A 72089-nucleotide genomic window follows, 5' to 3' on the forward strand; every position below is an offset into this window, starting at 1 on the left:
CCCGAAGGTATTAGAGCGCCTTAAATAGCACCGTCTGTACATTTCCGATTCCGGCACGGGAGGATAAGTGATTTGCCCAGAATCACAGGAGTGGACGCGATCACGAGGCTCGCAACCTGCAAATGAAGTCCTCGTGCCTACTGTGGGGATCGATCCCACGACGTTGAAATCGAACCCAACCAACTGAGCTAGCTGCAGAACTTTTCCCGCACCAAAGGCGGCAGCGCAGCCGACGGACCACGCCACCGTCAAGGAGATTACGTGATTTAAAAATTTTGCAAATTTTATGGAGAGTGCGGGCATCGATCCCGCTACTCGGCTGCCGAGAACCAGACCTGCGCCCGGAGGCGCGGGGCCCTAAGACTATCTTAATTGATTTTGTTGCATATTATATATATATAGCGCGAGTTCGCCCGGGGGTGTTGGAGCGCCTTAAATAGCACCGTATTTACCTTGACCATTCAGGCACGGGGAGAATAAGTGATTTGCCCACGATCACGGAATGTGGACGCACCTGCGGGGCTCGCAATCTGCTTACCGCACCTATGGCGGCGGCGCAGCGGACGGACCACATTCTTGCCGCGGCGAGTACGTAATTTAACGTTTTTTTTTTTTTTTTTAAATGGAGTGTGCGGGCATTGACCCCGCCACCTCCCGCGTGCCGAGCAAGTGCTCCGCCATAACGGAACTGCCTCCCCAGCGACATCATGCACCTCTTCGAGTCTTTTGTCTATCAAAAGCCACTCAAAACTTTTTTGGGTGATTTGGCATAAGTGACAGGGTTCCATTTCCCGTGATACCATGCACAGGCCATTAAGCGTGGCACCAACAGACACGTCGTACACTGTATGGTACCTATACCGCATTACCTTTGTGGTATTGGTGGGTGGCTTGCCAATACTAAATCAGGAAGCCATGCACTAAGACAGCAGCAGCAGAGCATGCAGCCAGTTCAGACCGGGAATATAACACGTATATATCAAAGGCAAATGGGGGATAGCGCGACTAGGGTTCCCGCCTAACTCCAACCCGTGAAGACACCTAGTTCAACCCCCGCCCTTTCCGACGACAGGATAAAGAGAAGGACTCATAATTGCATATTATATAGCGCGAGCTCGACCCGAAGGTATTGGAGCGCTTTACATATTAGTGTTTACATTACAGATTCAGGCACCGATAAAGAGAAGGCTTCTTGAAATTAAGTAATTTGCTCATATAATATAGCGCAAGCAATACCCAAAGGTATTGGAGCGCTTTACATAGTACCGTGTTTACATTACCGATTCAGGCACCGATAAAGAGAAGGCTTCTTGAAATTACATATTTGCTCCTATTATACAGCGCGGGCTCAACCCGAAGGTATTGGAGCACTTTACATAGTACAGTGTTTACATTACAGATTCATGCACCGATAAAGAGAAGGCCTCTTGAAATTAAGAAATTTGCTCGGGATCCCATAACGTGGACGCGACCCCGAGACTCGAACCCTGGTATCATGCAACAGAGGCGGCAGCGCAGGCGACGGACCCCATCCTCTCCCCTTATTTCGAACAAGGGCCCGTTCTACCCGCTCTCGAGAAGCATTTCGGGCCGTTCGGCGAAACAACTTCTGCAATGACGCATTGAAGAGGGGTGCTCGCATAAACATACCTCAGAGGGACTGACCCGCTGCGCTACGGTTGAATGTACACAACCGGTAGCCCGCTGCAAATACGAAAGGTTCTTTGCGAGAAATCGCAATTACGTGGAGAAGCCGTGGCTCGAACCCGGGGCCTGTACCTACAAAGCATACGCGCTACCCCTGAGCTACATCCTCTCATTGCGACGTTAGCGCAGCAGACGACACACCTCCTCGCGGCCCCCCCCCCACGAACAGAATCGCACCCGGGGGGCCCAGTAAAGGACAGCACCACCACCGCGAGGCACGCAACCTTCCTCGTCGACAGCGCACCATTATGCCCCGGGAAACGAGGCCTGCTGCCTACCCCCCCGCACCTTCGGCGGTCGAGCAAGTTGCTTGAGGGGGGGGGGGGGCGGTGGATGCTTCCCTTAAATCAATAAAGCACTGTATGGGAATCAGACTTGTAACCTGCAGGCAACATTACCATGGGCAAAAATCTTGGGGGGTGGGTGCGGGCGTAATCTCGCTACCATTAAAATTGATCCCGCTACGCTTCCGCCCCTGTACTACTCATAGCCGCCCACTCAAGACGCCAATCATGCCTGAATCTTGCGCCCCCTCCTCCCGGGCTCCGTCAACCTGGTGCTGCCCAGGGACAGGGCCGGGGCGGAGTGGGAGCAGCAAGACTCACCGTAGATCTGAACGAGACGAAGACCGAAGCGGCGTGGATCCGGGGACACGGCGACGAGACACGACCGATGATGTGGCGTGGTGGGCGACAAAGAGGTCGCCAGGAGGGTGGGGAAGGCTAAATAGCCTCCCCTTCCCTACAGGGGCCGGGAAGTGACGCGCTTGCGCGTCACTTCCGGCCAGCACAAGGAGGGGGACACTGGTCGGCGTCCCTGCCCCCTCCCCTTAGGAGGGGGTGGGGAGGGGTGACCGGTGCCCCGGTGGCACTAGGGTGCCGACCGCTGTAGTGGCCCCCTGCGGGGGCCACGCTCAGCGGCAGAGTCACATGGTGCTGGACTAATCTGCCACCAGCGCCGGGATCGGGATCGAACCGTGTTCCTCAGATTCCGGAATCAGTCCCCTGGCCGGGGCGCCACACCTCTTCCACTAACCTTCAAGGAAAACGATACAAAGCAGACCGACATAATCAAATATGCACTTTAACCTAAATTATTTTTCAGTCTAAAGAATAAAGGGGCATATTATCAAGACAGGCGATAAAATTATCGCCGCTTTGGCGGCAGAAAACTGCCGCTAAAACGGCGATAATGGGCTTGATAATATGCTCTATGGAATTCCAATTGAAGCCCATGTTAGACATCCTTCACATCTAACATGGGCTTCTATTGGAATTCTCGAGGGCATATTATCAAGCCCATTATCACCGTTAAAGCAGCGATAATTTTATCGCCTGGCTTGATAATATGCCCCCAGGTTAGGCTGCATCTGAAACTCTGGTGCTTCACTAGATTTCCACTTATTTGTAATCAATGTTCTAGCTCGTGGCTTTAAGTGGGCCGGGTCCAGCAGGTGCAGTTTTATTTTATAAGCGCATTGAAGCGGGTCCTATCAGGCTCTGTTTTCATGCCAGTAGCACAGACTGTCTGGTTTTTGCTCAAGAGGTAGCATTGGAGTGAGCACTATATAAAACTGCAAAACAATAATATAATAAGAACTACTTTAACACTGAAATTAAACCTTGTATTTTCTTGTACCCCGTGCACGTCGTATTTATATGGGGAGTGGCAGGGCTTGTGAGTTGTGTGAATTGTAAAGAAAGAGTGTTCTGTGTGACGACACGCACATGCTTCAATGCACATCGTGCAGGGACCGGGCACCAGAGGCGCAACTAGAGCCAAATTTGGGGGGGGGGGGTAATAAAAATTGCGGGGGGGGGGAATAATGCTTCCAGCAATAAGCAGAGAGGAGATGCAGGGGCTCTCAGAAGGGGTGAAAAAACATCAAAGTTTGTTAACATCTAAATGGTCTTTTAAAGACCTGTGAAGTACTGGGGTGCGGCTGCAATAAGACAGTCGCCAGACCAGACAGCCCACAGCAGCTCAAAACTGTCTGTTGTGGGCCTGGGAAGCTGTTTCAGCCCGGGCTGACAGACACAACAGGGAGGTCTGAAGCCCTTTGAGCCCTATGGGCGGTGCGCGCCTGTCTGCCACTGTGTTCCGTTGCACCAAAGACCTGGTGGTGGTCTCCCCATGCAGGGTTTTCGGGTGTACCCCCTCCAACTGTTTCTCTACTTGAAGATATTGTTCTTCACATTTATGCATTGGGTATGGGCCAAAGCGCAACAAGAGCTTTTTGTAAAAATGTGGATGTAAATCACACAACAAACTAAGTTAAAAACAGATGTTTTAACATATATTAAAATAAAATAAACATTTCTGAGTAATAGTTTTAAACTTAGACACATTCACGAATACCTTGACAATGTTGCCATGAGTAACCTCATTTCTCCAAGTGTCGCTCACATCAATTGGCCAAAGAAAACAAGGCGTGGTCTAGTAGCCTTATGACAAGGATCATGCAGTTAAGACAAGAGTAAATGCTAGGATTTGATCCCAGGATTCGTAATTACATCTAATGTACATCTCCCTGTAATTCTTCCAAGATAAAAACATGTGTCTTGACTTTGTCAAGTTGCTCATGGTAGGAGTACATTTTCATCCATTTTGCTACTGGAGGAGGAGGCAAGTGAGGTTTTGGGAGACTTCAAATCCTGTATCTCCCCTAAAATAACAGTAAGCAATGATTTGATTTTTAAATTAGTGATCTAATCTTTGACCTGGCAAACATCTGCATGGCTACTGGTTGTGCCTGTGTAGCTACCGACTGTGGCTCCTCAAACAGCATTGTACAGATCTCCTTGGTAGGAAAGTTTCCCTCACTTAGGCCACCCATAGTCCCTAGATCCTAGTGTTGCTGACTATTCTTCTTTGAGTCATTCTACTGTAGTTACTGTAATTTGGGAGTATCTCCTTTCTCACTTTTAGTCCGCTCATCTACTTTTCAATTACTTAGCTTTTTACTCAGTTTTCCTCCTTTGAGATCCTGATTCGCCGAAACAATTCAGCTCGTGGGTGGTGCAACGTTATTACCTTTAGCACAAAAAATGGGGTATATTTCCCCCATCTCCTATAGTGCCATAGGCATTATTTGGGAGTAGGTTCTGGGCTGCCCCAATTTCAGTTTCCGAGAAGGGTGGAAAGGAGCTTGAGGGTCTATTTTAGCTCCTTTCACTGGATCAAAGACAGGCCCCTATGGTCCATTACTATTGAATCCACTTCTGTTATTGCTAACTCTTGGGGCTCACTGTCCCTTGTAAAGTTTTATCGCCCATTGGAAGATAGCCTCCCTCTGATGGCTCTTTTGGGCTGGCAGGGTAATTGTATTGGGGTCTGGGGGAGTGCAAATAGCACAGAGGTTCCTGCTCACCAATGTTGATATGTACGCTGCTTTGTCGCGGCTGTCGTCCTCCTTCCATCCCCAAGGATGACCTCCTTCACGTTCTCAGACAAGTTCGCAGAGAGTTTCTTAGTACAGAGAGATCTCTTTGTCCTTTTTTCTGTGAGTGTCCAAAGCTTTTCCTTAAAAGAGACAAGCTTTGCTTGAATGTGGGCATTTGTATTTTTGTGGCCAACCAATAGAGCAATTAGCATGCCTCTTTCTGAGTTTTTTGCTCACTGACCCGTTCTTTCTTCTTGTGCAGTTCCTTAGTTAGTAATTCTTAACAGTGATGAAAAGCGACTTTCAAGAGCTGTTGCGACCGTAATGTCCTGCTTATATTGCTGCCCCTCCTGCACCAGATACCGGTTCAAAATCATGTGCTTGAAAACTCCAAATTTGCCATGGGATAATTTTCCACTCACAGTCCATTATGCCCTGTCGCTGCCTCCTGTTAGTACCCCTTAATTTACCTGGAGCTTTGTCGCGGCCCACCCCCAGCTCCCTTGATAACACAAACCGAGTACTGTCTCAGTAGCCTTGGGGCAGAGTATAGTTGGCATCACTTTGCAGGAGCTAGGGGGTCTATGGGAAACTGCCCCAGAGACAAATCCATGCTGCACCCCATCAGTGGGGAATATGACCTCTCCAATGTCCGGCTCCTGGAACTCCGCTCTGATGGCTCAAGCCCTCTTGATCGCTCAATACAAACTTGTGTGCTTGTTGTTTGTGGCTGCAGTTCAGCCAAACCTCCTGAAGTGTCGCCCTCCCTTGCTGTCTCCTTGCCACGGGTGGAGATCTATAACTGAGAGAAGCTCCTTCAAATTCTGATGGAGATGTCTGCCTTCTCTTTTGGTGCCACCACTGTACCTTTCGCCAAGATGGGCAGCCTTCAGCCCCTTCGCTTCCATTGTCGCAGCCATGATGTCAGGCTGGAGTGGTCTCAATCAGCGACACCTGCCACACGTCATCTCCTGTCACAAATATGAAAACATATGCAAATATGTACTACTGGTTGTGGTGGCACCTTGGTGATGCAAAGTAGCGGAAATTCTAGTGTTGATCAACTTTTGCACCGAAACGTTGATGCAGGCAGACATCAATACAGTTTTGCCTCACATAGCACCAAACCTCTATTATTACAGTGAAGGGGACATAAGGAGGGGTGGGGCGGTGGGGAGGTGTGGGGAACAGTATGAACACACCTAGAATTCCTTGCAAAGCTAACTCTTCTGATGCAGCGTGGCTTTGGGTGAAATCCTAGCATTCAATACAAGCAGTGCTTTAAATGGGCCGGTACTGTCCGGTGCAGATACAAGCACTTATTTATTTTGAGAGGGAGAGTATCAGCACTTCTCAAGAGAGAAGTAATAATTTTAATTGGTGAGTACTGGCAATTCTCAGACACAAGCAGATACTCTGGTACAGAGTACCTGCACATTTATTTTTCCATTTCAAGCACTGAATTTAAGTAGGTGAAAATAATGAGCAAAAGAAAAATCTCATGATTTGCCAACTAGTACATTTGAGCACACTTATTACTGAATTTACCCTTGAGTGGTTATCTGCACATAGAAACTAGTACAGGAGGGTGTCTCAAGAGTACAAATCTCAAGCATGGTACTGATAGCTCACCTTTGCACCACAGCACAACACTTAGGGGTATATATTCACAAGAACGTGTGCTAAACATCACCAAAAAATGTTAACGCAACTTTACACATCGCAGCCTATCGCGGTAAAATAACCCTGTGTCAACGTGGAATTCACATCAAGGCGGTACCATGCGATAGTCTTCCGAAGCCGCGGACAATGTCTGCGATACATCAACCTCGATGGAGATAAAAACACAAACCACAACACCAAAAAACCTGCGATGGGCCAAAGCGCGAAAAGAAAACAGTGACAACCAGCGCGAGGGCAGCAATACACATGCGTAATGCTGGAAAAAGCACAAGAACAGCATACAGAAAATGCCACAGAAAAAAAACATCAACAGCAGAGTACCAAGGATGCACCCTGACTGATTGCAGAGGGCAACATGTACACCACAACATCCAAGCACCATGGAAGAACAGAACCAACAGGCACACCGCATGAAAGAGACCAGTGGCAGACAAATCAGAGCCGCAGGAGCGACTCGCCCACTGTGCAGCATACGCACATAAGCAGAAGTGCACCTCGACATTGACAAAATCCCGGTACAAACAGCAACCCCTCCACAACAGAATACAGGACACTACAGGTTCCGCAAATGTGCACACCACAGCAAATCACATCTGAAACCGCAGGAATATGTAACATGATAATGTACAAGTACAACCTGTAACCTGCAAATATGTTTTAATCACACATGCAGCGCTATTGGACATCCTCAATTGTCCCATGATTGCCATGGATGGCTACAGTGTGACGTGCTCATGAGAAGTAAGTGTCAATGATGGAGTTTCTACGAGCCATTCCTGCTGCAGCTGCAGTGGGATGTGGGACACCTGCCCCACCGTCACCATCATCGTCCGGTACCTCTGGAACTGGGATCCATGGGGCATTGGTGCGAACACAGACGTTGTGCAACACACAACATGCAACGATCATCTTGCACATGATGTCCGGGCTGTACAGGAGCTTTCCACCTGTGCCGTCCAGGCACCTGAAATGTGACTTCAACACGCCAAATGTGCATTCAACGATGCCCCTGGTGTGTATGTGGGCCGCATTGTACTGCCTCTGTGCAGGTGTGTCCAAGTCTTGGAGGGGTGTCATCATCCAAGGGCACAGTGCATATCCTTGATCACCTGTGACAGTGCAGGGAGAAAAGAGTCAATACTTGGTTCGGCAGGATGTGATGGCAGGCCCACCAATACAGTGACGCCTGTGCTGACTGTGTGTGGGGTGAGTGTAAGCCAACCCCCAGGGAGTAGCTGGTGCTAGCAGCAACTCCAACAGTCATCAGGCACTCAGAAATGCAATGTCAGTACAACAAGGGGGAATGACTCGAGTCGCACAGGGCTAGTGGCCCCAGATGCACCGCAGCCGACACAGGCCCACCGCCGGGAGTGGACCATGTCCTGCGCAACGGGGTTTGCCACCACACCCCTGTGCAGCCCTGGCGTACTCAGAGCCAAACCACTACGCTCACGTACACAGGGGGGGGACGCAGCGTGCGACACTTCCGCTATCTGTTCCACGGCCTGGGGTGACATTATTGCTTCCACTACTCACTACTCTCTAGTCACCAGCAGTTGTGGTCTGCATGGAAATGTCTGTGGTTTGCATAGCCATATCTGTCCTACACATCCACACCTCACCTCTCGTTGTGTACATTCCCATTCACGGGTCACATGCATCCTCGCACATGGCTGCATTCCACATCTCCACATGTTCAGCTGTTGTGTGGCTGTGGTGCCATGTTATGTCTGTATTGGGTGCAGGGGTAGCCCAGGATGACCATGGAGCGGTGTTGTTGTGTCTGGTAGGTGATCGTGTAGTTTGACATGTCTGTGGTTTGGTCACGTGTGCCTTCCCACAGTTGTGCGTTGTGTGTTGGTAGCTTTGGGGTGTGTGATGTGTTGATTTGGCACTTACCAACGAGCAATCTCGTTCCATATGTGCCATCCTGGAAGCGCTGGTTGATGATGGACTGTCAGAAGATGAAGGAATCATGCACACTGCCTGGGTTGTTGGCGACGACATTGGTGAAGAGTCCCCAGTGGTCCACTATTGCCTGCACATTGATGGAATGCTGATGCTTTCTGTTGCGGTAGTGGTGTGCAGTATCCGCAGGGGGCACAAGTGGGACATGTGTGCAGTTGATTGCCCCCAACACAGCCTGGAATCCGGCTATGGCTTAGAAGCCTTGCTTTGTGTCCAGCTGTTCCTGCGCAGTGTTGGGGAAGTGAAGGTACTGGGGTATGAAGCTGAGGATGGCATCCAGGACAGGTGTAATGAACTTTGATAGCTGGCTGTAAGACCCCTCTGACTCTGGCAGTTGTTGGTTGGAAGGTACCAGTGGCCAACAGGCGCAGCACAGCCAGCAGCTTTGTCTGTGGAGGGATGTTAGTTCTCTGCTTTGTTGGGACCGTCAGCCTGTGGGCGATGTGGTTCAGGATGCGGAGGATGGTTGCCCTTTTGAGCCTGTAGTGGGCAATGACTACCGCGGGCATTAGGTCTCTGAGAGTGGGTCCATGTCCAGAAGGTGGTGGAGGTCCTGGGGGTGGTGGCGGTGGGTGTTGAGGCTCTGTTGGGGCTCCGAGCTGCATGATGAGTAGCTCCATGGCATCATTTGTTCTTCCGATGTGGCTGTGTGTGGGGCTCCGTTGCCTACTGCAGGGAGTCGTCCGACTTTACACCTGCTTGAGGCAGGTGTTAAATACCTGCGGCTAACACGGCTAACGCGGCTAACGCGGCTAGCGCGGCTTATCGCCTGTTTTCGGTTTGCATCGCAGATCTGGCAGTAGGTTGTGAAAGTGGTGTTGTGGTTTATTCGTGTGTTTTTAAAGGGTACGCCGACTCTGCATCTAATTAGTGTTAGTTGGTGGTGTCCACCGAGATGTAAAATTTTGGGGCAGTTATCGCGTGAACACTGGCGATGTCTGCAGTTTGCACCGTATTGTGAATGGGGTGTTAATTCTATCTCCACTTTTGGTGCGTTAATGTGGGGATAAATCGAAGATGGGTCCTTGTGAATATGGCCCTTAGTGGTGCAAAAAAAGCAGCACCTCAGATTTTTATGTAGCTCAGATGTGTGCAAATTTTAGAAAAACTGAGCCTTACACTCTTGGCTACTCAGAAACACTTTTAGCAACAGGGCATGTATAATTATTTTCACATTGAAGACAATAAATCAGAAGTTTCCAGCGGGCAAATTATGTTATAGCACTACAGTAGGCACAGTACAGTGTACTACACTATATTATGTTTGTCACTCTTTGGTTCAGAGCTTTTTAATATGGTACTTACGTTAGACTACAGTTACATTGCACCAGAGCCACACAACTAGGGATAGCTAGTGTGTGTCTTTAAAAAAACAAACCAGCCCAAAATTCTTAAAAATGATGCCATTTCTGTGCACACGCCTATTAAATAACCATGACTACCCAAAATATTACTTAACTGCGACACCGCTGATAGAGATTGCTTGTCATCTCTTGAAAAGGAAAATTTGTTTGTGAAATTCTATTTATACTCTTTATATAGTAGATTAATACTGTGGGCTGGCAGTAAAACCAATGGAAATAAAAGCAGTAAAAATCAAAAGAAATGGCAGGACCTCTGCTCAGGGCCGGCTCTAGGGCAGTGCGACCGGTGCCACCGCACCGGTTGCTGGCTTCCTGGGGGCGCCATGTGTGCAAAGTTTATTATGTTTAGAAGCACCTGCTGCAGCGTTCCTTTCCTCCAGCAATTGCCAGCCCTCACAAAAATGTCAAGATAACTCGTGTGATTAATTATCTTCCTGGCGAGAGATCAGCATTTTGTATAGTTAAGGTTTTGACTTAATTGAAGTTAGTGCAAAGGGTTAATATGCCTGCTGCAGAGAATGTATACTACGTAGATTGCAGAGTGCATATAATGTAAAACTATCAGCAGGTTACTGCTTTTAAAAGAGACAGCATTTTGTTACTTGCAATTAGTAACTTAAAGTCCTTATATTCAACAGTGAGCTATTAACTTTCATCATAGAACTGCATACACACTGCAAAGTATACATTCAAAGTATACATTAGAACATTGATTAATGTTGCAAAAAGGGTTAACTTGGCTAGAAATCGATTCTTATTATTAAAGAAAACTCCCAACTATGCTGTTTCTTTTTCGACTCTTAGTTTGTGCTTCTCCACACCAAGCACTCTTAAACTATACTGCCTACCAGTATGGATGGCATGTGACTCCTACACTTTTAGTCCTTTGGCTTATGTAACGTTTCCTATACACTGATTTACACACGTATGATTGATTGTCTCTGTGTAAAGTGAGTGTGATGCAAAGTGCTCTAACACCCTACACTGGTGTGAGTGGCGCTATAACTATTTCAATGCATCTGAGAGGGTGTGGTTATGGAGACTTGGTCACTGTTAAAGGGCGCTAGTGAGAGAATCTGTGGTAGAGGTGGTCATTGGGGGGGTGTGCCAACAAACATTGACGCACAGGGCGCCACCAGCGCTAAAGCCGCCCCTGCCTCTACTGTGCTAATCAAGAGAGGAAAGAGGTGAAAATGGATAAATACCCCACAGGAAATGTTGGCTAAAGTTTCTTTTGCAAGAGAACAATAAATTATTACTGGCTAGATGTACAAAACTGTTTGAGGTCTCAAGCAGTCTGCTTCGCAGAATCCCAATAGGATCCCCTCCCCTTTGAAAACTAATGAAACCTAAACGTTTAATATTTTTTCTTTTTAAAAACGTGTTGGGGCCGCATCCTGGCCCTAATTTACATCAATTTTACCACAAAGGACGCAGCACTCAAGGCTTGGATTTTAGCTTAATTAGGTCAGGATTAAGCACTCAGACCAACGCGTTTCAGCCCTCCCACGCAAGTTACGAGTGCGGCTCACCTTCTTTCCGTTGTGGGGGAGTATGCAAATATACCATCGGTCTACTTCCACCGAAGAGCGACGCACCACCAAAAAGAGCGCCATCATTGCCCGTCCTGAACCACTTTTGATGCTCATGAAAACGCTATAGGGTAATGCGGTACCGACGAAGACTGTCTTCGGTATTGGATCCCCTTCAGCCTTGAAAATGGGACTGAGTAACAATTTGCTGATGGGAACAACTATAAAACTGAGCACACATGAGGATGCACCAGCAAAAAGAAAAAAACACCGCTCACTGGAGGGCGTTATTCACGCACCACGGGCTGGACCACATGTCCCAGAATGCAACTATAGTGTTATCCACTGGAGTATGTAAAACATTAATGCGGTCATTTTCCTGTGAACAGCAGTGCTGTGTATGGTGTTGGCTACCTTTGAGAAAGTTCTATGGAGAACGAAATGCGTCAGGATTGCCATGCTGTTACTCAAATTAAGAAATAAATATCATCAAATAGCAAGTTACGAGTGTGGCTCACCTTCTTTCCGTTGTGGGGGAGTATGCAAATATATATATATATATATATATATATATATATATATATATATATATATATATATATTCCCCCGTTCTAGTTAGTTCAGCTAAGTATAACTCGCACGCCCGCAATGCACTGCTGATGACGTCAAATATTACATCACTCATGACATGGTCAGTGACATCACTCATGACATCACTCATGACATCTCAAATGACATCACTGATGACATCACTGATGACATCATCCAGTGAATGTGTGTTTTTCTGAAAATTACATATGTTTTATATATGTATATCTCAAGGTCGATGGAAGAATAAATGGGTATATAAGTGTCTAAATGGATGATTTGCTTTTGAAAAATTGATTGTATAACTGACTGATTAAGTGCATCTTAGTGAATACATGGCTTAGTAAGTAATGTTTAAATATGTAAATATCTGTATCAGTCTCTCACTTTGTGTATAAGTGGCTGCATGGGTTGGTGAGTAGCTACATGAGTGTCTATATAGGTTATTAGTTGGTTTTTTGAGTATCAGTATAAGTGTCTGAGTGTCTGTATGTTTCGGTGGGGGGTATTACGTAGTGCATAGGTGCATGAATGAGTGACTCACTGTTTGTATGTGTTGAAGACAGCATGTGTGCAGGACTGTATGGGTGGATGATTGTGTGCATGGGTGTGTTAGTGAGTGAATGACTGTCTCAATAGTGTCTTTATGAGTAACTACATATGTTTTAAACTAGTATATGTGACTATTGGTGTATATAAGTGAGTATATGTGAGAGTGAGAAATTGGAAGAGTTTCTGTATGAATAAGTATGTGTTTCTATAAGTGATTGTTTAAAAGACTAAGTATGTGTAAGTTTCTGTAGAAGTAAGTGTGGTGGTGTGTGTATAACTGTATATGCAAGTAAATGGATGTTTGATTCTTTATTAGCATGAGTGACTGTGTGTGAGTAACTCTATGGATGAGTGGCGTTGTGTAACAGGATGTATAGGTGTATGAGTACATATGATGAGTGAGTACATGTATGAGTGACTGTATAGGACTGTTGGTGAATGAGTGGATGTGTATGTGGATCTTAGAATTACTGAATAGGTTGTTGTAACTGGTATTGGTATGTCCATTGTTTTGAAAATTTTAGTTTCTATTTTTGAATGTGTGTATCAAAGGTTATATTAGGGGGAGAGGAGGTCTGCCACTCTATCACAAGGATGATGTCATCAGTGATATCATCAGTGATGTCATGAGTGATGTCACTGACCATGTCATGAGTGATGTAATATGTGACATCATCAGCAGTGAATTGCGGGCACGCGAGTTATAGTTAGCTGAACTAACTATAACGGGGGAATTTCAATGGTTTTGTACGAGTGAAAAGTCCAGCTAACTATAACGCCCCTGAAACCTATGGTTTTTTCAGTGAATTTCTAAGGTTTTTTAAATGCTAATTCCTAACTATAACGTGTCTGAAACCTATGGTTTTTTCAGTGAATTTCAAAGGTTTTTTAAATGCTAATTTCTAACTATGCCTACAGAGATAGGACATGTGAAGAAAGAAGAAAAAACGCACAGAAAGAAAAAAAAGAAATGCAGAAAGAAGCAACAGAAGTCCTCAAAGACAAAGAAAAGTGCAGAAAGAACAAACAGAAGAGCAGAAAGAAGCCTTGTTGCAAAATCATTCTGTACCCTCAACTTTTTCAGACGGATACTGGTGGTAACTGAGTCTGACTAACCAGTCCTAGAGCCAGTGCTATGTTAAAAGACACTCGGAATACAGTGAAAACACCTACATACACTAGGGAACACTATGCGTTGGGGTCCCCCTGTGATTAGCATGACCTCCTCTGTAAGCCCCTAGTATATAATAGGGCAGGGGATTAAAACTACCTCTTAAAACGCGCCACAGGGCGTGTTTGCACACGTCACCTCAGGCCCCCTCCCCTCCATTCACCACTGTGTAAACACGCCCTGTGGCCGTTTTTAGTTGGGAGATTAAGTTCATTTGAATCCTGAGGGTCCCTAGGGTCCAACTAGCCCACTAGGTACCTCCAGTAAGCTCCACAGAGCTGCGTTGCAGAGAGGTGTAAAAAGTGGCACGGCCTGGACCACCTCTCTGCAATGCAGCTCAGTGGCGCTTACTGGAAGCACCTGGTAGGCTAGTTAGCTCCCAGGGGCCCTCAGGATTGAAGGGGAATTATTTCCCCAACTTAAAACGCGCCATAGGGCGTGTTTGCACACGTCACGTCAGGCCCCGTCCCTTCCCTTTCCCACTGTGTAAACACGCCCTGTGGCCGTTTTAAGTTGGGAGATTAAGTCCCCTTGAATCCTGAGGGTCCCTAGGGGCAAAATAGCCCACTAGGTATGTCCAATAAGCGCCATTGCAGAGAGGTGTAAAAAGGGGCACGGCCTGCACCATCTCTCTGCAACACAGAGCAGTGGCGCTTACTGGAAGCACCTGGTGGGCTAGTTGGCCCCCAGGGTCCCTCAGGATTGAAAGGGAATTATTTCCCCAACTTAAAACGCGCCACAGGGCGTGTTTGCACACGTCACCTCAGGCCCCGTCCCCTCCCTTCACCACTGTGTAAGCGCGCCCTGTGGCCGTTCTAAGTTGAGAGATTAAGTCCCCTTGAATCCTAAGGGTCCCTAGGGTCAAACTAGCCCACTAGGTAACTCTAGTAAGTGCCACAGAGCTGCGTTACATAGAGGTGTAAAAGGGGCGTGGCCTCAGAACACCTGTCTGCAACGCAGCTCCCTGGCGCATACTGGAGATACCTGTTGGGCTAGTTGGCCCTCAGGGACCCTCAGTATTGAAGGGGAATTAATTCCCCAACTTACAACTGGCCAGGGGGCGCATTTGCAGAGTGCTGCAAGGAGGGGGCGTGGCCTCCGGCGCGATGCCGGTCTTTTATTTATTTATTTTTTTAAGAAGGAGGGCTGTGTGGCCCCCCTTCTTTTTCTAATTTATTGGCCCCGGGGACCCCATCCCCCAGGGCCTGCACCCTAATTTGTTTTGTTGAAAAAAATAAATTGTCGTTTATTTATACAAACATGGGTAGCTATTGATGGGCACATTTAATACACACGCACACCAAGCCATTCAAAGGGGATTCGACAAAAATTCGACCAAACTATGCAAGAAACCCCCCTCACGGTTAATAAAACACACATCCACCGCCGGATGTGTAATACTTTTTATTTTACTCTCTGGAAAGGAGACGAACCTCACTTGAGAGTCACAGCGTGCTCCTGGCTGAGCCCAATACTGTGTTACACCCACCAGTGCCCACCGAGTGCTACACACCTCTTTGTTGTATTCCACCAGCTAGTGCGTATGCTATGACACTCTCTAGCCCATGTGCACTGTAACACCACCCTGTGAATATGTCATGCCACACTTGCCTTTACACAGGTTATATTGCCCCATCTAACGTGCCTTCCTCGATGCCTATGTTATAACCCACAGCGCTATGCCATACATATTACAATCTGGGATCAATATCTTTGTCACAGTGCATATGCAACGTTACACTCCCCAGCATATATTTTATATTACAACTTTAGAGACCAGTTAGGTTACACAACACTGCCCTGTGCATATTACACTCCAAGGCGCATATCGCATAGCACGCGCTAGTGCCTGTGCTATTTTGCGCTCTCCAATGAATCTGTCATTGCGCACAATGTATTGCATATTATATTTCACGCCCCGGTTCATCGTATATCACACTTTTTGGTGCATAGTTTATACCATATACTATATCTAGTTTTCATTTTCAATCATGCTCTCAGTAATATGTTCTATATAACACTGCGTCCACCTACCCTTTTCACGGGCATTACATTTTGCGATGGGGGGTGGAGGGTCAGGGGGTGTTTCTGCCAAGTGAGCCCGGAGTCACAGTCACAAACCCCCACTTCTTTCTGAATAAAAGTGAGATTATGCTGCATACTTGTTCATATTTTAAGTAGTTTGTACAGATACACATTTTAAAAACAATAAAGTTCCTAATACCCACCTTCTCTGAACAGTTAGCTTGCTGCCCCATCCACCTCCTCCCTATCCTCTGTTGTCTGAATCCATGGACTAGCCTCCTCCCTCCTACCATGCATGGTCTGATGTGCTGTCACTGCCCTCCATTTAGCATGATGTAGCAGTCCACTCCTCCTGCCCTCCATTGCCCAATTCTATGGCCCATCATTGACCTCCTGCTTAGCCTCTGTGCTTAGCTTGCTGCCCCTATTCTCCTTCCCCCTGCCCTCCGATGCCTTTGTGCATGCCCCTGCTCCATCCTTTTTGCCCACCATGTTCCATGGACCTGCCACTTCTATCTACTCTGAGTGTTCTGTTGAGCTGCCACTCCCCTCCCACCTGCCTAGCATTGTCAGATGACTGTAAACTGTCCCTGCCACCTCCACCCTGCCTGTCCACATGCCATGCCCCTATCCCCTTCCTCCTGTCCTCCATGGTCCATTTTACTACCACAACCTTCTGCCCTCCCTGGTCTGTTGTGCTGCAACTGCTCCTCCTGCCTGCCCCACGCGGTCTGTTGTGAGGCCCCTTCCCCTGAACTCTCTTGTCTGTGCCCAGGTCCTGACCCTCCCTTCTATCCTCCACTACCTCTTCCTTCTGCCCACAACGGTCTATTATATTGCCATAGCCTCTCTTGCCAGTCCTGTATTGTTGGTTTGTTGCCCCTGCCCCCCTTCCCACTGCCCTCCATAGTCTGTTGTGCTGCCACTGCCCTTCCTGCCTGCCCAGTGTGGTCAAATTGTTGCCTCTGCACTCTCCTACCTGCCTTCAATTTTCAGAGTCCGTGCCCCTGGCCTCTGCCTCTCAACAGTATACCAATGAACAACTAGATTGCTAACGTTCTATATTTATTACAAAAGTGTGGAACTCCTGGCGTCATCTTGATGTAATCAAAACTGTAATACCTAGAGCATTTCCTTTAGAAATTACATATATGAGAGGGTCTTATTTACATCAAAATTATGGTTAGTGCTCTAAAAAACTAAAATGAGGACATATTTTCTGAGTTTTCAAATAGCGACAAAGAACTTTTAAATTATTTGTAATCTTTATGTTTTTTTATCCAGTTGACCACTTGATTAAATGTTGCACTTAGGGGAGAGGATGTGGTGTTACTTCCAGAGCTGCAGACTTTGCAACTGGGGAACGAGGTTGGAGTTTCTGCTTCAGCTCAACATTCTGTGATTCTGGTCAAATCACTTAATCTCCCCATGTCTACAACCAAAATGAATTTGATCTTGTGTGATGTAACCAATGCTCATGTAAAGCACAAAAAATAAGTGTTTTGCACACACACTTCTGTCATTGGGCTACATGTGGGCTACATCTGGGTGATATTTGTGCTGCATTTGGGCTCTTTTGTCTCTGGTGGCCATCTTGGGAGATTTATTTGTTATGAAGTTTCCTAATTTCCTAATTTACTGCAGTCTCCTCATTAGGAAATACTTTCAGTTTTTTACTTTGGTTCCATCAAGAAGGCATTCAGATGTGTCACACATTTGCCATAAATTCTGAATGTTAGCACTCTAGTTGCTCATTAGATCACTGTAGTAAAGCTATTGCTCACCAGGGAAGTCTGCTGCTGGTATTCAAAGTGCATGTTTCAGTCTGCATGTCAGAATGTTTTTATGAAATAGAAGAGGATGTGAGAAGTCAGAATGTGCCCTAATTTTTCTTTCTACAGCACTAATCATAATTTCTACGGCAAAATGAACCCCCTCATTTTGTTCCTTTGTAAATTAAATGTTTTAAGTGTCACCACTTTATTCCAATCAAGATGGCTTCAGGCGTGCCACACTTTTGTCATAAGTAAGACTGTTAGCGCTCTAGTTGTTCGTTAGAACACTCTGGGACATTCTGTCATTGGGCTATACTTGGGCTACATCTTGGTGATATATGTGCTACATTTGTCTCTGGTGACCATTTTGGGAGACTTATTTGTTATGAAGTTTCCTAATTTCCTCATTTACTACAGTCTCCTCAGTAGGAAATACTTTCAGTTTTTTACTTTGATTCCATCAAGAAAGCATTCAGATGTGTCACACATTTGCCATAAATTCAGAATGTTAGCACTCTAGTTGCTTATTAGATCACTGTAGTAAAGCTACTGCTCACCAGGGAAGTCTGCTGCTGGTATTGAAAGTGCATGTTTCAATCTGCATGACAGAATTTTTTAATGAGATAGAAGAGGATTTGAGAAGTCACTCAAAATGTGCCCTAATTTTTCTTTCTTCAGCACCAATCATACTTTCTATGGCAAAATGAACCCCCTCATTTTGTTCCTTTTTAAATTAAATGTTTTAAGAGTTACCACTTTATTCCAATCAAGATGGCTTCAGGTGTGCCATACGTTTGTCATAAGTAGGACTGTTAGCGCTCTAGTTGTTCTTTAGAACACTCTGGGAAGCTGCAGTAGAACACAAAGGAATCAACTGACAGTCTCTGCCCTTGTTGGATGTACATGTTGTATTGAGAATGTCAGACTTCATTCTCACGTGACTGAGAAAGATAATGTGAATTTACAGAAAATATGCTCTCAGTTTAGCTTATAGATCACCTTCCAAACCTCTGTGGGAAAAGCATGAGAAAATAGTTTTCTCTCAAACATGATTCATGATATCACAGCAGAAGGCTTTTTCACATGGTAAAATCACCTTAGAACACACCACAATTCCTAAAATGAGTATGGTACCATCAACAAATGATTTATAATGTAACTAAAGTCTTAAAACCTTCTATTAACTGCAATGCTTTTTAATGAGGTGCTATCATGTATATTGGTCCCAAGATGGCTGCCAACACTTCTTGGATGAAGTACTGACAGCCAATCAGATCTCACAATGAGATGGGTGGTTAGGCTCCGCCCAGATATATCTATCTTTTTAACTCTAATTTTCTCAGGAACTACTGAACGGATTTACAGCATAAGCAAAAGGTACGAGTCTGAATTGAGGACTACCTCTTTGCCAAATTTGGTGTAATTCCGTTCAGCAGTTCGGGCTGTAGCTGCGTCAACAGGTCCTAGGGGAAAATGCATGGGGAAAATGCGTTTTGGGACCCCCCTTTTTTCTCGGCCCCCGCTTGACGAATCACCGTGGAATTCACAGGATAGAAGCGGACCTGAGCTGGCCAAAAGTTTGGAAAATTTTGCGAAGATTCGTCAATCGGCGCCAACGTTATTCCAAATAGAATGTTGCCGATTTCCTATGGAAAATAGGTCCTAACTATAACTACCTACTGGCGACTGCCAGTAGGTAATATATATATATATATATATAATATATATATATATATATATATATAGATATACCGCTCATCGTGCAACCAAGCATTACACGTTTCAATGACGTAAAAGTTTGTGTATAGAAGGAATTATGTGCCAATATATGCTTTAACCTTACACAACTTTAAAAATTACTTTAAAAATCACTTTAAAAGCCACTGTAAGATGGCCGACAGTTTTCTGTTCTCCTGAATTCCTCTTGAGCATTAGTCCTTTTTCATTGTCAACATGTTTTACGTCATTGAAACGTGTAATGTTTTGATTAAATGGCTGTCTGTAACAGAAACGAATTTACCCGTGAGCAAGGCGGTTTCGCCGAAACGTGTAGGGTGTTTTTGTTTGGCTCGATGAATTAAAACTCTTTGGAGCTTTTTCTGGAGTTGGCGTTATTATATGAGAGGAGTGCACGCGTGCTTGGTTGCATGAGGAGCGGTATAAGAAACCGGGTTGCCTCGGACCCGGAGGTGCACCACGGCTGAAAGTGTCCCGGTTCTTTCTGAGGGTGTGGAATGAATATATCTATATATATGTATATATACAATCACAGACTGGTGGTCTTCTGATCGCAGCAGGTCACACACCATGGCAGCTATTCCTAATTGGTCACAAACTGCAATAGACCTCAATAATATTCATGAGGTAGCTGGATTTGCGGCCCACTAGCAATCGCTAAATGAAACGAGTTTCATACATTGCGAATTCTCAGTAAATCGCAATTAGGTAATCGCTATTTCCAATATTGACACATCTGGCCCTTTATATTATTGTACGATCATGAGACCTTTCTCACCCGTTGAAATCATTGTACCAACTACAGTCCTCTGCTGATTGATATACTGCTTATTAAAGGTCCTCTACTTGAGCTATAGGCATGAGCTGGAGAAGGGTAATAACGGGGCGGATCATTCCCCTATGGTAGAATACTCTAAATTAAACAGGGAGAAACAGAATGATAAATATTAGAATATTGGAGCAGAAGGTCTGTATCTGCCATCATTGGCCATCTGTCTCTAAAATTATCATCAACAGAATTCCCACCATTTAAGTGTTCCTAATTAAGCAATATATGAAAGCAAAGAAGCTGCAGACTACATTAAAACTTAAAGAAAATGCCAAAATCGAACCATCAGTGCAAATAACCCAGGAAAACTCACTTTTATTAATATATGTATATCAAGATGTCCACACAGAGTTGTGGGAATGATGTGCTGGACAACCCGGCACTATGACATAGCCTATAGTGTGATTTTGGAACAGGTAGCAAAATAGACCATTCTAAATGACACATGTCAAGATTATTGATTCATTGTGGCATCCTTAAACTAAAAAATTAAGTCAATGTTCTATATTTATGATATGAGGCTGCACAATCAGCCACGCATTTATATAAAACAGATCATCCAATCATTGTTCATTTATTGAGTGAGGCACAGAACCAGTGCGTAATATAAATAAATAAGTGCAGGGTGCTAAGTTTTTTTAGGAGTATGTCCCTACCACTACCAAATTCCAGGGTGGCCAAATAATAAAGGTGCTTATTCTTGATTCCACTTTATGTCTCTTTCCCACCCCGTCCTTCCATCTCCTTTCTCTTTATCTCACACTTGCATGTTCATTTTTATCCTTACTTTCTCATGTTGTCAGTGTTTATACCACCTTTCTCATACTAATTGTATCTTTTCTTTTTGCGTTCTTTCTCTTGCTCTGGGTCAAAGTCTAATGATGAAAATTAAGTAAAAATCCCCAACATTCTTTGCTGGTGCCAACCACCCTTAACCACCAGTACAAATTAACCACTGCATGGACCTAAATATTTTATGTTTTTCATGTGCAGAAGATGCAGTTGGCTAAAGCAAGCAGTGTTTTGTAGGACTTCATTCACAAGATAATGAAAAGATAATCTCAATGTTCACGATGCCTGACTGCAAAAGTATAGTGTAGATCATGAGCTGAAACCAAATCAAGATTAAGTTACCTATCAAAACCAGGGGCATGTTTGGCATCCAGTATTCTTTTAGTTCACGTGCCACTGAAAGTTACACATGATGCCTAGTGCACCAAGACAAAGACTATTATATACTATAGCTAGGTTATTGTATGCAAGACATTAGGGTTGTGTGAAGTTACATTTTTTTCTCTTGAACTTCTTGTAACTCTCACAAATTCTGTAATTAGCAAGCATAGCTTGTAAAAGTCTTTGCATGTGGGTCCACCAGTGGTTTCAATAATGTCATCAGTTCATTTAGTAAAAAATAGCACAAAATACACAAATGGTATGAGTAACAGCTGCTTGCGCTCTGGCCATATGTGTTATTCCCATACACATGTGCTAAAGATTTGGCAGGAACAGAGTGTAATTACTTGATGTGACATAATGAGAATTTTGGAAATTTCACATCACTAGCACATGTCAAGTTCCCAAACTTATGTAAACTTGACCCAGGCCTAGCTTCCTTACCAAAATCTGGATGTTGGCTCTCTTTTTAAGTTGTTGCATGAACGAAAAGATCAAAAATTTCCATCCAGTTTCAAAGTGACAAGGAAAATGTTTTTAAAGTTAAGGCCAATAGTTGCATGTGTGCTTTCCTGTTTTCATCTTCTATTGGTTGTCACTTATGGTCACATAGAGCCTGATTTAGAACTCAGTGGACAGGTTATTCTATCACAACGGTGACGGATATCCCGTCCACTAGAATTTAAATCCCATTACATCCTATTGGATTTATATTTCGGCTGGTGGGATATCCATCCCCGTTGTGATGGATTAGCCAATCTACTGAGTTCTAAATCAAGCCCTTAGGGCCCTATTCTGAGTCTGGCGGTCCAATGGCTGCCAGACTGGTGGTGGCGAGGTGGTGATGGTCCAGCTACTGCCAAACCGGCGGTCTGACTGCCTAATTGTGAGTGGGGCAGTCGGACCATCCTGGGACTGTTGGCTCCGTCACAGGTTGGAGCAGCGGTTACACCACTCCTCCAGGGTTTGCATGGCAGTTCCTCCGCTATGTAAACCTTGGAGAAGAGGAAACAAAGGTGGCCCTACTGGGCCCCCTGTGCCACCGCCCTTTGTGCCTGCACACAGGGGAGCATAACATATGCCCCCTGTGTGAAGGCACAAAAGTTCCTGCATGGCATGGACGTTCGAGTCCATCCCATGCAGGAACCTTGTAAGTCATTCCCATTGAGGTGCCTCTTTCAAATGCACTGTAGCCTTTAAAAGAGGCACCACCATGGGACCACCATGCTGCCCACTTGCCAGACTACAAATAACTTGTAATCTAGGGTGCGGCGATAAGTGTCGGCGGTGCCGGGTGCGGCAGTGGAGTACCACCTGCCTTTCACTGCCGTAACTCATAGTGTCCAATTACATCATTGTGCGGGGGCAGGCGGTATTCCACCACCACATCCCCACATGGCCAAGATTCACCGCCGCCCCCCTGCCAGATTACAAGTTATTTGTAGTCTGGCATGTGGGTGGTGTGAAGGGCCCATGGCAGTACCTCTTATAATGGCTGCGGTGCCTTTGAAAGAGTTACTGCAATGGGAATGCCTCACAAGGTTCCTGCACGGCATGGACTCAAAAGTCCATGCCATGCAGGAACTTTTGTGCATGCACACAAGGGGGCACATGTTAGTCCCCCCGTGTGCATGCAGAAAGGGCAGAGGCTTTTCCTCTCCTCAAAGGTTAACATGCAGGAGGAACTACCATGTAAACTCTGGAGGAAAGAAAACTCATAATATGCTTGGCTGGACCACGACGGTCCCTTCAAGCATTTTGCAGCCTCTGACCGTTGCTGCAACACCAAGGAACGGTGGTTTTCAAAACACATAAAAACCAGTGTGTAGTATCCTGCATTTGTAATTAAATGTATGTTACTCCTCCTGCTCAGCCAGTGCCTGTGCTCTGTGCCCAATAGAATGTTGGAGTGTGATGAGCCTCGGAATGTTGGGACACAGAGAGGTGAAGTGACAGTTAGGCATGGGCTGAGCAGCAGACAGGCTGCTCCTGGTGGGGCTCTGATTTACAACTTAACTATTTGATGTTCTGAACTTTACTACTTGTTATCTACTTGAATAAAACATCCTGAATTACATCCTTCCTGCGTGGACCTTCATCACTACACAGTGGTTATCAGTTTCCCCATTTTTTGTATAGTAAAGGTTCATAGGATCAGTGTTTTCCAGAGCTTGAAAATAATTTTCTTTCTCTCATTCCTATGGCATGATTTACAAACAAGGCTGATGGGACACAGTGTCATATCCACAGGACATACAATTGGAGGGCTCCAAAGTGAGTGTATTTATTTACCTGTGTGTTTTAATGGCACAAACCAGCTGCTTTGTTTGTGGAGAATTGCTATCATCTACATGAATTCTTACAGACAAGTCTGTCTTTTAACAACGGTGCTCACAGTTAGTGCTACTTTCTTTGTATATCACAAGCGTGTGTGCATGTTTTCTTGGATCAACACATGATTCCTTTGTACAGTGGAACAGCACCATACCCCTGCACATGTCACAACTTGAATCTGAGAGGGCTTGGCTTGTTGGTAAGTACAATCTGTCAATATGTTTTTTGTTAATTTCAAGTTTATTGTTTAAAAATAGTATGTCATTTTTTGGCTCATTCTTTTTTCTTTTCATATAGGAAAGTCAGCTTATCCTAACCAACCATGGTTGTTAGCACCACTGAGGAATCCAACAATGCCAAGGGAAGTCCGCTTCAATGAGGCTCATGGAAGAACACGGAGGCCAGTGGAGGCTGCTTTTGGGCTCCTAAAGGCCAGGTTTTTATGCTGGGATAAGACTGGTGGTGCCCTCCTCTACTCACCCTATAAGCTGTGCAAAATCGCCATGGCATGCTGCATGCTCCACAACATAGCCTTGCGACAGAACATGCCGTACATTGCAGAGGAAGGAAACCATGATGAGCCAATGGGTGGGGTGGTTGAAATGCCAAATGAAGGTGAAAGTGGTGAAGAGGAAGGAATAGACTTACATCAAAATGCTATTGTTAGAATTAACATTTCTTAGTTATGTTGCTTATATATTGTTCTGCATAAGTTAGCATTCGCTGCACCATTTTATGTTTGGCCGCCATTTTGAGCCATGATCGAAACTAATCTCTCTCTGCGAGAAGCAGCTTTGGTAGTTTTCGTTTTCTCCAAGTATTCATTAGTACAACGCCTTGTTGTAATAATGAATACACTGTTCTTATTAGCGCATACCTTTCCCACTAGATAGAGGCCTCCTCCCACTAGTCCAGCGGTGGGCACAGGCAGAACGACCTTGGCATAGAGATAGTGTGTGCCCGGTCTCCGGATCCAAAACTTATCCTTCTGTACCTTCTTTGTGTAGCTGCCTGCATCTGGAAATTTCCAGTCTGGGGGAGTCTTCATCGGTTTGGAGTCGTACATAATGTATCACCATGTTTGCTGATGTCAGTCCCTCTGCAGCAATCAACAGAGACTGGGCAGACTGGGCTCCTCTCGAGTGTATCTGAATAAATATACTTGGTTTGTATTCTCTACTGTCTGACCGACTCTTCATTTGTATGGAAGGCTGAGAGGTGGTTGCGAGTGACCCGTGGCCCTAATTGGGTCACTTCCTTCACTATTGCCAACTTCTTCACATGAGTTTAAGTATATATTCACATATTATTACATTATATTTAACGCCAGCCAACTTTAAATCTAATGGAAAAAAGTTTGTGTCAGACATTTTTGAGAAAGGACAAGTTAAGGTGTTTATTTACATTATTTATCTTTGATTGTTTTAAGAAAATGTGTCCTCAAAATATTTGTAATGTGTCTGTTTTGAAATGTCATACAAATAAATTATTTTTGTTTTAATCTGTTGTAGGTTACTTCAGCATGTCATCTTCATTTGGATATTTCAAAGTCAAGATTTGCAGTTATGTGCTGCTGTTGCGAAGTACAAAGGCAACATGGGTTGATTCTGTGAAAGACACAGACACTTTGGATGTACATATCTTGTACAAAGACAACTTGCTCAGTGATTGAATTGTATTTTTTAAGATTGCATTAGTCTTTTTTCTGTTGATTTGTTGCCACCAATGCCACACATGGGAGGTCACCCAAAGCATACAAATCTCCCTACCTATAGGCAAAATTCACATTTTGTGTTAACTGTATGAATCTGTTGATGTGGCTCATCATTGAAGGAAGAACTTCTTGTAGCACACCACTTAAAGTCGGTAGTAACATTCCACCAGATACTGCAACAGTGTATTGGAATGATCCCGTAGCTACAAAAGGGAGTACTGCCGTTATTTTCACAATCTGGGGCCGATTCTGATCCGGGTCGGAAGGGCACCGAATGTGATCCGGCCGGAAAAACTACGAACCGTACACGTGTTTTCCTCCCGACTGGTACAGCTGTACGAGCGAGCAAGTACGATGCGAGCTATGTGAAATTCACCGACCAAGTCGTTTCCGAGTCTGAACCGCTCCGTACGTCTCAGTCGTAAGCTAACCGTGGCGTACAATGGATGTGATTTACGACCGAGCCAGTACGATGCACGCGTCGGACAGCCGGTGCGAGCCGGAGTGTCCGGCTCGCAAAACGTCCAGGAAGTTGCCTTTGGGGGTCTACGTTGGGGATGGCACCGACGCGTACCCACTGTAGGGGGCGCCCTTGTGCGAGACGTACCCATTCAGTCAATGGGAGCCCATGTACGAGTCATACTACTGGCTCCCATTGACTTCTATGGGAGTCTGACCGAACCGAGTCCGGCAGCATACGGCCGCATCGTACTCGCTCGGTCGGACTGCTGGACTCCGGCTTGGTCTGAAAACACTCCGGATCCGGCTCGGTCGGAGAGCTTTCCGAGCCGGATCGGAATCGGCCCCTTGGTGCTATTGTTGTGGGTTTCCTATTGTGAGGCAGAAGATCTGGCTCCAGCTTATGACATAAATCAATAAGAGCTTATTTAATCTGATATTTTTGGTTGTATCCAATTCTTCCATGGTGACAAGGTCTGGATCTGTAAATATAAAATATAGCATGACGTTTTTGGATTATGGATGGGTTCTAATGTATTAGGAAAATATGAAAAAATCTCTTTGTTCCAAATAAATCAAAAACCACGGGGGGAGCCAGCTCTGGTTCCACCAAGTTGCACAGCCACAAAGACTATGAATCCAATGAATTAAATCCACTTTTATAATCTTCACTTTTATCCATACTTTTCTTTTCTAGTGAAAACACTTTGAGCATTGGTTAGATTATTCGCAGCATTTTTATTCACTGTTTATGGTAAATATCAGTCGCGTGCATAATAGATGGATTTCGTTTTTTTAATTTACGTGAAGCACAATTTTAAGCACAATTTTAAGTCATGTGAAGTGCATCATTACATTGATGGAGATGGATATAATATATGTGTTTATTTTTTTAGATGCCCCTGACGAAGGGAATGCTTTTCTGAAATGCATTGGGTTGTTTTAATAAATCATGACATGTGGAACCTACTTGTGCTCCTGAACTTTTGTGAATAGCGATGCAAAGCAGCAGATATGAATAAAACTAATTGAATGATTAGTTGAAAAAAAAAGAATAATAGAAAAGAAAAGTATGGATAAAAGTGAAGATTATAAAAGTGGATTTAATTCATTGGATTCATAGTCTTTGTGGCTGTGCAACTTGGTGGAACCAGAGCTGGCTTCCCCCGTGGTTTGTGATATTGCTGCGCAATGAGGCAAAGCGCGGAACAAGTATGCACGCTGAAAAAGTGTGAATGGTTAATATGGACAAGATGTGATGATACGGTGTGCATCTCACCATCTCCCAAATAAATCAAATACACATTTTTGATTTGTGAGTATTGTTCTTTTGTGTAATTTAAAAAAAAATGGGAAAAACTTATCTTCCTGGAATTTATTTATAAATAAATATTCTTTTCTGTCTTTGAATTTTGTTTTTTCATTTTATTCAACAAAACTAAATAAACTAAAACAGGATGAATACAAAAATCAAACAAAAACATTATAAATCAATCATGGTGAATGAAACTAATATTGAAGAGCCAAACGTGTTTGAAAACCAATGTCCAAAATACAACTGGCATCAAAAAGGTTAATGTGTCCAGAAAATAGTCCACAGAGTGAATGGTAGTCACACACTGAAGGAAATCAGGAGGGGTATTTACACGGGGATTGTAACACAAAATACTTAGACAGCCATTAATACATCAGTATGGCAAATTGAGATAAGAGAAAGTTAGGTGCGTAGAATCTATAAATGTCAAAAATAGTACCCGTATGCTACCAAAGTTTTCAAAATTAGGTCAATATAACTCCAACTCACCAAGCAGTATAATATCAATACAAATCCGACTTCGGTTCAGTTACATGTAGTAGTCACAATCTGAAAAGTGTAAGACTGACCATAAGTCCATCTACGCATTTTTGCAATTCTTTTTAAATATGAATTTTATGAACACCAATAAGTACTGTGATGTCATTAATTCACAATATTTTAAGGTAAGGGAATCCAGGATTATATCTTTGCTGTATCCTTCTTTTCCAAAATTTCTTTGGTCTAGATACACAGAATGTGACTTTGGCCAGATTGAATTGACCTGTGTGACAGTTTAGCATTTAATTTTTGATGTTGATTTTTAAACCAATATACTTATTATTTTAGCCCTGATGAAGCCTGAAGGCTAATGTACCCTGTGAGACCAAACACATGTTGGCTTGGAAATGTTAAGGCTATGGTAACTGTTACTATAAAGGATTTCAGAAAACTGAATATGCAGGAACATCTGTATTGATTATTTGGAAGTGCTTGGGATTTACCAATATATCGTAGACTTTGTTCCTAATGAAGAACATTTTGTGGCTCCTCTCCACCAGTGAGTACCTGTAATATTTCTGCTATCATTTCTATTATTTTACCGACTTTGAATACTAAATGTGTGCACACCATATCACCAAGCTGAGTTGAGTGCTTACAATTTACATTTTGGGTGGCAGCACCACTCTGACATTATAATATGTACACAAGTTTGTAGTATCAGATATAACACTATTAGTGGAATGTGAGAAAATTGCTGAAGAGCTCTTTAACAACTTGAACATTGGAATATCAGTATCCTGTAAAGTGTTTAGAAAACAGAGTTTGAAGAACAAGTTTACAAAACTGGAAAAACTGAAAATTAATACATTTTCTAAATGGTGTGATGTGGCAACTTTAAAAACAACACATCAAATTGAATAGAATCCCTAGGGGTGTCAGAGGCTGAAGTTTTCCTACCTATGATGATCTAGACAAAGACCTCCTGCTACTGTGGGAAAAAGAGCTAACAAATAGTTAATGAACTTCATTGAGTTTCTATTGTCAATGCAGAAAGTAAAATAACTGGATTCAAACTAGAAATAAAGGACGTAGGGCCAGATGTACAAGCATTGAATTTTGTGACTCGCAAATTGCGACAAATTGCGAATCACCATTTGCGAGTCGCAAAATCCAATGTTCAACAGTGTCTCAGACACTGTTTGTGATTCCCAGTGGTGTCGCAAATTGCATGCCTCATGAATATTCATCAGGCTGTCGCAATTTGCAACCCCATTGGGAATGGCTGGCACTCCCAGGGATGGTGGACTGCTGGGGTCAGCAGACTACCATGTCTGAGACTACTGTGTCAATAAAGCAGCTTTTAAAAAAAAAAATGCATCCCATTTTCCTTAAAGGAAAACGGGATGCATTTAAAAAATAAAAATTAAACATTTCATTTTTTACGGGCAGGCAGTGGTCCCTTAAGAAATATTTGCACATCCATTCCCAGAGGGGAAGGGATCCCCTGGGGACCCCTTCCCGTTTGCGAGTGCTTTACCACCCTGATGAGAAGGGTAGTAAAGTGCGAGTGTTTTGCGACTGCAATTGCGGTCGCAAAATATTCATACATAGGTTATGAACTTGCTATTAGGAGGGGACGCCCTCGGCACGCCCCTTCCTAATAGTGAGTCTCTAACCCTATTTTGCGAGTCGCTAATTCATTAGCGCCTTCAAAAATATGGTTAATACAATGGACTGACTTATTTTGCGGTCGCAAAAAAATGGTAGTAGATCTGGCCCATAGAGAAAAAGATGCAAGCTATAAGTCTACTAGATCCAACCCAAAAAACTGATATTCTTAATGACATATTACATAGACATCAAAATGAAATTGAGACAAGAATAGTAAGGAAACTAGGCAGAGACAAGAACGACTATTTGGGTGGAAGGGTATTTATGTTTGCAAAGAACTTTGACCATTTGATTACTAAGATATCAGGACCATCTACTGATACTCATGTTGATAATGTAAGTATTAGCTCTTCTAGTATACCCGCTAGTAGTGACACAGAGTGTAATCCTGACCCGGGAGACTGTACCTCAGATGGGTCTGCCAACAGAAATCACTTTTTAGAAGAGATACGCCAAATTAGGATCGGCAGTCGAAATATTAATACCAGGCCTACAAATTCAGAAAGACAGGAAGAGGTAAAAGAAACAAGAGAACAACCAAAAAAGGGTGGGGATGCAAACGCGGTCATGGACTAGCAGGAAATAAGTGTTATGACCCAACCTAAGAATGTATCTGATGTTGAAATTGTAAATTTGTTTGATAACAACCTATCTGTTGATATGATTAATTGTTCAGAAAAAAGGATTTACTTTCTCTCCTTTTGCTGGTATGTTCCTGAATTACGTCAAGGTCGATATCTTCAAATTTGTGCGATAATTGAAACTGACAAAAAAAATACTTTACTGAACTCCCAACACACCGGGCAAAAACAACTGACTGGTTACCGCCTACTAATTTGACCATTCAGGATACAGTAGATACATCTATCCTGATCTCATTGACCGAAGGGGATGATGATCCAGTAAATGTGTTGACTATTACAACAGCATTGGAGATTGACAGATTATCCAGTGCTGACAGTGGCTTATGACCAAAATCAAAATGGACCCCTATGTTGTTTTCTGATACTAATTGTGACATATTCTTTAAGAATATATGTAAAGATAGTGATCACTTAATGTATACCAATGCTGAATTGAAATATAGATCTGTGAGAAATTATTTAACATATCATGAACAGAAAGCTTTGAAAACACTCCAGGGGACAGTAGTGTTATCAGCAGAGAAATGGATAAGGTAGGATGTGTAATAATTTTGACCAAGATAGATTACAATACAGAAATCCATAGGTAACTGAATAATATATTGTGCTACGCCCCTCTTACCTCTAACTCCATCCATGCTAATGCAACCAAATTGAACGGGGAACCTAAGACCTGTATGACACCAAATTGCTAACTGATGAGAATATGTTTTTTTAAAGATTTAAAAATGAAGATACCCATGCCTATGTGCAATTCCCAAAGTGCATAAAGCGGGCCACTTTCTCCCAGCAGACTGATCGTATCAAGTATAAGAGGGCCCACAGTAACGATCTTACAATTTATAGATATTTTTTAGGAGCATTTGTCTTTAACTTACCTTCATGTATTCAGGACACAAAGCATATCCTAGATATTTTATGTGATAAGACTTGAGAGGACACTATGCTGTTGGTTACACTACATGTGGTCTCCTTGTACACAAATATTCTGCATTAATTTGGAAGGTTTGCAGCAGAACACTTCCAAAAGCAATTTGAATTGCTGTTGCACATAAACATGATCTTATAGATGATTCAGTTGATTCAGGAAAATAGTGTGTTTTTGTTCAGTGGAAAGTGGTATCTTCAGACGTATGGGAAAGCGATGGACTCCAGATTTGCTCCTTCTTACCCAACTCTTTGTGGGGGTGGTTTGAGGAAGGGCAAGTCTGGGGTCCAGAAGGTGCACAGTGATCAGAATATATTCATTTCTGGGGCAGATTCATAGATGATATCTTGTTCATTTGGACTGGATCACCAGAGATATTACTTGACTTTGTGTGCCATTTTAATTCTAATTTGTATAACATGTCATTCACTCTTAATTACAGTAGGGAAAAGATTAAACTTTTGTATGTGGAACTATATGTGACTAATGAGGTACTACTAAGTCGCATGCATAGAGGAGAGACTTCATGTAATGCAGTATGACATTCTTCTAGGGCACACCACAAGAACCAATTGACTGCTATTCCATTTGGAGAGATGGTCAGATGAGAACGAACTGCAGCTCTGACCTTGAATTTAAATAAAATATTGAGGACATTATACAAAGATTTCTGATTAAAGGCTATGATAAGCAAATAGTGCTGTCTGCTAGTGCCAATGTGTTGAAACTTAACAGATTAACTACCCTGAAAGACAACAAGAATAGAGACTTGTGTCACCGGGGTGCTGTCAGATACATTACTGAGTATGGCAGGGAAATGGGAGCAAGATAATAAAGAGAGACTGGTATCTTTTGTTGAATGATAATGTTCTCAGATGTTACATTACAACAAGATCAAATATTACCTTTTGTAAGCGACGGACACTAAGAAACATTATCAGTCCCAGTTACCCTACCTTTTCACACGAGGCACCATGGTGGTCTTCACTGATCAGTGGTTCCTTTAAATGTGGACACTGTCCTGTTTGCAGCTTTGTGAAGAATAAGGTTACTTCCTTCAGCTACAACAATAGCCACATTTTTTAAATTAAGAGCAACATTACTTGCACTACAAGATTTGTAGTGTATGTTTTTCTTTGTAAGTGTAGAAAAAAATATGTGTATTATAATACAATCTTCATGGAGAGAATATCTGAAAACTTTAGGGCATTGAAACAAGGTAATCCAAAATATCCATTTGCAAACCCTACACTGGAATGCAAGATGCAGGACATTCATAACAACTTTCAATTCCATGGACTTCAGATGGTTCAACCAGATACCCGAGGTGGCAATCGGGAATTAAAAAATTGAGAAGACAAGAGGCACTTTGGGTAATGAAACTGAAAGTATTATTATTATTATTATTAGGAGTTTTATATCGCGCACGGTTACCCTTGGGCATCCCAGCGCTTGCATTGGGAACCCGTCCTGGTTTTTCCCTGTGAGATAATCCATACTGGGCATCCCCAAGGTGAAAGCCAGGCATCCCGCCGCGGGGGGGCCGTTGTGGAGATTAAGCAAGCTAGTTGCCCAGAGCTGCCTAGTGTGAACTCATGCTTAGAGTAGGCACCGAAGCGAGAATTATCAAGTCCGTGGACAATTGGGCTCCAGACCCTGCCGCGTCGGGAATTGAACCCTGGTCCCGGGTCTGACCTCTGCTTCAGGGTATGCCTGCTCTAACCAGTGAGCTACACTTCTCCTTCAAGTAGTTGAGGAAAGCCTCAACATTGATCATGAGTTACATTGCTTGCTTGGAGACTGAGGAAGTACATTCATGTGAATATGCCTGTGTCTTTATTCAGTTTGCTACTGGGAGTTAGACATATAGGCCCTAATTCGGATGTCGGTCGGAGTTCCCTCCGACCGACATCCCTGCGGTTTTAGAACCAACCGTCCTAGGGTCGGCAGTCTGAAACCACAATTACGATGTGACCGCACATGGTGCGGCCGCAGACTCCCATTTCCCTATGGGAGCTTGTGCGGCGGTCGAAAACCATCTGCAGCACAAGCCCCCTAGAGAAATGGGAATCACTGTAAATCCCTGCACCGTGTGGCAGGCATCTCAAGGTGCCTGCCACACGGTGCAGGGATTTACAGGAGGGCACCATAGGTACCCCATCAGTCCCCAACTGGAGACGGCAGAAGCAGGGGGCCATGCTAGGGGCCACCAAAGTTGCGTTCCAACAGGCTTTCCATGTCGGAAAGTCTGACATGGAAAGCCTGTTGGAAACCAGCATCAGAATCCTGACGATAGAAACGCAGTCTGTAAGGGATTATGTTGTGGTTCTGACTGGCTGACGGGCTCCTTGAGCTGGTCGGAAGGCAGCTGGATTGACAGGCTGGTTTGAATTCTGACCACTGTAATCGAAATACGGCGGTTGGAATTCAAATCTGCAGTCGGAGGCTTTCCGACTGACATCCAAATTAGGGCCATAATTGTATAGGTTTAGTGACTCATGTTGTTAACTCCCCCAATGTATAATGGGATCTGACCGTTGAGACAGACTTGTTAAAATTATGGAACATGCACATATATATACATCCTGCAAAACAATATAGGTCGACAAAACACTGAATGTGCTCTGACATTTATTTACAGGATTATGCTTTTCATTTATATTTGGACCTTGTATTCTCTTTTCTACTTTTTCTTTCTTTCTAGTAGAGTACCAACTAGTAATACCTTTGGGGAGGCATTGTGCTTTATTATTTGTATCAGATAGTATTGTTTTTAGGTTTTTGATATCATTTTAAAAGTATCTACTTTGTATTTTAACAGAAGCCATACCTATGCCATAGTGGTTGGCTGTATTATTATGTTGTATGTCACTCCTTTCTTAATGTTGTCTGGACTGTACTACAATGGCATAAATTGACGCACTCATAGTGGTATGGCCTACACAAATGCCATATAGATTAGTCCTTCCTTTAATGTTGCCCGCACCGCACCACACCAAGATGGCGCATGTGGACGATGCTGACAGGGTCCACGATGGGTTAGTCTGTTTTTGTAGGGCTATTTAAACTCAAACCAAGATGGCACCTGAGGAGAAGGCCAATACGGTCCCAGAAGAAACACCCGGTGCTAATGGAGTATTCTCTAATTGTTAAGAGTTCTAGATAGAAACGGACCTACAAGTTAGTATTGTGTTGAATCTTTACTAAGTGGTGTGAGAGTGATACGAGCTGCCTTTTAAACTGGTCAGTATAGTTTGAACTGAAGGTTGGATTATAACACTTGCTAGTACAATGTGCCAATGTATGACCCAATTGGGTAAGATTTCTATATTGAAATGGACCTGAAAGTTGGTATTGTGCTGGATTTTTATTGAGTTGCGTGAGTATGGTCCAGACTGTTTTTGACTACGTAGCTAGAACCTGAACGGGAGATTAGATTTTCACTCTTGCTTGTACTGTGGGCAAATGTTGAACACAACCCTTTGTTGATACTATTGAAGGATTATTGCACTTTACAAAAGTGGCGGGATGGTAGAGAATTTTTACTGAGTAGAGTGTTGGGGACATGTATCAACTTGCTTGCACTAAGCTCAATGAGTGTAATGCAACCCTATGTTGCACTGTATTGAGGTGGTGTGATGATAGTATGCTTATTTTGAATCCATCTGTGTATACTGTAGCTTCCAAGAGTAAATTAGTGCGACAGCTATGTAACTATGACTGGCATATTTAAGACGGCATGCGCTATGCATGATATAAGTGATAGGACACAAATAGATGGACTTAAGGCCAGTCTTATACTTTTCAGATTGTGAATGTACATCTAAGTGAACCGAAGTCGGATTTGCTTTGATAATATACTGCTTGGTGATTTTGAGGTATATTGACCTAACTTTGAGCAATTGCTGGCTAATGGGTACTATTTCTTTCATTTCCGGCTTCTATACAACTAACCTTCTCTTATCTCAATTTGCCGTACTAATGGCAGTCACTCGCTGTCTAGGCATTCTTGCTTTGCTGATTAAATATGATTGTATGAACACTAATAAGTACTGTGAAGTCACAAATTTATAATATTATGAGGTCTGGGAATCCAGGATTATGTCTTTGCTGTATCCTTCCTTGCTAAAAGTTCTTTAGTATACACCCACAGAAAGTGACTTTGGTCAGCTTGACCTGGGTGATGCTTTAGCATTTTATTTTCGATGTTGATTTTGAAACCAATATACTTATTATTTTAGTCCTGATGAAGTCTGAAGTATTTTGTGTCATGTGAGGTGAAACACGTGTTGGCATGGGCTTTGAAATGTCAATACTGGAGTCTCTGGTACAAATAAAGGATTTCAGAAGACTGAACACCTGTATTGATTATTTGGGAGTGCTTGGGATTTGCCTATATATATATATATATATATATATATATATATATATATATATATATATATATATATTTATATATATACATTTTTATATATATATATATATATATATATATATATATTATCTACTGGCGGTCGGCAGTAGATAGTTATAGTTAGGACCGAGTTATCATAGGAAATATGAAAATTCTATTTTGAATAACTTTGGCGCCGGTTGACGAATCCTCGCGAAATTTTCAAAACTAATGGGGAGCTCCGTTCAGCTCCTACCCTGAAAGTCTCGGGGTGATTCGTCAAGCGGGGGCTGAGAAAAAAGGGGGGTCCCAAAACGCGTTTTCCCCATGCATTTTTCCATAGGACCTTTAGTCGAAGGTACAGCCCGAACGGCTGAACAGAATTACTTGAAATTTGGCAGAGAGGTAGTCCTCAGGTCAGGGAAGTGCCTTTTGCAGGTCTGGTGTCAATCTGTTCAGTAGTTCCTGAGAAAATAGCATTTAAAAGCATATAAATATCTATAAGCGCGCACCGTGCGCGCATCGTGCGAGCACCCTAACGTGCGCGAGCGTAATTCTGATTGGTGGTTACATGTTAGTCAACGTTCGAATGGGTCGAAATCAGGAAGTGTCGGCCGCCATTTTGTTTGTTTTCAGTGCGAGAGTGAAAAAGGAAGGTGGCGAACGTGAAAAGGGGGCAGGGTAGAGAGTTCCTGACCTCCTAGCCTTTGTCAGGGGGTCCCTGAAGGACCCCGAAGGCAGAAAATTTTTTCAAATTTATTTTTTTTTAAAAATCGCGGGGGTGCGCATTTAAAAAACCTACAAATTCACTGAAAAAAACCATAGGTTTCACCCACGTTATAGTTAGGAATTAGCATTTAAAAAACCTTGCAAATTCGCGTAAAAAACCAATGAAATTCCCCCGTTATAGTTAGTTCAGATAACTATAACTCGCGCGACTGCCACTCTATCACAAGGATGATGTCATGAGTGATGTCATGAGTGATGCCACTGACCATGTCATGAGTGATGTAATATGTGACATCATGAGCAGTGGATTGCGGGCGCGCGAGTTATATTTATCTGAACTAACTATAACAGGGGAATTTCATTGTTTTTTTACGAGTGAAATATCCACCTAACTATAACATGTGTGAAACCTATGGTTTTTTAAGTGAATATATATATATATATATATATATATATATATATATATATATATATATATATAGTAAAGGGTGGAGAGAGAGAGTTTTCCTTATCTTATGTTTACCATGCGTGGTAAAGGCATGCGTGGTAAAGACATCTGCATGGTCAAGGCAGGCGAGGTAAAGGCTGCATGGAAAAGGCATGCATGGTGATACCATACATTTATTTAAAAACTCAAATTTATCATCATCTCAGAAACACATAGGGGCATGTTCTCAAGAACGTGTGATAACTACCGTAAAATTAGGTTAACGCAACTCTTCACATCGCAGTCTATCGCCGGAAAATAACACTGTGTTAACGTGGTATTCCCAACACGGCGATACCATGCGATAGTCTCACAATAACGTGTCAAATGAACGCGTTAAAATAAACGCGACGGTGCAAAAACACATAACCCAAACGCAAAAATAGTAGCGATGACGCCAATCGCGATACAAAAATCAGCGAAAACCAGCCACAGGCCTGCAATCCCCACGCGTCATGCAGGAAAATGCACAATAAAAGTAGGAAAAAAACATGCAAACAAAAGCCAAATAACAGTGAAGCACAATGGAGGTAGCCAGAGCAAGTACAGAGGACAACCAGAACCCCACAAGCCCCCCGGAGGACCAGCCTGGGACCTCGGGTCAGGGACGGGCAAGGACAAGAAGAGTAGGAAGAAGCGGTTCAGTCCACAGCAAAACAGGATCCTGATAACGGAGGTGGTGGAACACCATCAACTACTGTTCGTCACCTCCACTGTGTCACTGGCAACTAAAAATGGAATATGGCAGACCATCGTGGACAAGGTGAATGCAGTCGAAGTGCTGAAGAGGACAATGGAAGAGGTCAAGAAGCACTGGAATGATGTGAAGCGCAAAACCAAGCAGAAACTTGCAAACAACCGGAAGGCAGCAATGCAGACTGGAGATGGGAGTCCAGCGCCACAGGAGGAGCTGGACGTGATGGAGGCAATGGTGTCCAAGTCATCAGTGGGGAGATGGTGGCAGGAATTGAGGGCCCAGACACTGCTCAACATGACCAGATACAACAGCAACAGGGTGAGTAACGACCAGGGACTGGGGGGACGGGGGGAGATGGGCACAATGGCACACATGCACAATTAAGCATAGCACATCTGCGGACAAACCATGCCCCAGACCCCCAACTCCCACCAAGAGACCAATGCACCCAAGTATGCAACATCTCAGCACTGTATAAGTACAGAAGCCAGAGGCACACCGCATGTAAGGGATAAGGGGCAGCTAAATCAGAGCTGCAGGGGCGACTTCCCCATAATGCGGCACACACACATTACATGCAGAGCACATCAACATTGACAACGATGTGGTACAAAAACCGCAAAATGTCCCCAACAGAACAGAGGACACAACTGGTGCTACATGTGCGTAGAAACCGGCCAATCACATTTGGCATTGCAGAGGAATGTGAGTTGTCAATGTACAAGTACAAACACACATCCATGATGTTGTCAGAATATCCACTGTCCAACATCAAATAGGCAGCTCCCCCAAACAGTCACAATGTACACTGTCATGCAGTCTGAATGTAAACATGTACAATGCGTCAACATACAAGTGAACACAACTGCATCTCCCCTTCACATTGCAGTGGGAAATCCAACACCTCCTGCAGAGCAGGCTGAACCTCTCTTCTCTGATGACGAAGAGGACCACCACACCTTTGACTCCGACGCCCTCCAACAGCTCGTGGGGAGCCTCCGCAGCTCACTTTCAGGAGCAGGGCAGCCCAGCTGCTACGAGGAGAACCCACCCCCTGCACAGAACACACAGCAGGCAGCACCCACCACCACGGCTGCCTCCCAGGACCCCCACGATGAACACATGGCATTCCAACACCATGTGTTGGGGTGCCAGGAGAAGCTGGCTGAACAGGTGCTGGTGGGGTTCGACCGCATGGTAGCCAAACTAGACGCCATAAGTGGGTGTCTAAGTCCCATCAGGGACTACTCACAGTCTCTAACCGACACCCACAGTCTTCTCCATGCTCTCCAATGAACCATGGCTGACATCGCTAGAGTCCTGACTCTGCGACAAGAACAATTATTTGGGCAGAGTGCCTCCAGCGATCTCACCTGGGAGTTGGGACACATGCGGAGGATCATGGAGAACATGGAGCGGATGCAGGCGGAAAGAGCGGCTGCCACAGTTACACACCAGCGAGAGGTAGCAGGGTCCCTCACTGCCCCAAAGACCCACCTCATGGTATTGCTGTCACAAGGCCTGGCGCTGATGCATGCTGCTGCTACCTCCCCATCCACATCTCCGGCCCCTGATGTGTCAGTGCCACACAGTGTGGCAGACATTCCACCTCCGGCCCCTGAGGTGTCATTGCCACACAGTGCTGGAGACAGAACACCACCACCCACATGTGAGGCACATGCAACAGCAGAGGACGAAGATGCGGATGAATCTGCCTTTGTGGTCAGAAAGAGGCAGGAGCATTAATCTCCGCCATGTGGCCTGTTTCTGCTTGGTTCTGCCCTCTGCATCATTATCTTCCGCTGTCCCCCAATGCACACTGCGACACTCACCTTGGACCTCGACATGGACTGCCATATTCTGTTTGGTCACCAATGACACAGCTATAAGACTGCAGACTGAACTCCTCCTCTTCTGATGTACTCGTCATTCCCTGAAGGACTCTGGCTGGCCCTCCACGGGCCAACAATGTAAAGTGGGGTTTGCATGGCCCTGTACTTCTCCAGTTGCAACACTGCACCGAATGTGCAATAAACATTCATATTCACACAGATGTGTCATGTCTATGATCTTTCAAGTTTGGAAGAATGGATGAATGTAGGGTCAGTGATTCCCCCTTACGTCCATGTTGCTCATGTTGTGGGACTTGAGTCACAGGGTGACATTTTGCCGATTGCGTTCCGGGTGGTGCCGACACTACTACGGAGACACACGCATTAGTTACTTCCTTGTGCAGGCCAGGACGAAACCATGCCCAGAGCCCAGGGGTCATTGTTCACACCCTTACGCTGGACTGGCATACACAAGGCCAGCCCACTCTGCTTATGCTCACGGGGGGACAACGCTACATGTCCCAGGTCTTCCCTGTAGGGGGCTGCTGCTCACAGGTTTAGTTGTCAGCATGCCACAGTCACTCCCTCATGGCTGGTTTACTCCCACACCACACTCATCCAGCACAGGCGTCACAGGACATGTGACCCTGCCAATAAAAAGGGCCTGGCGCACGTGCTGTACGTCATTTCCACTCTCTAACTGTGTGTCTCCCTGTGGTTGTCGTTTATGCATGAGGGCCTAGGGCCCTGCCACCTCACATTGCCCAGTGCCGGGGGTGGCATGATGGCGATGCACCACGGGACTAAAACATAAGGGGTCCATGGCTAGCGGTGCACAAACTTGGTGGCACCGGATACACTGAGGCAGGCACAGGCACACCGCCACAGGAAGGTGTCTTACCATGCACTGAGGTCGGGGCACCTAAAGTGCTGAGCGGGTGTGCAGCCTGCGATGATACACCGTCCTGGCGATCCAGACTGGTGAGTATTAGTGTGAACCCTGCTGGACCGTAGTGTAGACCTGAGCCAGTGGGCAGTGCGGGCCTCACGCCATGTGGCGTTGCCTCACAGTTCACAGACTTAGTGGCACCGCAAGAACTGAGCAGGTGTGCAGCCTGCAATGATGCTGTGTGCACTGATATGGTCACTGCCATTGCGAAATCAAGACCCAGAATCAAGTGGATGACCTGGTGGCCGGCGGTGCGGGGCTGCATGATGTGGAGGGTGCCATGTTCGCGGGCCCCGGGCTTGGAGCTCCCACCGGCACGTGGTGGGCCCTCTTGGAGACACACAGGTGGCGGAAGGTGAGCAGTGAGGCCTGGATGCACAGGGGTGGGCAATCACCGCTGGGCGGCGGGAGGGGACGGGGTGCAGCAGCCTGTGTGTGCAGGGGCGGGCAAGCGATGGTGGCGTGTGCAACTGTATGGACTCTGCCATTCATGTCTCTGGAAACTGTGTCAGATATGGGACCTGGGGTACTGCAGTGTATACCGGCACATGGCTGGAGACACACCGGTGGCAGTAGGTGAGCAGTGAGACCTGGGTCCGCAGTGTCGGCACTCTCCCTCCCTCTATTTCTCTCTCCCTCTATACCTCTCTTTCTCTCTCCCTCTTGTTCTCTTTCCTCTCTCCCTCTCTTTCTCTATCCCTCTCTTTCTCTCTCCCTTACTCCCTCTCTTTCTCTCTCCCTCTCTCCCTCTCTTTCTCTCTCTTTCTCTCTCCCTCTCTTTCTCTCTCCCTCTCTCCCTCTCTTTCTCTCTCTTTCTCTCTCCCTCTCTTTCTCTCTCCCTTTCTTTCTCTCTCTCTCTTCCTCTATCCCTCTTTCCCTCTCTTTCTCTCTCCCTCTCTCTCTTTCTCTCTCCCTCTCTTTCTCTCTCCCTCTCTCCCTGTCTTTCTCTCTCCCTCTCTCTCTCTCTCTTTCTCTCTCCCTCTCTCCCTCTCTTTCTCTCTCCCTCTCTCCCTCTCTTTCTCTCTCCCTCTCTCCCTCTTTTTCTCTCTCTCTCCCTCTCTTTCTCTCTCTCTCCCTCTCTTTCTCTCCTAATCTCTACCTCTCTCTCTCTTTCGCTCTCTCTCTCTCTCTCTCTCTGTACTTTGATGAGCGCATGATACACCTTCTTATCTAGATTTCTGTTTTGCAGGCTGTGACTTACAGGATGTCCTGAGAAGACCCGCCATAACTCTTCGCAATTGTTGTTTTGGGTTTATTCTGTAATAAACGTATTATTAGGATATTATGAGATGGATGGATGATTTCCATTTTTCTGACCACACATGTATGTTAGGAGTTGTGATTGTGCGACTTAAGGCAAATTGTTTGGTTCATGATTTCGTAGAGTTGATGTGTAATATCTTTGTCGTAAGGGGGGGTGGGGTGGGGGGTGTCCGGGGAAGGGCCCCGGGGGGGTGTCCTGGGGGTGGTGGTGGTGGGTGTTGATGCCCTTTTGGGGCTCTGGGCTGCATGATCAGTTGCTCCAGGGCATCTGTTGTTCTTCATGTGTGGCTATGAGCTGTGCTCCCTTCTCTGGTGCTGGTTGTCATCCGACGTTACACCAGGTAAGAGCAGGTGTTAAAATCCTGATGCTAACGCGCCTTATCGCATGTTTGTTGATCTTATCGCCGATCTGGCTGGTCGTTGAGAATGTTGTGAAGTGGTGTTGTCACGGCTTTTTGCACGGGAACGCCTACTCTGCATATCATTAGCGTTAGTTGCCGGGGTCATCTGTGGCAATGTTTTTTGCAACTGCTATCGCAGGTAAACTAGTGATATGGGCTGTTAGCACCAGTTTGTGAATGGGGCGATAAACTAATTGCGACTTTTGCTGCGATAAAGTGCCGGTAACTTGGCGAAAGATCCTTGAGAATATGCCCCATATTGTGATCGGTGAATGGAGAGACGTATGAACATAGCCTTGCACAGAACACAAGCATATGGCTCTCCATTCACTAATCACAAACGGTGTTTCAGAGGCAGTTTGGAGACACTGATCCATTGTCTGGGTTCTATCCACAATTATCTCATTAAGAGACAAGGATTTCATGTCTTGTAGCACACCAATCCTTGATGGTCTACGGATAATGTTTTGGAAACACTGATCATATGTCTGTCACTTTCGTTCCTGTCAACTGATGAACTGGAATACCAGGGTATTAAGTGAGATGAAAAAACTGGGGGGGTCTTTCAAAGGGGTGTGGCTGATGTAATTTAGGGCATGGCTTAAAAACATGTAATCTAAAAATCTGTGCTTAGCATAGTGTGCCACCACACTGGTATTTTTCTGCTTCTGTCATTGCATCCAGATATATAATACAACAAGTAACATTAATACCTACAACAAGCTGGGGCTATTGTTTTTGTCAATGGTTATTAGTTGCATGTAATAAATAAGGAACGACTATCGCTTTGTTGTATATAATATAGAAAATTCTTCACTTCTGAAATGATGAGACTGTGAAAGAACTAAACTGAGTCTCTTTGAAGTTACATCAAAGGCAGTGAAGGGTGGTAGTGCTGAAAAGTTAAGATTTTCCTTTCCAACCTGAGGGTGAGGGCAGAAATCGAGAGCCTGATAGGGACCCGTCTCGGCACCTGCTTTTAAGAACTGCTGGTGCTCAGCACCAGCAAGACCTGGTCACTTAAAGCCCTGGCAATACTGAATAATTTGCTTATTCAGAGTTGCTTCCTTACATAGAACAATTGCCAATATCGTTTGATCTGGAGGCACTTCTTACACAAACTAGAATTACCTATCCAGAGTGTAATACACATCTCCAGCCGCCGGTGTCAATCCATTTCCACAAGGTGATATTAGATATCTACCTCTGGAGTACCATCCTCTAGGTCAGAGGTCTTCAAACTGGGTGGGGTGCCCCCTGGGGGTCCGTGGCAGCTTTCGCGGGGGGCGCAAATGCCTCATTAAGGGGCAGATCTATGTTGCAGTTGCGCCACATTTACGCCGCCGTTGCATCACTTTTGTGACGCAGCGGCGGCGTAAACCCTGTGCCACGTTGCGCCCTATTTACATCGTGACGCATCTATGGAGATGCGTCACGGTGTAAAGCCCTGCGACACATGAAACCTGCGTCAGGTTTCATGTGGGCGTTTCCACGCAGGGGGGTGTTCCGTCGCAGGAACGCCCCTGAAAAGTGACTCAGTGAAATCTATAAGATTTCACTGAGTCACTTTCCCAACGCTGATGCGTCAAAACCCTACGCCTGCTTGAAGCAGGCGTAAGGCTTGACGCACCATGTTAGGTATGGGGGGCAGATTTATGTTCCCTGGCGCATCCCTGCAAATCAGCATGGATGCGCCAGGGAAGATGCGTCACGCAAGTTTGCCCTTGCGCCACCGCAGATGCACCGCATTTACAATGCGGTGCATCGTGGCGCAAGGACACGCAGATGCGTGACGTATCTGCCGGCGTAAGGTTGGCGCAGTGCTGAAGTTGTGTCGCAAGCCTTTGTTTATTTTTCACGTTTCCTTGCTGTCTTCATTTACATGAAAGTTGAAGTGTCGAAAAAAGTGAGGCAGCTGTGATCCTGAGCCCTGGGGGTGGCGGGATCAACGGCTAGGCTAAAAACAACAACATATTCTATAAGTATTTTGTTGTATTTACACGTTCATAGCAACTGCATTTAAAATAATGTACACACCTAAAAGTGTAAAATGAGGTGTAAAATAAAATGCACATTAAAATAATTGATGGGAAATGCATTTCTTCACACTATGAAACTTGGTTATTATGATCACTGCAGATGTCTGTATGTGAGACCAGAGACTCACAGAACTGCAATCCTGGTTGGTGCACAGCATAATAGTGACTAGTGTATTTATAGTGTTATAAGGTCCCAGCATGTAACAGAAAGCAATGTGAATATGTAAATGTAAGGCATTATTCTAAAATTGTACTAAACATTGTCTAAGATAGACTGCCACACACATGATTTTGTGTACGTGATCAGGTACACTGGAATTATGAGGCAAAGGACCACCAAATTATGCAACAAGGAAAGGTAAATTATGCAGTATAATGCAGCACATTTTTTGCTGGTATTACTTAATTATTTTGAAGTTTTTTCACATTTCAGTACTGTTTGGTCAAAGATTTAACCTCATTAGTATCAATTTAACAGCCAAATACAGTAATAAAAAATTGAAAGATGACCAGTTACCCTTTGTGATGGGAAACCACTGCGCGCAAACCTGTCATCACGTTTTTAGTAACTTTTATCCGTTTGAGCGAGAAACAAAATTGTTTTTGTTAAAATCTCCATATTATACTGCAGGTGGTGGATTATGTGTCAAATGCAGCCAATCCATAATTATGGGAAAATTGCCACTGCTACAGAATCACATAATTGCAGTGGCCCGGCATAAGATAAAACAAGTGCTTTCAAAGAATATATATTAGTGTTAGCTAACCAAACTGTACCTAGTGCAGGCATTTCTTCTTTTATAAGTCCATTAAAAGGACGCTTTCCAAAACTCAGCATCCTTACATTACCTCTAAAAGAAATCACATTTTTGTTATCATGATGCTTCAAATGACTCTATAAATTAAATCACCTTAGACCCCTCCTTTAATTTTCACACAGAGGTACCTTCAGGTGCCCATTAACTAATCTGGAATGGTTGTTTTTAGCAAAAAGTATGGACATTTTTTGTAAAATTAAAAATATATGGGAACCTTAGCCCTTACACCCCCTGCCAACTTTGGCCTCTGTTTACATGCAGAGTTCCTTTCAGATGAGTTGAGAGGGTAGAAGGGAGGATGCCAAAAGGGTCATATTCAGTGGCCTTATCGTCCAGACCCCTGGAGTTTCTGGGTAATGGCCCAGAAGAAAGAGTAAAGGAGTGAAATCCATGGATAGCTTCAAAAAGATGGCACAGAGGATGCGGCACGAAGTGGTATTTAATTTTTTCATTTATAAATGAGACAGCTTCTCGTCTTCCTCAGGGAGAAGTCCTGAAGAAGGTGTTGAGAAGTACTGGCTCATTTGTTTTTTTAAAAATGCCATCACTACCATTAGTGCAGTAGACGCATTGACACTGGGACAATGGTGTGAGGGGCTATTGCACCCCAATAATGGGTGTAGTACTAGCACAAAAGGTTGGAAAGTAATTTTCCTTGTTAGAAATGGGTCCCAGATTACAGGAAACCAGGTAGGAGGATGTGGATATTTTCCCCAGTTTTTCAAAACAGAGTGTCAGTCAGTCTGCTTTGGGTCTCTGGCCTTGAAATAATGGTCAGTGGAATGGGCAGAGGAGTAGGCACCATTGGTGCTGCAGGAACAGTGGCACAGGACCTAGAAGTGTGAGGGCCCAACTGAACCCCTATTATGGTGGCTTTACTTATACCTTTCTTGCATTAGTGCTCAGTGCACCCTTGCCTTGCCAGTGTTGTTTGTGGCATTGAACCAATGGCCCAAGAGAGGGGATAATTGGAGAAGAGGGGACACCTTAGCATTAGGCTTCAGGGAGATGACAGAAAGGAGGATGGGAGGAGAACTTTAACAAGGGGCGCTGAAGATTTCCTGCTTTGGAAGGCAGTAGATCTCCTTAGTGAAGCAAGGGCACTGAGGCCCAGGAGTGTGAAGGGCCCACTGCATCACAATTAAGCCTGACTTATTCTTTACAATAAGACATGGGGAGAGCATTAGGGATGAGGTGGGCCACATGTGGGCACTAATTTTTACAGAAAGGGACAGGCAATCTGTTTCAAGAATGGAGTGATGGCCAGATGTGGTCGTGAAGGGGTGAAAGAGGGAGAGAGGATAGTCTAATATTCAGGGTCGCAGCTATCATTGGTGCTGAAGGCACAGTTCCATTTGGACCCCAAGTAGCTGTGGAGTATGAGCTTCTGAAAAAGTGCCTCTGATATTCTCTTATAAACCCCACCCCCTGAGCTCAACCCTAACCCTCCCAATTACCCAAGACCTTTAGGTGGAGAGGGGCTCAGAGAAAGAAAGTTCGAAGACCTCTGCTATAGGTGCTTCCAATCATTTTCTCTTCGTCCTGATGATGACCTTTTATGAATAACTGTATGTGGTTGAAACGTTAAGACAATATCAGTGGACTGTTAAAAATTTGATTTGGAGCATATCACTCTGTTCCAGAGTGTACATCTGCCACCTGTGTATACATAACAGTCACCATTCTTGTGCATATATTGCATAGCACTTGCACACTTTAAAATCACTTATTTCCACTTTCACTTCACCGTTGCAATATTGGGGGCACCACTTTACCCGTAAACAGCCTTAAGAGAAAAGTCTAACTCTATTTGTTTTTTTAAAACTAAGTAATTGACTAAAATGGTAATTTTTTTATCAAAACCAAATCTTTTGATGGTTATGTATCATTACTGAAGAAGTTGAGGCTCACACTTCCCTCAGAGGGACCATTGTTCCCTTTAATTATTGCACGTCCAGGTTCCAGGGTTACTGGGTTGCCCCTTTTTTCTTTCGATCAGTGTGAGCTGCAGCTGGTAAATTGCTGCTGCTAATCAGCAATTCTATGTCAGGACTTTAGGCGAGGATTATGCCTTCTTTCTTCACTTTAGGTCCATTAGCAGCATTAAGATAACAAAGACTACGTTTCCCATGAACCACAGGGAAAAGTAGCAAAGAAAACGACATGGTAATATCCAATCACAAACAGGTATCAGTGTCCAATTAGGGGATGTTGAGCCCAACATAGTCCCTTGCTCGTGTCCCCTCTTCCTCTTTCTTCGCTGCTCCACAGCTAGATAAGTGTGCTTCAGTTATTTTACTGTCTAGTGCTTGCATGCGTTTATACTGTGTTTATTCCAGGTGTCTATGGTGTTTATGCTGATTTATGTTGTATTATGCTAATTTAACTTGCTTTGTAAGCGCCTGTGTGGATGGTGATGGCACCCGCTGTGTTCAGACTTTGACGCAATCATGCATTCATGTGCTGCTTCCGACCCCCTTTGGGGTTGCGTGTTGCCGTTTGATCGTTTGTGTCAGTGGATTCGGCGCTTTGTTCTAGAAAGGGCGCCGTGGGGACAGGGTTTTCCTCGTCCTTACGTGGCGCATCGCTGGCTGTGGCTCTGCGGACCTCACGCCGCTAGGGGGCGCGGGAGGCCACCTACGGCGTGTCGCTGGGTTTGATCTCTTCAGAGATTCAAACACTGCGTGTGCATTAGCGGGCCCGGTCTGAGGAGAATGCCTGTAAGCTGGGTCTGTTAGAGGCAGTGGCGGAGAGATTACCGCGGACTGCTGAGTTTGATTGCACGCTCTGCTTTCCTGTGGTGTAGTTGCAGAAAGAAGGCGATTTCAGGTTCTGTATTTTTTTCCTTAATTGTACGCATCGCTGGAGGTCCGTTTTACGCCTGTGAAAGCTTCAAAGGGGACACAACCCAGACCGGCGATTACCCCTCAGGTACTGGGGTTGAGGGACGGTTCTCTGTATTTTCCATACTGCCAGCAGTTGTCCCCTGGGGCTAGAAACCCGTGTCATTGTGGTTTCCTTCCGCCCACAGAGTGGGCTGACACCCAGCCTTTAACAGCTTAGTCCTTGTTACCAGCCTAGTGGATTACCACTTACATACCCCCTTTTTGTCTACTCCACTGGGGTCATGGATTATTATGATGACTTCCCAGAGGAAGAGGACCCCCTTGCAGATATGCCATGGGGGGATGCCTTTTACGAGGCTGTAGATTCCTCTATTTATCAAGAAGTGGGCCAGGCTATCTCCCCTTTGGAGGATAGGCTTTCACACCAGATCAATCAGGAGTTTGCACACTTGGAGCAATGCATGCGGGCGCCCCCCATGACAACAGCCCCTCCGAATCCCACTACTGTTGGCTCCCCACCACCTAAATGCCCCCGGTGCCTGGGATGGATTCGGATGCTTTTGAGCATTTGCGGCAGGCTTTTGTGGATAGCCAAGCAGAGCAGCCTGCTGGGGACCCCCTACCTCCTCCCCCGGCCCTCCCGCCTACTGACCCGGATACGGCCAGTGACCCTGACTCCGACCCAGGTCCTTCACAGCCTTGGCACCCCACCCGCCCTTCTGTTCTCCCCACAATCACCTCTGACATGTTAGATCCTAATGATATTATCCACCCTCGCTCTTCGGAGTGGGTCCCGGGGGAAAAAGTTGCTGCATATGTGGCAGAGCACATCTGCCGTCCTCTTGAAAAGGAGACCTGCAACTGCCTATGGGCTGAGTGCCCCCGCCCTTCTTTGGAGGGGAAGGTAGCTCTTACCCCTGAGATTGTCCCCAGAATGTCCACCTTTCTCCAGAAATGTATTCGCAATCCTAAAAAGGGATCTATAGGTCCTGGAGGGCTTGCCAGGACAAGCTCCTGGATGCCATCTGCCCCGCTACCAAAATACTCTATATGGCCGAGGAAGCCAAGGAATCGGGCTCTATTATTTCCCCTGAGGCCCTATACAGCTGGGTGCAGAGAGGGGTTATATTTTTGGGCAATGCGAAACGTGCCCTCTCCACAGAGCGCCGCAGGTCTCTCCTCATAAAGATCATTCCCAAGTTAGGGGACCTGGTGGATTCTGAGGCAGGCGCTGTTGCCCAAGGGGGTTTGTTTGGCGAGCCCTTTGTGAAGGAGCTCGGCAAGTTTGTTAATACCGTCACGTCCCTCGACAGGGCTCAGTCCACAATAAAGAAGGATTTTCTCTGTGTTTTTTGCGGGGTACCAGCAGGGTAACCAGAGAGGCTCTGGTCAGTATCAGGACCAGTCCCGCTTCGGAAACTTTTATCCCACGACAGGACGTAGGAGCAAAGGAAAAGGATTCTGAGGAGGATCCTCCGCCTCACATGGCGGTGAGTTTCACCTTTCTTCCTCATTAAAAATAGGGGGGCGGCTGGCAAATTGTTACCAGGCTTGGTTGTCTTTCACGCACGATGCATGGGTTCTCCAGACAGTGCAAAGTTTTCATATAGAGTTCATGGGGTTCCCAGTTCAGTGAGCCAAACCCCGACCCATCCAGTTTTCCGCGCAAGACGCTGCCCTTGTGGACGAGGAAGTTGCATCCCTCCTCCGCAAGGGCACTATCTCCCCCACATTCCTCCACCCACAGGGTTTTTAAGCAATATTTTTTTGGTGGACAAGACAGATGGCGGCAAGAGGCCCGTCATAAATCTAAGCGAGTTCAACAAATGGCTAGTCTATCGCCATTTCAAAATGGAAGGAATTCATCTCCTTCTGGACATTCTTTTCCCTCAAGAATGGATGGTCCGCCTGGATCTAAAAGACGCCTACTTGGTGATTCCAATTTTTCCCCCGCACAGACTATTTCTTCAGTTTGCCTGGAGGCACCTTGTTTACGAGTTTACAGCCCTTCCGTTCGGCCTCTCCTCTGCACCCTGGTGCTTCACCAAGGTACTCAAGCGGGTGGTGGAGTTTTTTAGAGCACGAGGTGTCAGAATGATCGTGTATTTATATGATCTTCTCTTGATGGCTTCATGCCCCCGTCAGCTGGAAGCTCAGCTTCAGATGGCAGTGACTCTCCTTCAGGACTTTGGCTTTGTGATCAATGAGAGCCAGTCCCTCTTACAGCCAGCCCAGTCGGTTAACTTCTTGGGGTTCGTAATCGACTCCAAGTCATCCACTCACGATCTGCCCGCCCGAAAAGTTACCAAGATCAGAAACGAATTACGTCATGTTCTTTCCAGACAGCAGGTCCCCCTCCGTCAGCTGGCCCGGGTGGTGGGCCTCCTGTCAGCTTCCATTCAAGCCATCTTCTCAGGTCCGCTTCACTACAGTGCCCTTCAGCGCCTCAAAGCATATTTCCTCCGGAAAGGTTCTTCATACTCTCACAAGGTTTCCCTGACACCCGAGGTGAATTCCAATGGTGGTTAGAGAACATGGAGGCCTGGAACGGCCAGGCGATCTTTGGCTCAGCTCCGGATCTGGTGATCGAGTCAGATGCCAGCAGACTCAGCTGGGGTGCGCGATATGGGGATCTGTCCACAGGAGGGTTGTGGTCACCTTACGAACCGAAGTTACACATAAATTGTCTGCAACTCTTGGCGGGTTTGTTTGCCGTACGGTGCTGGACGAGAGACTCGGTGCAGTCGTGTGTTCTGCTAAAGATGGACAACGTCTCCGCAGTCCGGTATATGAACCACTTGGGTGGTACCAGGTCCAAAGCCCTCTCAGATCTGTCAGCGAGTTTCTGGCAGTATTGCCTGGACAGCCAGATCTTGGTCACAGCCGAGTACCTTCCGGGTCGGGACAATTTGGAAGCAGATTTTCAATCGCGCCACTTCCAGGATTCCAGCCTGTGGAAGCTGGACCGGGCCATCTTTACGATGCTGAGCGACCACTGGAGTCCCTTCTCAAAGGACCTATTTGCGTCCCATTTTGACCATCAGACTCCTCGGTTCTTCAGTTGGAGGCCAGATCCCTTAGCAGCGACCACGGACGCATTTCTCCAGGATTGGAGTCTGGAACGGGGATACGCATTTGCCCCCTTCGCGATGATCACGCGGTCTTTGGCACAGATTCGCAGGCAGGCGGCGGATCTGGTGCTGATTACCCCGCTCTGGAGGTCGCAAGTTTAGTTTCCAGTTCTTCTGGAACTTTCTTGGGATTTTCCAATCCTACTTCCCCACTATCCCACTCTTCTCACGAATCCCAAGGGGAATCCTCATCCGCTGGTGTTAGCGGGCTCACTGTTTCTCATGGCGTGGTGGATTTCCGGGGCAGATGGGAAGCCCCAGGACTTTTGCGGGAAGCTGAAAGCCTCATCTCCAAGGCTTGGGCGGACAGTACAGTCAAGAGATACAAGTCCGCGTGGGGCAGATGGACCCATTGGTGTCTGCCACGGAGTTTCGATCCCTTGGTCGCGGACGTTATTCATGTAGTTAATTTTCTAGCACAACTCGCTTCGGACAGGTTTGCATACCGGTCAATCAACACCTTCAAGTCAGCTATTTCATCTGGCCATGTTCCGGTTAGTGGAGCACCTATAGGCGAGCACCCCTTAGTTTGCAGGTTGCTTCGGGGTATTCGGCTTTTCTTACCTCCAGAGTCACGCTACTCCGTGCTTTGGGATGTTAATCAGGTCCTCAACCTCGTTCCTTCCTGTCAACCTTATAGGTTTCTCTCTAGAAAGGAGCTTTCTGCGAAGCTGGCTATGCTCCTCTGCCTAGTTTCTTGCAGGTGGGTCTCGGATGTCCGGGCACTGGATGTCTCTGGAAGAATGTTCACCCCTGAAGGGGTCACCTTCACGCTGCTACGTCGCACCAAATGCCATACCAGGGATATATCATACCCGGAATTTCCTGACTCCCCGGAATTATGTGTTGTTAGATGTCTCAAGGCATATGAAGAGATGACGGATGAGTTCCGCCCTCCAGGGTAACGTCAACTCCTTATTGCGCTCCGGAAACTCTTTAAAGCAGTTTCCTCGCGCACCATAGCTAGATGGGTTCGTTGGGTGATGCAAGAGGCTGGCATAAGCCTCCGTGACTTTGGGGCACATTCAGCTCGAGGGGCTATGCTTCTAAAGCGTTTGGCTTGGGTGCACATCTGGAAGATATCCTTAACGCCGCCGATTGGTCTTCAAACTCTACCTTTAGAGGTTCTACTTTAAGCCAGTGCTTAATATAGCTCAGCTGGTTGTGGGCAAGTTTTAAACAAGCATAATCCTCGCCTCCAGTCCTGACATAGAATGAAAAATTTCCTAGCTAACGTAACGGAAAGTTTCAATTCTATTAAGGACTCGGAGGCGAGGATTATCCCGCCCTTTGCTCCAGGAGGAGATCCCTCCCCGTACTGAAGTAAGTACCTGTCTTCGAGTTTGATTTTGTGTCACTTGGCTGAGTTGTGTAATCTGCTTTATGCTCTTTTACAAGCTTTAGCAGTATGTTTCTCTGGGTAATGTGTCTCTGTTGTTTTTAGGTTCTGAAGCGCAGAAACAAGACGTCTGAAGAGTGCAGAACAGCTGTCGTCGCGCTCCGAAAGAGGAAGAAGGGACACTAGGAAGGGACTATGTTGGGCTCAACAGCCCCTGATTGGACACTGATACCTGTTTGTGATTGGATGTTGCCATGTTGTTTTCTTTGCTACTTTTCCCTGTGGTTCATGGGAAACGTAGTCTTTGTTAATTTTAATACTGCTAATAGAATTAAAGTGAAGAAAGAAGGCATAATCCTCGCCTCCGAGTCCTTAATAGAATTGAAACTTTCCGTTACGTTAGCTTGGAAATTTTTCATTCTACCTGAGCACAAGTCCTACCTGATATCAAGGTTGAGACTAGACCCCAACTTTAAGGGGGAGGATGGATGTAAACAGGGCTAACGCTTCAAATAATGGTGCAGAGCTGTCCATAAAGCCAATACAAGAAATTAGAGTGTTAATTTGTGTATTTTAAACATACGGGTCATACTCAATGCAATTACAATAAAAAAAATTTAATACATTTGACCATGTTTATAGGTTACTGACAGGGCACTTTAAAAAGGGGAATGAGTAACTGTACAACAAAAAAAGATGATACACCACATTGAGCAGTACTTTCATGAGATGAGTGAGCTACATCCATGCCGGAAGCCACCAGGCCTAAAGAACTGCCAAAAAAGGTAGTTGTTCTGAAGTAACTTTGCAACGAATTGTGTTCAAGCATGCAATGTCTACAGGTATTCCTAAAAGCTCCAAAACATCTAAAATGTTTGGTTGATAGGCAACCTCCTGCAAAGAGGTCACTCTGACAGAATCAGAAATTAAGGCTCTTAGCAGTATTTGTTATAAAAAACAACTGTACTGTTCTAAAGCCCCTGCACATACAGTGCCAAAACCATTAAAATACCAAAGTTGCTTTCTAACTTTTCCAGGGGCAATGTGCACTATAAAATGCAACATTTGTTACACATTCCTCAAAGATTACTTTGAGAAGAATTACCATATTCTCTATTTTGATTGTTCCTAAATACTAACTATAGCAATTATACAGTCCTTGGTAGAGAAAGGGAACATTTTGAATAGAGCCACCAGGCAGACAACATGCTTACCAGTTTGTCACTGGAACAGGTCCTGCACAAAGTAGTGTTTTCATTATACAGGGCTTTTAAGTTGGTAGCCTATTATACTCAATATCAGATGTATACTGCTGTTGACAACCCAGGCTTAGCTTGACAGCAGAATAAGGTTTAATAGGCATTTTGTTACCAAAGTACGCTGGTATGACTAGCAGGACAGAGTGATGAAATTATTACACAAGGGGAGATTGCTAGTGTACTTCCTGTCCATTGGCTCCATCCTGAATTAAAATCACACAAAGCATACATAAATTCTAATTCTACATCCATCTTACAATATACTCAGAGAAACGAATCAAAGAGGCATTTGCCTTATTCAAAAGAGGTATGCCTCCAGCTAGACATAATTTAAGGCACAGATTTACCGAGATGTTCCATCAGGTGTACATCGCTGTTTGGACGTAGACCAGATGCGAAATAAATTTTTGGGTATTTACAAAGTCACAAAAATGTAGATTTGTGTTGCTTTGTAAAAATAAGTAACGAAACAAAGTGAATTGTGCTGCCTTGCATTACTTTGCAACAGGGAGGTTTTCCAGGGGTGATGTATGGGGGTTTCTGTCCATCCACCCATGGATTTTGATACAAATCCATATTTACATAAGTTATAGACATGAGTTTGCACCATACTGGGGCGCCTGCCTGAGGCTGGCATAACAGAGAAATAACTTTATTTCTCCTCATTATTTCAACTTTGCATGTGTGCTACATTCTGCACCACACATGCAAAGAGTGAAAACCCTCCAAGGATATTAAAAAGTATCCTGACCATAACAAAGGTATCCTTGCACGATAGAACAAGGGTGCCTGCATTAGTGAAAAAAGTGCTGCAGCAAAAAATGATGGACGGATTGCTGAATGAATCAAACATTCACCCCTAGTCAAGAGATCTGGGTTAAATCCATTGTTCTTTTGCTCACTACGCCACCCCAGTTTAGACCCATGTGGAAATCAGTCTTGACCCTGCACCTCGTGTGCACAGTCCAGCCCGAACTGCCAAGCCAGGTCCCTCCTGGACCGGGAAGAAGCATCCTGGGAACTGTTTCAGGGCAACACACCTCATCAGCCATGCGTCCATCATTTGTTGCCGCCGTTGGTGCAAGGCACTTCATTGTGCACCAGTGCAGGGAGGGAGCAGAACTGCACCATTTCTTTGAAAATGTGGTGCAGGTCTGCTCTCTCCCTTCTTTCACAAGGCGGCGCAGTAACTTCACTTTCTGCGCTGCATTTTGTGAAATGATTTTAAATCTGGGCCTATATGAACAGGCTTCACTTAGCTGAACTACCTCTCAGTCTAGCCACAGGTCATGTGCGAGACACCTGAGCTAAGCAAACACAAGGAGATAATGGACGGAGCACTGAAACTTTTCAGACACTCACCCCCAGTCACAGATCTGGGTTTAATCCATCATCATTCTTTAGCTCACTTTCCCACCCCAGTTCAGACACAGTCATATGCAAATCAGCCTTGACCCTTTTCCTCATGGGAACAGTTCAGCCGAACTGCCAAGCCAGGTTTTCCCTGGACCCAAAACAAGCATCCTGGGAGCGGTTTGCCACAAATAACTGTTTTAAACACCTCCCAAATCATTACCACAGGCTGTCCGAACCCAACATTGTCTACCATATATTTCTCAGTTGCTGTTCACAAGAAATACTTAGTGTCATATCTTAAATGTGGATCCGACCACCTCTTACATCATTGCAACTTCATCTCAGTACACAATCTTGTGCGTAGTGTGGAATGGTCAGAAGTTCCCCTCTGCAGAAAATGCATGCATTTATACCTTCCTGAATGAACCATGTGGGCCATACAGTAATCAAGTCTTGACAATATCTGCATATTATAGTCCTTTGGAAAAATTGCTTCACAATGGGATGTTCCTCCCTCTAGAAATTCCTCAGTTGCAAGACATTGGCGAAACTTCTAGTTGCCTTCAATAGTTGTTTCAAGTAACTTGGTTGATTACAGTCTTCCCTCCAATTTTACTTGCTCAACTTTTTCACTGACCACCACCCTGGTCATTCTCGTAGACCGCCCTCAAGTCAAAGCTGGTTTTTCAAAGCTGGTGTATTTTATAGTGCTGCTGATTCCACTGCATCATGATCATCATGGCATTTTCTGTTTCCGGCATCCATGTACTCTTACTTTCCTGGGGTTGCCATCCCTCCAGCCATCTGGTGAGGTAAAGAAATATGATTTACCCTCGCCTGTACCCTGAACTTGGCCTGGAAGATCATAGCATATTTCAAGTCTTGTTTGTGAAGCTCAACTTTCACTTTGTAAAATGTTTGGGGCTGAGCTTGTGCTACTTGGGCATAATCTGGAAAGACCAGAATCATCCTGTTCTCAAAGATCACTGGAGCTTGCAGGTAGGCTGTTTTAAGGGTAGTGTCTTGATCCCTGTAATTTAGTATATCTGCTATAATTGGTCGTGGTTTAGCTCCTAGGCTCGGTGGGAGACAAAGCAGCCTGTGTGCTCATTCTACAATGAACTGGATGGACAGAACCCTGGGTTTCACACTGGTAATCACAAAATTCTCAACATAGCTTTCCATATTTGTATCTTCCACTTTTTCGTGGAAGCCTACCAGTCTGGTTTAATTGCATTAGAATCTGCCCTCCACATCCTCCACTTTAACATGTATCTGTGGTATTGTCTTTAAGGTGCTGCATTGGTATGTTCTTTCAATGTAGTTTCCACTGATTGAACCCTCGTCATGATTTTCTTTATGTTGGTGGGAATTAAGTTAATCCATCATCACTATGTATGTTTTGTGTTCCAGAGCAGATCTAATATCTTTAATAGCCCGTAATAGTTCTTTCATCGAAGGTATATCTTCCAGCTTCTTGACGCGGGCTTTGAGGTTGGTTGGCATCGGCTCCCAGCAGATTATCTTGTGGTCAGTCACTTTTACCCTATCCACACTATACATATAGATTCACCTTACACCCCTTTCTGCTTCCAATCGTTTGCCACCTCCTGATTTGCCACTGCCGTCTCCACTCTAAGCCTTCAAGGCACTGGCTATGTCTCAGCAATGTTGCGCCATCCCCACCTAGAATGTCGGATGTCTTGTCTGTTTGGGTCTCAGGCTTCGGCGCTGTCATGCTACATTATGGCCAAATTTGGCTAGCAAGCCACCATTGTGCACCCCTAGCTCATTGGCACCACTACCCAGTTTCGGTTCCTCTGAACCCCCTGAATGATTGCCGGCTTTATGTTCACCGTCCGGAGCCCGCTACACCTGTGCCATTTCTCTGTACATCATAGCCATTTCCTTGAGTGAGAGATAGGTTGCTTTAACATTGAATTCTAATTAAAGGACAAAAGTGTATGACTGTAATCTGGCCTATATTTGAAATATTTTGCTATGTGGATATGGCTGAAACTGTTGTAAATTTGTCCTACACAAGCGTGTAGCTGCGCTTCCTTGTGGGTGTAGGAGAGACGTCTGAGGAACAACGAGACTGCATAAGCCAATACCTATATACAGTTGGAACCACATAGAATATGGGGCTAAGAAAGTGCTAAGGAATTAAGGGAGCTATCCGTGGGAGTTGAAAACGCAGGGATTCAGCTAGTTATGAGGTCCTAGAGTGCATCCAATAAACCCCAAACAACCTCTGTGGAAGGAAAAAATCCATGTAGACTCCTCAGTACAACAGGTCCTTCTGCACCCACACTACACTTTGCTTCAGGCAACACCTGTGAACAGGAAATTTGCTAGGCTTTGTGGGGCTGGGGCATTGATGAGAATCAATGATAAAGTCTGATGACATAATATATAATTGTTTTATTCAGTTACTACTTAAATAGTGCTAGGTGTTATGAATGAATTGAAAACATTAAGAAAATAGGGGAAACATGTCCAAATGTTAAAGAAGCACATGCAACCTTGCCAAGTACCACACATTAGGGGTTAGAGGAATTGATTTTTGTAGTGGTCCGCACCACCACACTAAAATGCATTAGTCACACAGTATTAGTGCCTTGACACCACCTGCGCACTACTTGGCAGGAGCTGGGAGTGGCTGCAGCAAATGTCCAGAGGAGAGTAGACTCGTACTGGCATCAGTGTGGTCTCTGTGGGCCTCATTTAAGATGCCCTTTGCAGCACTTTTGTGCCTCCAGAACTTCACTTCTTTGACGTTACATTGATGCAGTGTGCCTCAGCATATTTACAAGGCCACATAAAGCCACTTTATGTGGCTTTTCATGGCCTTGTAAATGTATGTCCCTTTCACCCAGAACACTGCATGAAAGGGGCGCTACATGGGTGTTGTTGTGGGTGTTTCCACGCAACACCCATGGAATCTGAAGCATTCCTAGATTTACGAGAAATTTTAAACCTAGGAATGCATCAGAATCTAATACCGGTTCAGGGCTGGGGTTAGGGAGCCGCAATGAGGAGAAATGTTTCATTTCTACCAGTTTTTTCCTTTTTCTATGTGTGCTGCATTCTGCAGCACACACAGATAGAGGAAATCACCTGAATTGATTGATTTTGTTCAGGAAAGTGTCCCTTCCTGCACAAAATCAATCAGCCCCGCAATGCAGACACCCTTGCACCATGGTGCAAGGGTGCTTGCTTTGGCGCATGGAACACCATTGTGCGCCAGCACAGGGGAAAAGGGCAGGAATATGCCGTATCCAATAGATACCGCAGATTCCTGCCCTAATGTTTCGATGTAGGGCAATGTAGCAAGAGTCCTTGCAGTGCTGCCCTGCAACAAAACCTCATAAATGAGGCCCTGTGTGACAAGAGTTTAATTAATTCAACTGACAGTCATATTTAACATTAATTATTTGCAATTGTTGTCTTCTGAACTGTGCCCAGTTGATTGTATTTCACTATGCGGCAGTGTCCCTACATGAATACATGCATCCAAGGGGTATGGTGCCTTGCGTGTTGTTGTTTTCTGCCAGGTCACTACCCCACAGATCATGCTGCATTGTGTGATTGGCTGGCCCCAAGCAGTCATTGAGTGGCAGCTTTGTTTTTCTTTTAGCACAATGCTCATTTACTCGTAACACCCCAGTGCTGCTGAAGAGGTTGCACTCAGTGTGAGGAAGTTTTCTATGCCACCGTCTCACTCCACCTCAGCAATCCCACCACACCTTCCAATCTATCCAGCACTGTCACTTTTCCAGGTCTGCAAAATCGTCAACAGCATCAGCTCTCTTTAGTAACAAAGCATGGCCGACCGCGCTACTTGGTTTGTGATGGCCGTCAAGTTACTGGTGAGCACGAGGTATGACGAAGCAGGATGTTTTCGAGCCAGAGAGAAAAATGATCATGCTCCTTTCTCCTGACCCTGCCTTCCCTGAGGACATAATTGAGACCAAGTCTCAGATGTTATGTTATATTGATTTGTATAGCACATTTATCACCCGAGAGCATATCCAGGAACTTTGGCAAGATGTGTAGGTGTGTGGTCCCAAGGTGCTTATATGAAGAGCCAGGTCTTCAGCTTCTTGTAGAACTCAAGAAGTGAGGAGGAGGGTCTGATGTGTTGAGGGAGATAATTCCATGTCTTGGGTGTGATGTAGGAGAACAAGCAACCTGCAATCCATGTTGTTGACTTAAGATGAGTCAACTTGTTAACCTACCAGCTATCCAGTCACAGGTGCGGTGAGTCCCTGTGCTCTCTGGTGAGTGGTCACATTGTTAAAAGCACTGGCACTCACCACTAGCCTCAACAAGCACTCCTCTTCCATCCGGCAGTGGCTTTGCACCGGCGTGCCAACGCTGCACACACCAGCTGAGCTACACAGAGGCTAGCAGCCTTTCTGAGCATTATTGAGAGCTCACCTTGCCGCAGCACTGGCTGTTCAAGTCAGGCCAGTCACCAACAGGCCTCTGTGGCACCTTGTTGCCTGTAATTATAATCATCGGCAGTCAGTGAGGTGAGTGAGAGTGAAGAATTCTAGTTACAGTACTGAACATAGGCTTTACCCTCTCTGTGACCGCATTAGTGCTAAGCTCTCTCATTGAGATTTCTTGTTTACTAATATGCAGTTGGTTTAAAAAAAACTCAACTGCTGTGAGAGTTGCAAACAGAGAAATGTAATGCTGAAATACTGATCAAAACCTGATATTTGTGCTGAATTCATTTGTTCTCAATGCTTGTTTTGAAGGGTTTCATGACATTGCCCTGTTTTTTAGGTCTCGCCTGAGCCAGTGCATGCACTGGCCTGGGAGACTTTTAGTTAGTGGTCTTTAAAAAGACGACCACAGCTTTTTGTGAGGCATAGAGCGTGTCGTTACGCGCACAAGCGCGTGCGCCTCGCTCCCCCTCTCCGTCTTGCGCTTCAGCGCTCCTCCCCCTCCCCCAACACAGAATGCGTCTCGGGGTCGCGCCTCTTTTTGTTGCTTGTTTGCGGTAGGAGCTTCAAAATGCAAAACTTAATTTAGGCTTAATTGCGTGGGGCTGTTATTAATGTTCATTTGCACTGAGCTGTCGCTTGTGACGGCGGCGTCTCTTTTGACATCAGAGTAAAACACACTTGGAGAGCACTATGAGAATTCCATGGCATGGGTATTTAATTATCAGCGATTTCTTTCAGACCTCACCATAGGAAAAAATCTGCAAGAGTGCAACACCTCTCTAATGGCAATAACACAGGAGTAGAAATGTTATAAATGGATGGTTAAAAACAAGTTTTTTTGTATCTATCTTTAGATTCTCTTTTGCACATGTGGGTGATTACAGAAATGTACTGTGGTTTGTGGTACCGTGCGGGAACCGGCTTTCGCAGATGTGGCTTCTCTTTTCTCCCCAAACCCCTCTCGCTTCGCTCTTGCTTCCGTGCACTAGCACACTAGGGGTACGGAGATCTTGCCTCACCCCTTTTGTTTATTGCCGCGCACTACCACCAAAGCTTTTTGCCTTGGATTCCTGTCTCCTCCTTGCCGAACCGGAGGGGCTAGCGGGAACATTTCCGTAAAGCACGTCTTTTGTCACTAGCGCTATTAGCTTGGATTCCCTCAATACTTCAGGACAGATTATTTTCCCTTACTACAAACACACGTGGTCCCAACATGCTAAACTTCACTTCTCCCTGTGATCTCACATTTTATTCCAATTACTTTTATAGGAGCACACTAGTTTAAAGCCTCGGGCCCGGCCCTGGACTACTCACCCTGACGTCTGTATCTCTCAATACCATGTGCGTCTTGTTCTGCCCTCCTTCTCTCCCTTCGTGTTTTTCTCTCCCACCACTATGTATGTTTCTTTTGGCATCCTTCACTCCTGTGCTGGATGCCACCACCCACAGCCTGCTTGTTCTTGTCTACTTTGTTAAACTTCCCCTCCCTTACTCAACCTTCCATCCCCCAAAGCCTTGCATTATATATGTTCAGTATAAAAAGAAATATCTCTTGGGTATACATAAAGATCCACCTTTCATCAAGTGTGTACTGCTATATCATACATACATATATCAACAACCGCATGTGACAAAGAGATAAGAGACTTCAATTCATATAATGCATACACAATTTATTAAAAAATATAATCACATTAAAAATATCAACAAGATCATACAATCACAATGATAAAATACATAAGTTCAAATATATAGAAATGTATTTATAAAAGGAAAAACCTGAGAGAAAAAGCACTGCGTGAAATCATTACATTCATCAAAGACCAGTTATTCCCAGCAAGAATCACTATATAAAACCCCCCATCAGTCTATTATTTCATCATCAAATTATACATGTTCACCCCCCCCTCCCCCCTGTTGCATCAGTGCAGGAAGCAGAAAACTAGGGACCAGCGTAACAACCTCCCAGACAGTCAAGCCGACAGGCTCTGCAGCTGGTTCAGCCCACTGCCTTTAACAGTAAACAAAAGATGATATATTGAGTGGCAGCAGTCGAACAACACCTTTGGCGCTCAGCCGACGGCCCGGAGGAGCAAAAATTGTCCTCATGGTTTTTCTCCCCCCACACCCCCCTTTCCCTCCGTGTGAACAGCCTTTGGTTCTTGTCATATTGCTATTTTACCATGGTGAACGTGACTTTTTTCCTACTTTATCACCATTTTCCACCAGCTGCTGCTTAGCGCTCGCGCACGTGCACTCCCCCACCCCTCCCACTTGTTTACTTCTTCAAGACTCAAGCCCACCCAGCTGCAAGTGTTGTTTCCTGTCCGTGCACGCGTGTACTCCCCCTACCCCTCCCACTTATTTTTTTATCTGTGTTCGGCACTCTCTCTCACACCGACACGGCCCAGATCTCCCCCCCCCCACACTCTTAGCTGCTACAACCAAAGTTCTGTCCCTTGGAAGGAAGTTACTCAAAACATTCCCAAAAACATCAGCAGTGAAGTCACCGGCGTAATGTTTGTCAAAATGACAATTCCCTGTGAAGGTAAGGGGAGGCAAGCTACTCAAACGACGTCCTCTTTGGTAGTTTAGGGCAACATACATGTAAGACCACACCAAGAGTAAACAGGCTTTTGTATGTCCCCAGCAGTAACTACAGAGCGGGAGCCTTCATGCTTCCGCCTCGTTGCTCACCTCTGCCCCCCAGCTGGCCATCTGCTAATAACCAAATACTAGAACCAATCCAACACCTGACAGCCAGCTGGTGCAGCCAAGTTGGCAGCTGCATAGCGTGTGAGCGAACATTTTTAAAACATTCCCACTGCATTTGGGACTCTCTAATAACCGTTCAGCAGGAGAATTGAGACACTTTTTCATACAAGTTGACAATGAGCTGCACAGTGCACCACTGGACACACACTACTTGTACACCATTCTTGTGCTGAAGGGCGTGGCTCATTTGCTACACTTTGCGTAACACTTGGATTTCTACAGCCCCTACACTTCAATGCAGGGCTCTGAGAGTGCTTGTTGGACTGGAGCTGTCAGTTGTCATTCACAAAATTAAGTTGAATTGAGGTTTTCAACCCTCAAATGGGTTATTTGAAAAGTACAGACATGTCTCCACAGAAAGTAATTCTAAGTCAAAAGACATTTCATTCAGTCAGTTGCAGTTTGAACACCATCAGGCTACTTTATTGGCAAATAAATGAATGAATAATTAAATAAAAACAATAAATACATCTCCATCAGCTTTACAGGTCATGGGCAATAATTTTAGTTCAATCTAGTAATTTATGTTACAGGTCCTGCATGTATGATGACATTGGCATAGCCAATAGGTCTCGCCTTTGGGACCTTATAAGTGTTTAGCCATGCAACAGTTGATGTTGTTGCACTAAGAATATTGTGCTGCATAACTAAATACTTGAAAGGTCCCAAAAGCGAGACCTATTGGCTATGCCAATGTTTGTTTTTAATTGCAAGTGAAGGTATCTTTGGAGACTTCCCATCAACAAAACTCAATCTCCACTCATTCACTGAAGCATTATATTTGTGGTGAGAATATTGTTTTCTGCACTGCTATTAAAGTTTCACTAATTTGCACTGATCTTTAAAGGTACACATGTCTGGGCCATATTACGCAGAAACAAAGAATGGCAGGTTACAACCAGTTTCAAAAAACATTTTCACACATGTGATCTATGTGCAGACAAACTGGACACTGAACACACAAAATTCCAACCCTGATAGCAAAGAACAGAATTTTAACATTCCGTAGATGTCACTTCCAACTTCAAAAAATCAACATGCTGGCACATTTATTCCAATATCACATCAGTGTTCCCAAGGAAGTAATAAATGTGAAGTTTGTGGGTGTTCATAAACGTGCAACAATTTAGCTCTTTAATTGGATTTCATTGCTTGGTTTTACTCCCAAGGAAGTGTCACTCAAAGTGTCACACATTTCACAGTAGAATGTTACTCACAAGTACACTGAAACCCTGAAAATGTCACACATAAGCAATCTGAAAACTTGACAGCTATGTAAATGATATGTGTCACTTGATTTACATGCCAAATATTTTCAAGGATCAGATCATGCTGGGCTCTTGGAGCCAAACCAGGCCCTTGGCATGGCTCTCTCCTTGTTAATTTGTTGGCTCGCCCACTTCTATCTGTTGACGAAGTCAAGAGAGAGGCAAACAGTGAAAGAAGAAACACACTTTCTCGCCTGAAAGAAATGTAAACGTCTGCAATTGATTAATCAGGAAATATGAGGGCTGCTTGGGAGCCAGTATATGGCTTTAATTGATGGAATAATTTGAGGGTTAATTGTGCCAAAGATTTTTTCTTTTTGGGTGGTAATGTAAGGTTGTTATCAGCTCAGTTCTGAAGTGTATCCTTTTAATTGAATCTAATAACAAAAACACACTTGCTTTACCTTAAAAACTAGGGCACAGATGCAGAGTTTTTCACAATCCAGGTGCTTTTTATTGCACCAGATAAACCCCAACACCCAGAGGTATGTTATTTATCAGTTTTAAAAAATGGCCCCTTTTATAAGTATTTGTGGCGTAGGGCAGCGCAGGAAGTCACCTTCTTGCGCTGCACTGCATCACTAGGAAAGGGCAGGAATGCTTTGCATTTAAGGCATATGGCGCATTCCTGTCGCTTCCCCCTCCACTGGGGCACAATGGGCTACCTAGCGCTAATGCAGGCACACCATGGTGCAAGGGTGCCTGTGTTGCATGTAGGATTGTTTTTGTGCAGGAAGAGGCACATTCCTGCACAAAAACAAACCTTAGAGGCATATTACTCTATCTATGGGTGCTGCAGAATAGAAAGAGAAAGCTACGAGGAGAAATAAAGATATTTCTCCTCATTACAGCTATCCTGGGGAGGCATATATTTTTGGCGCATTCCCAGGTTTACCAGGTTTGGTAAATCTGGAAATGTGTCAAAAACCTTAGGGAATTGCATGGGAACACCCTTGCAACGCCCATGGAACGCCTCCCTTTCAATCCTAATGCAATGCAGCGATTTGCTTTGGTTTGCATTACCACAGATGTTTGGGGCCATTCAAAGCCACATAAAGGGACTTTGAATGGCTTCAAAAATCTGACTTAAGGTTTGCGTCAATTGAGTGGTGCAAAAGTGACGCAATCCGGGTCATAAATATGGCCCGAGGAGAACAGCTACTGTTAATGGTTCTCAGCCAGTTCTAGTTCATTCTGTGATAAAACCAAAACACTTTTAAGCTCACTTGTGGCACCGTTCATTCACAACAGTCACAAATCCCAACCTTCCAGGAAGCCCCCAACACTTCAAGGGGCCCCATTTATCCAAGGTACATGAATGTGTTGGATATATGGGAGACTCAGCACCCCGCATCAAATCCTGCAGGCGAGACCCATCATTTTGTGCTACGCAACTGGTTCCCATGGTCTGTTTAACTAGTGGTTGTGAGAAGTTGGCCTGGCATATGCTGGTCACTAGTTATAGTGGCCACCTTGCACCAGTCCAATTCGACTCTTATGGTGGATAGGTTTAAGACAACCTTTTAAAGAAAGCTATCCTAGTGGTAGCTGTGGAGAGCAGCCTTCAGGCTAAGTCTCTGAGGAATGTAATGCAGCTTGTTTTACCTTATAATCTCTTGAATTACCAAATGAAAAGGACACCACACAGGTATATATATCAAATATATATGTATTTATTTCTAGATACACTCTACTAATCCCTTTATGAGATTAGAACCCAGATACACATTCAAATGTCAACAGTTCTCAATAAATTAAGCACAAATATGGCTGTAGCCCTAGGGGCGTACCAGACCATATACTAAGAAAATGGTTAAACAAAGTCGACTTGCAAAATGACAAAGCCTAGGGCATTGGGAATCGCTGGGGCTTCACTACTGCAGTGTTAGCAGGTAAGTAACAAGCCCACGGGAGACGCGTGCAGTGTCTAAACACAGCCGTGGGTTTCCTATAGGTTACAATAGAGCAAGTCGCGGTTTGTATTTTAAAGGATTGTATAATTTGATTATGAGAGAGCAGATCCTTAATAATTGTCAAAACCAACTCTTACACCAGTACCTGGTGGACTCTGATCTGACCTCTCCCCAAGAATTGGGAAAGAAGGCAGACAAATGGGTCAGAACCAGGGTTAGGCCCAAGAACCAAGGTGGTGACCAGAAGAAAGATTCCACTAAGCCCAAAGAGAAAGGTGGGGATAATAAAACAGAAAAGTCCTCTGAAGGGCCCCAAAAACCCAGTTCTGGGGGTGGGTCCCAAAATCCTTCCTCTTCCAATAAAAACCATATTGCCATGTGCGCAAGCAACCTGGACACTGGAAAACTGACTCCAGCTGTCCAAAGAATGGCAATAAAGAAAATGTTCCTCCCACTGTAGCTCCAACACCTCCTGTTACTACCAGTAGTAATCCCCCAGGTGGTGGGAGTGCACCCAAAAACTTAGTTGGGTTTTCTTGGGGAACTAAGGGGGACTCTGGCCTAACCAGGTCCCCTACACAAGCAACTCTAGTCTGTGATGGTGGCATGGGGTTTGCCAACTTTACCATGAGTCCCAATATCTTGGGCAGGTACAGACAAGAGCCCATGATCAATGGTCAGAAGGCTGTGGCCTACAGGGACACAGGGGCTAGTGTCACCATGGTGACAAAGAGACTAGTGCCCCTAGAACCGCTTTTACCTGAGTTTAGCTACCAGGTGACCAATATTGATGGAATTAGGACAGACCATCCCATGGCAGTGGTAAATCTCAGCTGGGGAGGGGTCACTGGCCCAAAGAGAGTGGCAGTGTCCCCAACCTTGCCTGTGGATTGTCTACTGGGGAATGATCTGGAAATCTCAGCCTGGGCTGAGGTAGACCACAATGCCCATTTAAGAATGTTAGGCATCCCTGAGAGAGTGGATGAGACCCTGAGGGCCTCACCTCCACCCCAGGAGAAAGTAAGGAGAGTGAAGCCTGAAACTATGGATCACTCCACACAAACAGAGAGTATAGGGGGTGAGGAACAGTCCTCCCCCCACCAGACTAAAGGTAAGGGTCAAGTTTCTAAGGGAACTGATCCTGCCCCTTGTGAAGTAACTGCCCCAGAAGTAGACAGGCCTGTCCTGGCCACATCTCTGATGGCAGGGGATCCTTCCAAGGTGGCACCCAGTCTGGAGCAGGTATCCTGCCCCTCTCTACGCTGCCTCAGTCAGCACAGGGCTGCAGAGGTCAGGGAGGTCAGTGGACCCATAGTGGGCCCCTGCCCAGAGGAACCCCCTCATCAGCAGGTTAGGGACACCCAGCAGAGTAGTTCTAGCCAGGTGAATATTCCTCTACAAATTGATGGATCCCCCTTACCCCTAGGTACAGGTACCCCCCAGGAATGGACTTTGTTGGGCACAGGGAAACCTGGGGCATAGTTGCCCCAAACATTCCAATGCCCTCCACTATTCCAACCAGAGGGACCCAACCCCCAGATGTAGGCAGCCAGAGGTTGACCCTTAGGGCCAGATATGACACAGTCATGGACAGAAAGGCTTCCATGGTGACCAGTGTCCTGAGGAGGTTGAGACCACCCCAAATAGGGCCTCACTTCCAGACTCAGACACCCCATCAGCCTATTTCTGTATCAGAAAACAATACAGGTAATTTCCCTAGACTTTGGAGAAACTCTAAAACCCCTTGGGGTAGGATTTCCCAAGTGGACCATGAGACAGGGAGCAACCATGCTAGTGCAGGTTCTTCCTTATATGGCCACTCAGGAAATAAAGGCTTAACTGGGCAAGGTTAGCCTTATCTCCTTTTGTTTGGGGGGAGGGGGTTATGTAGGAAGGTGGAATCTGACTATATGGTTGCCCCCACTTTTTTCCTAGTGTTTGAATGGTTTTTGACTAGTCTGGCTGGGATCCTGCCATCCAGGACCCCAGCCTATCTGCTTACTCCCTTAAATGATTGGTGTGCATATTAGATGCACTAGTGATTGGATACTGTGGTACCTTATGAGCCCCTAGTATATGGTACCTTAGGTACCTAGGGCATTGGTACTTCACAGGCCTACCAGGGGCTGCAGCATGTATTATGCCACCCCTGGGAAGCATTCACAATCTGACACCACAGGCCTGCTACTGCAGCCTGTGTGAGGTAGTGTTAGCACTCCTCACTGAGGTATAGGTTCCTATATCTCACCATACACACACATATAAACCTATCAGCCACCCCTATTGCAGGCCCTAACAATCCTGAGGGCAGGGTGCTTGGTTTACTATGTCAGGGGGTGCTTCTGCATGAGCAGGACCCCTCTGCAGCTGGCAGAGTCTATTCTCTCCTACTGTTTGTGGATGCAGTTAAACCATATACTCTTAAGTGCATTATAACCTCGCGGTAAATGCTAACTTTGGAATGACTGCATCAAAACATGTCATGTTTGGTGTCAAACAACTTGGAATCATACCCCCACACCAGTAACTGGTGTGGGAGTATGATCCCACCCTTCTAGAGGGGATGACATGTACCCACTGTACTAACCGGTAGAAATCTCCTAGAGCCCTGGCATCACAAAATGGATGCCACCAGCACAGACACTGGGCTGCCCTCCTGCTGCTGACCAAAACTCGCAGTGGAGGAAGCCCAACAAAAGGTATCCTGTCACAGGGAGGTGTCACCACCTCCCAGACAGGATTTAGTGTATTGGAGCTGGGTGGGTGCACTCCTAGAGTGCTTTGAAGTCCTGCACTGGGGGAGCAGTAGGCTCCTCTGTGCATATGCCAGCTCAAACCGGTTCAGGGGCTACCTGCCCCTGCTCTGACGTGAAACTGGACAAAGAGAAGTGGGGGTAACCACCCACTACCCTGACCCTCCTAGAGGAGTGATCATAGAGCTAGTCCCTCCCCTATCTTCACTATAAGATACCAAGCATTGCCAATGCAATTCAGATTACCCTGGACGACGCTCTACAAAGAAGAATCCTGGCCCTTCGATGTTCCACTATCTCTGGAAGACTGAAGAATCTCCCTTGGAGTCAAGGAGTGACTCCCCTGCTTGGCAGGCACCTGTAACTTCAATCAATGGTTACAAACTTCACCGCTCCCACCGGAGTCCGAAGTCTCTGTGTACCCTGAAGTGGATTTCCAGACCTCTTGACGGCCATTTTGAGTCCCCAGCGAAGCTGTGGCATCTGGACCCCACGAGTGACGAGGAACAGCAATGCCAGGGAACCGTGCACTGATTTCGAGTGCAAACCCTAAACAACATTCTACGAACTTGTGCTTTGGACCATTTGTAGTCCAAGTCCCTAGCAGGTCTGGTTCCTAAAGTCAGCATTCTACCCCATCCCGAGTGACCGTGGGCTCCTGTGAAACTTTTCCTGCAAAGGTGTCTCTGCGGTTACTTGCCCGTTGGCTAGTGACTCACACTAAGACTTTCTCACCAACTTCAAGGACTCTCCTGGTTGCTCCGGGCCTGCCCTCACTTACCCTTGCTGGGTAAGTCTATCAGACCTTGCTGGTCTGCATCACTGACTATCTTGGGTTCACACAAGACTTGCAGTTGCCAAGACTTGTTGGCTCCAATCTGGTTGCCAACACTGTCATTAGCTGCAGACGTTATGGGATACTCCGAATCCAGCTGCTGGTCATCTTTGATCCCTCCTGGACCTCGTGAGCGAAGAGACATATCACCATCGGAGACCTAAAATGGCGCGACATCAGTGGTCATCCATCCTGCTGGCCACCGGTCACTGGCAAGTGACTTTGAACACTGTCCCCTCAATTTTCAGGTCCTCTTCATCTTCAATCCACCTTCGGATTCCAGCGGACACCTCTTCAGTCGTCTCAAGCAGCAAGTCTTCATTTGTCTCCATTGAAAACAGCATCGCGACCCGACACCAAAAGATACCTATGCACCCGGCTTCCCTGGGTGAGGTAACTCGTGCACTCCGGTGCCCAAATTGGTGTTGGCCCTCGAAATACTTACCCTGTAAGTGGCTTGCTTGTTGACTTCTTCGAAGTGCCCTAAAACTTTAAAATACAAACCGCGACTTGCTCCATTGTAACCTATAGGAAACCCGCGGCTGTGTTTAGACACTGCACGTGTCTCCCGTGGGCTTGTTACTTACCTGCTAACACTGCAGTAGTGAAGCCCCAGCGATTCCCAAGGCCCTAGGCTTTGTCATTTTGCAAGTCGACTTTGTTAAACCATTTTCTTAGTATATGGTCTGGTACGCCCCTAGGGCTCCAGCCATATTTGTGCTTAATTTATTGAGAACTGTTGAAATTTGAATGTGTATCTGGGTTCTAATCTCATAAAGAGATTAGTAGAGTGTATCTAGAAATAAATACATATATATTTGATATATATACCTGTGTGGTGTCCTTTTCATTTGGTAATTCAAGAGATTATAAGGTAAAACAAGCTGCTTTACATTCTTCAGAGACACAGCCTGAAGGCTGCTCTCCACAGCTACCACTAGGATAGCTTTCTTTAAAAGGTTGTCTTAAACCTATCTACCATAAGAGTCGAATTGGACTGGTGCAAGGTGGCCGCTATAACTAGTGACCAGCATATGCCAGGCCAACTTCTCACAGTGGTGACTGACAGTCTGTCCTGCCTGGCATTTCCATTTCTCTCCCGCTACCCAGCAAAGGCAAAGGATTTGAGTGTGAGTAACCTACAACTATAAACGTCCCGTCACTGGCCACACTTCCCAGTTCATCCTGACACATCCTTCTACTGCCAGGTTCAGCCTCTCCAAGCATCCAGAAGACTCCTTAATTTGTCCCTGAGCATCTGATGGAAATGGTGAAGCAAGCGGCAGAGGCCTTCATGAGAATGGTTCATGACATGCTGTAGTACAGAACAGAACGTATTCATTCAACTGATGACCCACAGGTACAATATTTTCAACATTAGTCTTATTCGCACACATCCACACCCTTGCTAAATGTCAGCATCACCTTGCTCACCATCATGTCTGCAATAAGGACCAAACAAGGAATCATCCCCAAGACCATCAACATTATATTTATGTTGTTGGCATACGTCATTGCCTACCCTGTGCTGTTTCCCTTTTTTGCACAGGGTTCACATTGAAGGCCATATCTCTTACCCAGCTGAAAGGACATCCCATTGGCTGTCCCTTCTGATAGTCGAGAGAGATGCCTGCAGAGAGTGGGATGTTCTGTGATAGAACTTATCCCTGGCAAACCTCTTGTCAAATGGGGCAACAACCTTTCCAGCCAAGTACCCAAGGTACGGCTCTAATTACTTTTACGATGTAGAAAATATGCAATGGTTCAGTAGCTTCGTTTTTTCTGTGCATCGGAAATGCAATGATCAGCAAAAAAAAATTGAAATTGCAAAAAAAACCAAAAAAAATTCTACCAATTAAGTGTTTGATTAACATGCCACACCGTTCAACTTCAAAGTCTTTAAATAGAATGCTACAGACCTCATCTTTTCATAGGTGTTTTTGATTGGGCTGTTGTGTTCATATGCACATGTCTGCCATTGACCCTTCACTCTTGTGCGCTATATTCGTAGATCAAGAACCATATCACATAAACAGTTTTGTGTCAGTGGTATTTCAATTTCTCAGTGGCATTGGTTAAACAGATTTTTTCAGAATTGACAGTAGTAAAGCTGCCTGTGCTATTTTAATTTTTGGGCTAAATATTCTTTATTGCAGACATAATTAATAACAATACAAGATACATTGCGAGCCCTGATTACAAATTACACTGTAATGGAGTAATGGTAAAATGTCATACCATGTGGTAATTTCGCGCCAGTACTGCGCAATTACGAGTTTAACCCTATGGAATGGGGTATTACACTGTAGGGCTGATTTTCCCGCAATTTCCAATTCCATATGGTTTTACCACACTCATATGCCACCTGCAAGAAGGGCAGCGGTTAATTTGTAAAAAAACATAAGTGCCGGGGCTCTCTTCAGGAGGCAGCTTACACCAGTCCATTTCTCCTGTTAGCGACGCCTAAAACAGAGCCAACTACTGACCATTAAAGCGGGGAGAGGATGTGGCCTAATGACCTTAGCTGCAGACCTCAGAGCTGGGGAACCAGGTTCAAGTCTCGGCATTGGGCTCAACTGCAACATCCTGTGATTCTGGGCAAATCACTTAGGGGCATATTATCAAGCACGGAGTTAAAATTATCGCCGCTATGGGCTTGATAATATGCCCTTGAGAATTCCAATAGAAGCCCATGTTGACACTAAAACATGGGTTTCTATTGGAACTCTCAAGGGCATATTATCAAGCCCATTATCGCCGCTTTAGCGCCCGTTTTCTGCCGCTAAAACGGCGAAAATTTTAACTCCGTTTCTTGATAATATGCCCCTAAATCTCCCTGTGCCTACCATAAATGAATGTGTCCTGAACTGGTGATCAGGACAAGCTTGTTTATGATGATTAAGGGGCATATTAACAAGGGCTTTATCTCCACTTTTTTGGCTTTAAAAGCCAAAGAAGCGGAGATAAAAATATCGCCCTATCAACAACAGGGTGCTAACATGCAAAATCGCATGTTAGCACCCTTTTTTACTACGCTTCCCTTTGCATCTCTAATGAGATGCAAAGTGGGCGTTCCAGAGCAAAATAATAGGAGAAATGTCGCTAAGCGACATTTCTCCCATTATCCAGCTTCACGCTAACCCTGTTAGAGACAAAAAAAGCAGCGCTAATCACGGTTAACGCTGCTTTTTTACATCTGCAAATTTCAGATTTAGCCACTTAATCCAATGGGAGGTGGATTACATGGCTAAATCCACCATGGGCTATCAACAAGGATATCCCTATCCTTGTAGCTTTATCGCTGCATTACCAGCGATAACCTCCCCAAATGCCGCTATCGCTGGATTTTTTATCGCCTAGGCGGTTAGCGTTGTTAATAACGCGATAACCAGGCGATTTTATCCAGTGATAGCGGACGTTAAAAAAATTAACGGTAAGCGCCCTTAGCATTAATTTTCCCTATTCCTTGTTAATATGCCCCCAAGTGCCGGTGCTGAGCACCGGAAACCACT

Source organism: Triturus cristatus, chromosome 7 (genome assembly GCF_964204655.1).
Source record: "Triturus cristatus chromosome 7, aTriCri1.1, whole genome shotgun sequence".
In the NCBI taxonomy this organism is placed as follows: domain Eukaryota; kingdom Metazoa; phylum Chordata; class Amphibia; order Caudata; family Salamandridae; genus Triturus; species Triturus cristatus.